We start from the raw sequence: 72,089 nt of genomic DNA on the forward strand, positions 1-72,089 counted from the left end.
TTAAGGTCTGGACTAGCAAGCAGTTCAAGAAAAAAGAACATCACTCTGACTGAAAGTTGGTGTCGAACAGCGGCGCTAACAGGCAAACAAAAATGAGAATGATAACATTCATATTTAAGGTCTTAATGCAAAGGTGTTTTTACTGCACCTCTCTCGCGCGGTCCTGCGTGATAGCTCAAAAAATGAAAAACACTCACAAATGTTATTTGTCTTTCGCCGTCTACCCATTTTACTGCCAAGAAAGCCAGATGCACTCAATACTACATTGCTTGATTAATAACTTAAAAAAGAAACCATAAAAACTAAAAAGAAAGTAACTCGTCGATCAGCTGAAACGGAGAGAACAGACTTTGATCGCCGCTACATAAAAAGACAATGACAAGAAAAATAAATAAATAAAAAGAAAACGTAAGAACAATGAAATAAAAAAAAATTAGAAAGGGCGTAAACGATTGTGAATAAAGCGAACCTTGCTCAGCGAGAGAGAATGAACGTTAATGAAAAGGGTGGCTCAATGGCCTAAGCAGGGGCGAGGGTAAATGGTGGAAAAGTACGAAATCTCATCAGAGCTAGCGACTGCATTTGGGATCGCAAAGCAGCAGCATGGAAGAGAAGAGGTTTTGAGGCGTACAGCGAAACAATGAGTGAGGTGTCCCAATCAGCGTCACGTGAGAGCTCCGCCAGAACTTTTCCACTAAGTGCAACCAATGTTGATTCATTTGCGAACTATCGATTTTCTCTCAGTTTTGAAACTGTGGTTCATTACCGAGGCTGTTTGGGCACATTGGTATGACATGACTGAAGCATTTAGCGCCCACCAAGACGAGGACGAAAAGCAGACATGAAATACACAGCGCTGTGGGTTAAATTAATTAATCAAATAATAGGGGTCTGCCTGACGAAACCACGATCTGATTATGAGGCGCGCGGTGTAGCCGGGGGCTTCGGAATAATTTGGACCACCTGAGGTTTTTTTAACGTGCACCTAAATCCAATTACACGGGTGTTTTCACATTTCGCCCCCCACGGAAATGCAGCCGCTGTGGCCGCGATTCGATCCCGCGACCTCTTGCTTAGCAGCCCAAGACCACAATCATTAAGCAACCCCGGCGGTTGCGCTCGCGTGCTTAACGTGTACTTCACTTCCTCGCCTTGTTCGTACCGAAAAGCTTCAATCATGCAACTGTGGGCCGCCTAAAAGTTTGCAAGGCTGCATAACGTGACAACTTATTTCCCAATTTGTTTCCTTCCAGATCGCTGCGTTAGTCTGGAGGTGCAGCAAACGTATACATATAGTTTGTAGAGCTCAAAGTAGTTTTGATGACTGTGGCGTTGTACATATATTTTTTTCTTGCTAATTGCAGGCCAAATAGCATGTACAGATAACTTTCGACCGAATTTTACCACTTTGTGACATTTCTAGGGTAAATTTTTTACGAAAGGAAGTCACGCACTTTAGCTACGTTTATAATCGTCGTGAAGATGGCGATAGGTGTGATAGTTCAGTTTAATGCAATCTGCTCTGAATAAAATTTTCTGCTGAATGGAGTCTTTCAGTTTTTGATATGTTACACACGAAAGGACTTTCTTGCTTGCCAAGTATTCGCAGCGTTCTCTAGCAGGGCATGTGAATTTCGGCGCGTGGCGTGTCGGTGTAGCACTCAAACTTTCTTCAACCCCACCTTCAAGGAGCGCAAATTCACCATGCAATGTGTGCCTCCTCATCTTTCCCCTTAAACATCCTGTATGCGTTCCTCTCACCCGCTATCTATTCCGTCGTTTGCAACTGGAGCGAGAGGCTCCTTGGAATGCTGCCTTAATAATAAAAAAAAAATTCGGGAGACGATAATTTGTTTTCAAGTGAAGAAAAGGGAAGGTGACAGCACGACATGCTATTTTTCATCGTTTCGCGCTGCCTGTAGAATAATGAGTGTTCAGTGTCTGTAATGGCTATAAGCTGAAAGTTGCGCAGGTCTCCTCGAATTCAAAAGAACTCCGTGCGCAAACGCTCATGTTCCTGCGGATTGCACTGTGTCGCTTTGAAGAAGCCAAATTGGCTTACAATTCACTAAGGATTTGGTAGCCCAGGAGGGAATGATTACTAATGCAGCCACACTCAGAAGCTTCTCGGGCTACATGTTTGATAATTCTGATTTATACCATTAGGCACAATCGCGCATGCGCGGGCAGTGCAAATGTCTTTTAGACTTTTAGAGCAGTTTAGGGGCACTTCTACTCCTTTCCATACATAGCAGTCAACGCTCTGGAAGCTACGTAAGAAGTTCGCTCAAGAAAAGTGGTCACTCCGTGCGTTCCGTCTATTCTTCGCTGGGCGTTCCGTCCATGCTTCACTGCAAATGAGGCTCCTCGCGACCAGTTGCGAATAAAAAAAAAAACCGAAAAGAACAAACAAAATGATTTAAAGCAACATATTAGCAGTCACATACCACAGTGCGTTTGTTTCTAAGGTTTAAAACATATTTCGTTCAATACTGAGGTCATATAAAAACGGTTGCCCAGAATTTCGGTAAACAAAGATAGAACTATATCCAAATGCGAACGTAGCCACTGCGAGAAATCTCTCAAGCCTCCACAAAATTGACTGCTATATATGGAACGGAGTATAGCAGCTTTTTAGAGATAAGCAACAAATCATTTGAATGAAAGCGGAGGCCTATACAACGGTGCAGTAAAAACACGGCAGCGCATGCTCGCCTGTTAAACATCGACCATTCCGTCAGGAAAGGCGATAAGTTGTGTGAGCCAATTTTTACGGACGTTTCCAGAGGTTTCTCATTAGCGTCACTCAGTTCGTGCGATTTTATTGTGTAATTTCATGGCGAGGCTGTTCATGTGTCATGCTTGCTCCATTTTCTTTCGAAGAAGTACACTCTCGAACGTTTTCGTGCGACAGATATCATTTGCGAGGCAGCGCCCATCTCGTGCAGCGGGGGTGGTTGCGACAGACGATTGCAGATACAGGCTGGTTTTAACCTGACTATAGAAGCTGGCTATTGCTTCGCCTGAGCGCCTCGTGGTGGCTAACGCAATGAGAAGCTGTGCTGACTGCACCACCTTCGGGATGGACCGAGGTCGTAACGGAAAGAGTTGTAATGCTTCTTCCCGAAGTAATAGAACCTCGCAGTTTCGCGTGGAGTGCTAAGCATCGATTGCGATAGCAAACTAGTGGACATATATACGACATAAGAGCAGTAGTTTGATCGGCTGTAAAAACTTTTAAACATAGGCATACTAACTAAATTAACAAACATGGCGTCATATTCGTGCAAGCAAACCTGAACACATCTCACCCGATGACCGTGGAAACTCGCCGTCAGAACGCTGGCTTGAGCAAGAGCGGCAGCAGCAGCGAGCGAATTGACCTGCGTGCTGCCTCTCGCGTCAACGCGAACTAAGCCGCGAAAACACAGCGCACGGCGGACTCTGCCCTCGTCTCAGTTGGCTTTCAAGATACAGTGGCCCGGGCGGCCGCGCGCAGCCACCCGGGTCGTCTGGGTGGCTGCTGCCATGGAGTTTCTTACAAAATTACTAGAGGGAACTCTGGCGCTATAGTGTCTACGTGAGCTACAATGGGAGCGCTTATTCCAGCATGGGAATTATGGTAAGTACATGGATTTGCCTAAACTTCGTCCTTTTTGGCTTCAAACGGCTTTGTGACTTTGTAAACTCGTCATTTTCAACAGTTTATTGCGTAATAAATAATTAAATGAACATCATTAATATTGCCCGACGGCAGGACAGGGACTCTAGGACAGAAGCCTGATATTGAAACCATTAAGCCACGGATGCATGTATCGACAAGCGAATGAAACGCACTTATGAACTTATCGCGGGCATGCCAGTGCTTTGAGACGCTTGGCGCGTTTCGGTTTTGGCACATCATGGACAAGCTCAATCGTTGCAATTAATAGCAATTGTGCGCGTTCCCGGCGTCTTCTGCACTTCGAAGAATATAGATTGCGCTGAAATATACGACAATAAGATTTATATAGCGTAATATACAAAGCCGCAAGAACGTCTGAATCCATAAGCACGAAGATCAGACAAATCCATGTACTTCCCATCATTCCCATGGTAGGACAACGACTGCAGCGCCAGAGTTCCCTGTAGTAATTTTTGTAGGAAACTCTATGGCTGCTGCGCCGTTACGTGCCCAATGATGCGCCCACTAGGCCGCACCTTTAGCCGGTGGCGCCAACGTGACGTGTGCAGTGACGCACGCACTGGGCACACCTTTAGGTCAACCACAACCCCGGAGCCATCTCGACGTCGTGGTAGCGTGATCGTCTCGCACCGCGGAGCTCCAGGCTCGCTTACCACGCTGATTGAAATTTCCCAAATTTTCATTTCAGAGCCATTAATTTACTCTGTTTACGGGAACCTCCCAGAGAAATTTGACGTCACTTTCTGACGTCTCCGTACTCTTCGGCGGTAGGAATTTCGTCGGGGTTGGGCAATTATTCGGACGTCTCTTATGGGAAGATAATTTCAAACCACAACCACGCAGGCCTTCCGCATTCTACTGTTTACAGGAACCTCCCAGAGAAATTTGACGTCACTTTCTGACGTCTCCGTACTCTTCGGCGGTAGGAATTTGGTCGGGGTGGGACAATTATTCGGACGTCTCTTACGGTTAAATCATTTCAAACCGCAACCACGCAGGCCTTCCGCATGGCGCAGGTGCCTTAGTGAAATAATTGAACTCCTCAAAGTAAAATATATCGGAAAAATCGTAAAGTACGAACTAAACACAACCTACACACATGATAACGTCGGAGTTTAATTTGAACATAGCAGAAAACATAATTATGTTACGGAGAAACTCAAACACAAACCCCTTTTCAGAGCGGGACTGCCCGCTCGGTTTCTTGCAACAACACCATCGCGCTCGGCTCCGCGCAATCGCAAGAAAGCTGCGTTTGTCGGGAAGCGTGACAAGTAGTCAGGGATCTTGGACATCTATCGCATTACCCGCCGTGGTTGCTCAGCGGCTATGGTATTGGGCTGCTGAGCACGAGGTCGCGGGTTCGAATCCCGGCCACGGCGGCCGCATTTCGATGGGGGCGAAATGCGAAAACACCCATGTGCTTAGATTTAGGTGCACGTTAAAGAACCCCAGGTGGTCAAAATTTCCGGAGTCCTCCACTACGGCGTGCCTCATAATCAGAAAGTGGTTTTGGCACGTAAAACCCCAAATATTATTATTATTATTAATCTATCGCATTCTACTCTCAAAGGCGAAGCTTAGGCGTCCTCCAAATTTTTGGTACCATATTTCGGTCACGCTGACTACGCCTACGGATTTTCGCGCAATGGGGGATATAATGCTTTCACGTTGAAATAGAACTGAGCGGTAAGGCGGTAGTCATTGTTTCCTACCGCGTTATCTGGCTCCTATCCACTTTATTCCTTGTGTGGTCCCATACAGGCGTGCGTTGAACACGACTGCTTGCTTTATACACTCTAAGAAAAAAAGGACGAAAAGGGGTAGGGAGGTTAGTCCTTTTGAGGACTAACTGATTTGCCACAACCATTAGTCCTTTTGGGGACGAACTGACATGGGATGAACTGTTACTCCCCATGCGCTTACTCCTTCGGGGACTAACAGTTGCCCCTGCCCGATGGTCCTCAAGGGAGTAACGGTAATTCGTTCCGATGCTCCGCAAAGGTGGAATTAATTAAATTAGGCATTTATACCATAATAAAAAAAATAATGAGCTGAAAAAAAAACGGGCCCGACAGTAGGAGTCGAACTAACGTCCTCCCGCTCACAAGTCAGGTACTCTAACCACTTCACCACGGCGCTTTTTTTTTTCTTTCATGGTATTTATTACAGTAGCAACAACCCGATATTCACCAGTTGTGCAAAGTCAGAGAATGGAGAGCACACTGACAGTCACTCAGAGAAAAGGCATCGTTCATACTGTGGGTAGAAATGTGGTTTCACTTTAGAAGGGTGGTAAGGTTAGGCACCTCACCAAAATGGGGTACCAGTCTGGCTGGGTATCAAGTTCATCATAAACCTGCTTTAGGTGTAGGGTCATTTGGATGAAATTCACCCTTGTAGGTACAACCGTTTCGGCGTTTCTGTCCATCATTCGCGTCTTCCACAAACTGTGCATTCCGATGAGAAAAAACATATCAAAAGGTGCACTATTATCAGCGGTCGGCAGCAGGTATCGCACAGTGTGAGCGTTGATGTCAAAGTCTTTTTTCAAAGTCCGTTGGAGGACATCCCAAAATAGTATGGCGTCGGTGCAGCTAATAAAACAGTGTTCAATCGTCTCTGGCACGTCACAAAGGCGACAGTTAACAGAAGAGACAAAGATACCCTTTTTCTGTAGCCATGTTTTAACCGGTATGGTTTCACTATGAACTTTATAAAAGAATGTTTTGCAGCAAGGGGATATATACATTTTATGAACTCGCTTTAGAACATCGTGACCTGGCCATTGAATGTATAGTGATCGGTAAAATGGAAGCGGAAAAAGCATGGACAATAGATCTTTGTATAACGTTTTACGCGACACAGAGTACAAGTATTCAGTGGAAAACCGAACTGTCAGGAAACGAACCGCCAAGTAAACTTCTTGCATGAACCCCCACAAGCATAAACGCGAAGAAAAATTCGAAGAAACGATTAAATCGGGTAAAGCATTAACAAGTGTGACTTGCATGAATGACCGAATTATAGGATGTGATGTATCACGAAAAAAGAAGAAACGAGACACTATTTGCCGCACATAAAGATGTACTAAACCCAGCCCACCTTCACTAACGGGCCTGAAAATATTGTCTCGCCTCATGGGCTCAAAAGTGGAAGACCATACGAAGGTCGCAAAGATTCGGTGAAAGCGTTGGATGTAAAGCCTGGCACAATGTATAACTTGCAATACATAGTAAATTTTTGTTGCCAAGAACTTATTGCAGGCCTCGGCTTTCCCAAAAATAGAAAGTCGATGTGGAATGAATGTCTGGGCGTAACCTTGCAGGGCAGAAACCTGTTCTTTCCAATAGTGTGCGCTTGATTTATATGCGTGTAGCGGCACGCCGAGATACTTTGGCGGGACACCGGTCCAATTAATGCCTGCAAACTGTTCTGGTGTATAGCACCATGCGCCAAACCATAAGCCTAAGCTTTTTGCGGAGTTCACCACGGCGCTTGGTTAACAAGACGGGATATTCAGACAAGGTTAAGCATTGGCACACAAGTGCGGCAATATAAAAGTGACTCCGTATTTTGTGCAAGCTATGCAGTGAGAGTCTAACGTTGAGTGTACTTGTAACCATAAGCGACTGCGAAAAGAAATCAGCCCGAGTATTATTAGGGTGATTTAAACTGAGGCACTACGCCATGTATACGTGTAGCGAGCTCAAACGGGGCACCGAAGACGACAGAGAAGGGCAATTTCTCTGTCACTTAGCGTGTGCCGTTTGAGCTACGCATCGCTTCACTTCGCAACCTCCTTGGAACGGAAGGAACTTAGGTACTATTGACCAAGAAAATCTAGCCGTCTATCAATGACTTGCGCGTTTAATGTGTACGCTCACTTATGGGGTGCGCACGAAGGACATGCCTCTTCACATTCCAGTTTTAAGTTTCACGTAATTTTCGCAGAGGCAAGGTGCTGCTTTGCATGTAGTTCAATAGACAATGCACTAACTTCGAACCATTCATTATTTATAGACAATACCGTTTTCGCCGCATCGCTCCATGACACGGACCAACACAGCGAAGTGCCTGGGGAGTAACTGTTGCCGTTCGTCCTCCCATTGCTCTCTTTCCGAGCAGGGACTAAACACTTACTCTCCGAAATTTGCACACGGCACGCACATTCATGCAGTTAGTCCTTTGAGGGACTAAAGCGCCCTTTTTAGGACTAACGGCGCAGTTACTCCCGTTTTCCCCGGGATTTTTCTTAGAGTGTACACTAACACATTGGTCTATCTGGAAACTTTTCGAAGAACCCCAAATTCTGTTGGAAAGCCAGCCACCTGCGAAGTGCTTCGTATAACATCGATCGATACCACGGTGGGATCGGTATAATTTTTTCTACATTGCTTTAATTTTTTGTCTGGGCAAATCTACGTAGAAGTGGTGTTCTGCATGCAAATTCTCTTATAAGACAGGTCCCGGGGACCTCGTTTTATGATGATGATGATAATGATGATGACAACGACGACGACGACGACGATGTGCTTAAACGATATTTCTAGCAATCCATTTCGTTAGAATTTGTGTTTGCTCTTCGTTCCTTGCACTGACGTGGCTCGGATTCGGCCCCAGTGTCGCTAGCTCTAGGATTGGTCACGTGGCGTGAGACAAAATGGAAGAGAATGGAACACTACGAAACACGGGCCCGCCTGTAGTATTTCTCGCGATTTATCTTATCGCATATTTGGCCACTACGGGAGGGGGGGGGGAGGAGAGGAGGTTCTAGCGCTACTCAATATAATACTGCTTTCTTTGAGGCAACAGCTAAAACAGCAACTTCACAAGCAGCCAAACGATTGCAGTGAAAGCCGAGGACAAGGAAGTGCGTGTCTCTCGCCTAGAAACGGGGGAGGGGGGCACCGGCTTTTTGGCCAATCCCCCGCATCTGGGCGCGTGTCATGATATAGGAATCAAGAAAGCATTCCTAGTGGATACGCTCTGCAAACTCGCCGGTTACAATTCGTAAGTTGCCATATGTGCCGTAATGTAATTAATTCAGATGGTAATTAGTCAATTTTCTTTACTTAGTTGGACATTGGCTTCGATTTCTCATGCAATTAATATCCGCCCCCTCTGAATGATACAGCTTAAGCACTAGAATTTCGTTACCAGCAACAGGGGAGTTCTAAAACATTCAGTAAAACCTAAAAAGTCATTGCCCTATCCTCTGTAGTGGGTACGTGCCACACTCGAAGACCTTCATCATCATCAGCACCAGGCCGCGTGGCGCTCGAGAGCTGAGAAGAAGATTGGAATTCGTGTAGCACTGCCACGATTCTCGCTGCTCTCTTTTCGCCAAGGCTGCCCAGTACACGCACCGGCGTCGAGGCACACTTTTCCAGCGGTGCCCTAGGCTCCTCTGTTGTCCCACCGCTAGCCGACCACAGGTAACGAACTTTTCAATTGCTTACGAATGCTTGCATGAACTATCGAATGCGTGGGTAGCCTCCTCGGAAACATTTCCGGCTGACTGCGCTGTGAAACTGCACTGGTTTTATAAACCGACTGAAATTCTAACTGATGCCGGTTGGCGTGGGCTTTACGAAAAAGAGATAAAAGATGTAAAAAATGGCATCGAAGCGCAGACAAGCCTCCGGCTGTTTCTTCGCGTGTCTATGGCTGATGCACCCACATTTGGCTCGCCGGCTAACAGGCTCGAACATTGGAATGACCTGGTCACCGATTCGGAATGCGTCATGCATTTTAGTACCACGACCGCTGAATCACTGCCGGTCTATTAAAAAATAGTGGCTGTGGCTTAGCTAAGGTTAAGCCCAGGATTCGAAGCATACTAGCCTTTATTTTAGTTGTTGAACCACTGTTTAGCCTGGTGAACTGCTGTTGCTTGGCTATATTTGGTTCAGCTAGACGAAGAAACAACTCATGCAGGCGAGAGCACGAGCTGAGACCCGGCTATGTAGCTACGCGGCCGCAAGCGAGCGCACGAGTTGAGCCTCCGCTTTTGCAGCTGTTATGACGTCATATGGTAGCTACGCGGCCGCGCGCGGCGCAGCAAGGAAGAGCGTGGTTGTGCGGCTAGTATGCTTCGCATAAAAAAGAAAGAAAGCTGCGGCCTCCCACGTCAGGCGGGCTGCAATGGGAGTGAACGCGATAGCCGTAGTTGCATTCTCGGCCGCTTGGCTGGGCAGAACGGCGCTAGCTCTTGGGGCCGGGACGCGTCCGGAAACAGCGTTCCAAGCGCGTTCCTGACGCATTTTCTATGCCGATCGCTATAAAGTCCCCGTATATGGCTCCCGCCGGGAGCCAGAGTCATAGAGGTTCTCACTATATCACATAGGGGGAAATCTGGCGCCGCCGTCTCTGTCTCATGTTTCAAATGTTTGTTTCAAATGTTTTCATTCACGCATATGACATATTCCAGTGTTTTTTACTCACCTACAATGCATAACCAAGCGAACAAAAGCAAGAACAGACGACAAACTGTTCCAATGCGAGCACGAATCTTGTCGTCTTTCCTCCAACTTTAGCAGCCCGCTGATACTTCTTACGTTTCATATGATTGTGCACGCAACAACAAGTTCTCATAGTTAAACAAAACATCTTCTTGTGTAATAATAAAGCTAAAACAGCTTTTTACGCGCTATTTTAGTAGAAAATTAATCATTATCATAGACGGAACGGTGCTTGCCTGGCTCTCCGAGAACGATGTCAATTCGAAGTCACAATATACCGGCATTCCCATGCATACCACAGCGCAGCGGCGCCAGATTTCCCTCTACTTGATATAGTGAGAAACTCTATGGCCAGAGTTGGGCATATTCCCGCCATCTGTCAATCCACTTTTGTGCAATGGAGCGACTTGTCGTTCACGCAGGGGCTATTTCATTTATTATACCCTCAAGACCACGGAGGTATTACAGAGGGGATCCATCCCACAAGCTGGTTGAATCTACACGAATTCTTAGCTAATAGGAAGGCCGAATGCCCATCAAGATGTAAACCCTTCAATATCGAGACGTGCTCATACGCGCCATGTCGTCTGCTCAGCGTCTGCTTGCCATCATGTTACACGCTCCATGGTTGGCCGATTGACGCAGAAAAATGTTTTGACGCCGTAACCACAAGCTGCGTTTACATGCATACCACAACAGAGCTTCGCTTTACCTATGCACTTTCCCTGCAGTTACCTGGCAGCCTCCTTAGCAAGTAGTACGGGCGAATGCCGTTACAACTTTTCACCTGCGCCACGGCGTCTGTTTGGCGTCTACTTGGCGTTTCCTCGCTACCGTCATCACGTACCATGCTAGAGCGGAGTAGTAAATTAATGATGCAGTGAATAATTAGGCTTTTATAGCTTTCCGCATCGTCAGCGCATCACCAATGCTAATGCTGTGGCGCCATCTGCTAACTAGAAATCAAACCAGTTTTACGAGTTGGTGGCGTGTCTGCAGTCCTTGCAGCGTGAAAACAAACAGCCGATCTCAATAATTACGACAAGGCATGCCTAATGAATTGACCTCAGCGTGACACGAGACTTAGCGATGGCGGATTTTGCTGCTTGTTTCTTGTTGACTGGGGGGGGGGGGAGGGGGAGAGCCAGCAACAAACGCGAATTCGGATCAAACCGGGTGGTCGACGCTGCATTGGCGCTGCCATGTTGCAACGGTTAGACTCGCTTCTCTGCAGTAATTTGGAGCTCTACGTGACTGCGCTTGGTGAATGACATTGCCAGCACGTGGAAAACAGAAGTCCAAAGAGTCATATGCAGTAACTCTACCGACCCCAGATAAACAGCCCCGCCTGGTGACGCGGCGGCGGATGACACCGTTTTCGATGCAAGCGACAGGCCGCACATTTTCTTTCTTCTTTTTGTTTGGTGCACTGGCCGTGTCAGTATCAATAGCAACACATGGTTAATGACGCACTTGCATTATGGTGCCTTTGTTTGCGCATTTTATTGTGGTAGCAGTTGCACGGACACTGTCAATGTGTGCTATTCTAGATAGATGTTACGTTATGGAAACACAAAAGTTGCTCTGATAACCTTTTGGGGTCCTTTCAAAGAATTTCATTTGTAGAGTATGCCTTTTGTCTTAAAACATTAAAAAAAGATTAAACCTTATTTCGACTCATCTCAACATGATTTGGCACCGGCGCCAGTGCTCTTGAGGATTCACTATTTCACTGGGCGCTGACTAATGCTGACGGTATCTCGTCAGCTTCACGTTGGTTTGACTCAATGTTTATGCCGTGCAGCGTCGAGGTGAGACGCCTCCAACACCACTGGCGGCGCAAATGACGCTAGCGTTCTGGTAACTGCCTGGGCGTTGTTCCCTCTGCCCGACAGTAGTGGCCTTGCGTGCTCTTTCCACAAGGAAGGTTAAACAGCCGTTTTGTTTCTTACAGCGATATCAATTGCATAGAAACACCAAGCGAATTCTTGCCGTCGTTGCCGCCGTTGTATATGTATATGTATGATACATGCCACGCCGTGCAGTATGACATGCGGTATGCGCGGGTTATATTGCGACGCCATTTTATCACTAAAGTTGCTCATAGCAGGTCTTACATTCTTTAGGAAATTAATCCTCGGCATTTTGAGAATGAGAGCCCACAAACACATGTCATTATCTTCTCAGACCTAAATGTTAAAAGTGCGAAGCTCAAACTGAAAACGAAGTAATTTTATTAGCGCGGCCGTGCACCACCTCGGGGATGGCCCAGGAAAGTGGTTTGAAACATACCCATTATGGAAAAGCGGTGTTAAAGTCGCTAAGAAAGACGTTGGCTTTAAATAATGCACGTATATGAAATTGTACGATGACAGGATACAAACGGAGGGCCCCTGGCACAACAGCTCGTCCTTACCTAGTCATCTTACTGTTACTTCAATTCATAGTGCCATAACAGCTACGGGTATTACACTTCGTTTAACATCCTAACATGTTGCTATTGCATTCAGTGCTTCACCCGTATGGCGAAACTGTGACATTTTTTGAAACCTGCTTGGCTTTCGAGCCATTTCGCAGCCGCATATCGTTACAACACCGTCCGATGACTTCAAGCGCCTCGCTAAACCTTGCTGTTGATGTCGATACTTCACCCTGCGTGTGAAGCTGCTTTTTTTCTTTTCGTATGGTCATCCTTTCTCGCAGATGCAACGCGTCCACGTTGGCGACAGCACGCATCGGGCCACTGCACTGCGCTTGGAATAGGCCCATTAGGGAAAGCCATGCATTATGGGATCTGTACACTGGCGGTGAAACAGTGCCGACATTTGGACAAGCTGGTACAATTATACAGGGTGAAAACTGCGCGAAGGGTGGCGAAACAGAATGAACAGACAGACGAAAATGCGGACTCACGAAACTAAGTTTTAATTTCCTTAAATGTTCGCAAGGCGCGCTTTCTGAACTGCACACGTGACGCCTGCGCTTAAACGGCAGAACTGCGGTTCGTTAGATTCAACTTGCGTTTGAATTTGCCCTTTAGCTTCGCCAAGCAGTTATGAGTCAGGAAATCCAGGTGGCCGTTTCTGTGCGCCCGTGAGTCGGATACATTTCAAGGTGCTCGTACGTGGAGGCGTTGATGTAACACGCGACTCAGCAGCGAGGAAGGTGAGCTGGTGAGAAGAGCTGACGCGCGCGCTGTATAGCGCCGACATCGCGCTGCTGTCAGCATCCAACTCGTGGAGTCGAACTAGTCTAATTTGCGCTTACGATGCGTGCTGCACGCGGAAACGAGGTTGGCGAGAGTGCTCGCGTGAGGCGGAGCTGCTGTCACAGACGAAGCAGTAATATAAGGAAGACAGGTTGGCGGGAAGAGTTGGGCGCGCAGACGCTCGTATGAGAAGACGCCGAGCTCTACCTGCCTCAACGTCCAACCCTTGTCTGATTATTATTACTATTACTTTTTCGCTCGGCACGCGGAAACGAGGTTGGCGAGAGTGCTCGCGTGAGGCGGAGCTGCTGTCACAGACGAAGCAGTAATATAAGGAAGACAGGTTGGCGGGAAGAGTTGGGCGCGCAGACGCTCGTATGAGAAGACGCCGAGCTCTACCTGCCTCAACGTCCAACCCTTGTCTGATTATTATTACTATTACTTTTTCGCTCGGCACGATTTGCAGCAAGGCATTGATATCAAAAGAGAGTTACATAAAAGCTTCAAACTCTGCGTCGTGCAAGTACAGCAGTGGTGTCTCTGTAAGACCATTGTTGAATACTCAGCGATTGTATAGTTGTACAAGTTGTCTTACTAGCGCGCTGTTATCGCACCGCTGCTTCTGCTTAATTGGCGGAAGGTACCGAGGTTCTGTGAAGCCAAGGCGGATGTTTCGTGTCGACCTACCGATGCTGAAAAACCAGGAATCTGCCGCGCTTCAGAGAGGTAATGCATTCTGGCATTTTGAGGTAACAAGTAAACATTATAGTGCGAGAACATGAACATAGCATGGCATTGAAGATGTTAACCTGTGCGCTGCATAAGCAAATAGTACACGCGATCACACGTTGCTATCATACAATCGCATTTATTGTTTAAAGCATCAAAAGAAGTTCGCAGCTTCGCCCAAAGACCGAAGCATTGGCAGCGATAGCCCGCTTTCGCGTTGTCTTCGAACTCCTCGGACGGTCTTCCATGTCGGCGTGTGATGCAGTGATGTAATTTTACAGCGAAGCGAATTATAGTGCGAGCCCACATGGACTTAGCTGATCGTTGCTGCCGCAGCTGCTGATGTCTTGTCAAATAGAACAAAGACAGAACAAAACTCGTAGTATAACGAATCAGTCTGTGTACGCCAAGTGTACTATTCCTTGAGGCGTGCCTGTGACCTGCAATGTGACCTGCAATACGAGCCGTCGGCAATAATTCGGTGACATATTGGGAATAGCTGCCTCTTAGACAGGCGCCGGACACACTGCATGTCACTGCACTGTAATATCTGTCTCTTAGACAGGCGACGTCGCGAATGCGCTCAATGATGGCGGACCCACTCCTGTGCTTGGCTTTGCGCAATGGTGATGAGGTATGCACGCAGATAAGAGCTGTGAGTGTTCTGGCGAGTGGATCAAGTGAAATTGCTGGTGCAACTCTCCCCACGCGCGACTGCCATCACTTACGGCGAAGTGTCGGCGTCCGTGTTTCTTTTGAGATTGAGCGATTGAGCGCCTACGCCTGGCCGGGGAATGGTCGCGCTCAGTTAAGAAATTTGGAGCAACCGCGAAGTTCTACCACGATATGGCCCGGGCTCGGCTCGCTTCTTCGCGCTCGGAGGGGAGGTGAAAGTAACACGGCTCAGTTGCCTGCTTAGTGCCGCCTCACTTTATTTCGAATCTCAAGTGAACGACTTTAAGATCGCAAATACTGGATACTGAGTGTGAATGACCAAGAAGATAGAAAGTAAGAAAAAGAATCGTCGCTCGTGTTATTCGCACAAGTTCGCGAGCACTTTCTGATGTAAACCGTCATCGTCGAGAACTGAAGAACGTCAATGCGTAAGTAAAGTAAGGTATACTTACTTAGTAAGTAAAGCAAAGTAAGTAAAGTAAGTAAGCAAAGTAATGGTATACTTTGTGGCGCAAAATAAATTTCTTGAAAAGGGACAGAACAACGGAAGACAATGAAGCGCCAAACTACCAACTGTTTAATGACAGCCTGAAAAAAAAATGTATAGAAGAAAAGACAACTTCCACTCATGCGCAGAGAGCCAAGGTGTGACAGAACAACACGGTCATGATAACATACTTTGGATAAAACACATTTCGGCGGAATATAATACGATAGATGTATCACTGACACAATCGTACCCTTTCTTTTTAATATAAAACGCTTCCAACAACTCGCTTGCAGATTGGTCCTTACTTGTGCCAAGAATATATACATGCGCGGCAATGTATACCTAGGAAATCTAAGTACCAACTTGCCCAAGAAGAAGTTGTTTTGGTCAGTGCGTAACATTTATCAAAACAATTTTTTTTTTCATCAACTGCTGATGACTGCCCTGAACTGGAACGGATATGCCTACCGTCGCGTACTACGAATCCGGCGGAACTTTTGATGTTCGAGAGTGTCACCACATGGCGGTGTGCCAGTTTAGATTATGGCCATATAAATCCAGTGGGCAATTACCAAAACGTCCAGCCCCTCTGTTTCCCTTCTCCTCGTTAATTCAGAACGAGAAGAACAGGAAGGTGGGTTCGTTGCCTAGGGATTCTTGGAGCATGTACGGTCCGCAACGGGTAATATGCACGAAGAAGGTACGATATATATGTGCATACCGTTGGTTTGCGCCAATTTGACTGCATCGTGCAAAATGCCCTTGGGCAATTGGTACTTGCAGCTTCATTGAAAATAACGCCTCTCTTAAACAACGCAATGACCGTGACAAACCCCAAATCAGCCTGAATCGATGGCTTCTTCTGCATTTTCTCCGTGGAGCCAACTTGCCGACTAGTGGAGGTAATGAACCTCAAACTTATTTGAACTTATAGCATCTGGGTGGTGTTAATGACGCCATTGCCGAAGTCACGTATGTTTCTTTTATTTTTCTCATGTCTTGTCGACATCTGCGCAAAAGACGTGTGTGTCGTGGCCAGTGGCGTTTGTGTTTGTTGTTGTTTGTTGAAATGTTTAATAGTGCGCATTAGGCCACGATGGACCAGATGGTCGCAAAGCTTGTGACGCCGCTGGCTCTGTCTTGGGAATCTTGACGTGTACTTGATACCTGTGCTTTCTTTCCGCTTCTGTTATGTCGCATGTCATGCCCCCGTTCATGACTAGGCCGGTATGCGGACTTTGCCGAATGAGACTAGGCCAACTGATTTATTTCGTCCTTAAACGTGCGGGTCCTAGCGTCCCAAAGCAACACTCTGTCTCGGAGAGATTCCGCATGTGGCCGCCAATCAATGACATGTACAATCTCCAGCTCAACGCAATTTGCGTTGTTATGCCAGCCAATTGCGTTCGCTTACTTGCCTGACGTCAAGCGGTTTCACTTGTTTCAAATAACTCTTTTTTACAGATCGGTCTTTATGTTACTTGCCTGAGGATGAAATTTAAACGTCTAAAGCAAATTTTGTCGGTGAACTTGAGATCGCTGCTCAGGCTATAGCTAATATTTTAGCTTGAAACAACTTTTTTTTTTACTAATTGGCCCGCATTTACATTAGCGCAGCAAATTCACTAAGCTAGGAACGTACTCCAGCTGGCACGGCTCTCTTTCAGAGGTGAAAGACAGGAGCACTGCGTTTTAGTTTGAAGAACTTGTTCGTAATTCTGGGGTTGTCACTGGCTATAGAGTTCCTTAAAGTACACTGAAATCACAGTACAAGAGCGTTTGTTCATTCTGCCCCATCGCAATGTGGCCCACGCGCCTTGGAATTGAACCTGAGACCTCTCGCTTAGGAGCCGAACCCTGTAGCCGCTGAGATACGGTGTATCACTTGTTCTGCAAGACTGGATCACCACCGGAAACCGTACGCGAAAAAAAAAAAAATGCGCGCCTCTCTTTGTGAGTGTTTGCGCAATCCGCAGTGGTGGACTATAGCAGGTGTGAAATAAGCATGCACGTCTGCGTGCGTTTGGTCTTACCTATGCCCTCGGTCAAAAGGGAGGCCCCGGCTCCATCTTTCCACTTTAAGAAAGGAATTAACCAATACGTCAATTTTCGAAATTAACATTTTGGGCATTGAAACATATAACGAATAACATACGACGAGTGAGGTCGGGTAGCCCATCAAAACAGCGTGTCAACGTGCTCGTATATACCTCGGACGCTAAACGAAATTTTTTACAAATCTCTTTTGCAATGGTCTTCTCTCGCATTCAGACAAAGAGATGCATGCCGCAGTCCGTGGGACCCACGCGACCTCTGCACCGCACACCACGGCCGGCGAGGCGACTGATGGCAGCCGAAGTTCGGCAGGCGGTACCAGCAGCAGTACAGCGTTGGGTACCAGCCGCACGAGCACGAGTTTCACCCCATCGGGGACTGCCACATCGTGTGAGTCTAGCCTATACCGCTTGGCCAACCTTCCGAATAACCATCTCAGCAGTGTTCGGCTTCAGCCACCTTGACGAGCAATCTCCTGGATTTGAGTTTTTTTAGACGACATTACTCAACAGTCTTCGGCTTCAATGACTTTACTCTTTTAAAAAAGAGTAAACTCCTAGATATCCTTCTAAAAAAAAAAACGACATTCGCATCTTCCAAGCATGCCATAGCAGCCTTATACCATAGCAGCCTTATGTAGGCTTCGTTTATCGAGACACTAGAAGTACACTCATGCCAGACTTGAGTGGCGCATTGTTCCTACTGAAAGATTCAAAGGTTTGTTTAGCGCAAAAAAAGAAAAGAAAAAAGAGAAACTAACAAGTCAACGAATTCGGCATAGAAGGCTATCTTTATGCTCTCAAATGGCATCTGAGTGTCGTCACACATTCTGCAGTCGGCTGGGTTCAGTGTGTAGTGTAAGAGTTAGTCTAGTAACTGCGCGTTTACTTTTGTGCGTCTCTTGAGCTGGCAGTTAGTACCTTCTCAGTCTGGTTACACACAAGTTGAACATTTTCTGCGACTATGCTCCACTTATTGGAACATACGTATATCGAGATTTAGCGTGTCTGACTGTTCACCTACTGCCTCATACGTGCTGCTTCTTCAGCATCTTTGGTTTAAAATCCAGCTCAATCTTTTTTCTGTTCTTTTTTTCACTGCGAGGTCAGTTGCACATGGTGTGAAAATTGGCTGTTATTGTCTTCTTGCAGGATGTTATTGTGTTGTTATTGTGTACCATCTGAATTTACTTGATCTCACTCTCGCGCTGTTTACTTTTTAACATGACGTTTGTGGTTGTGACTAACCTTTCCTCGCATGGCAATCGTCTCTGGTTCGTTTCTCTCTACGTATTCCGTTGAAACCTATAAAGCCTACATTATGTTTTTTTTTTACTTTATTAGTGGTAAAACAGCACCGCTGACTTGGGAGAGAGATTAAGACGAGATTCGACTCGCACGAACGTCTTGTGTGCGCTTGCGAGCGCGTGCATGCGAACTCATTTGGTTACACGCCAAATAACTGTGCAGCTTTTAAAACTTTTTGTGCAACTTTTAATAGTCTAGTTCTCTGTGACAACTACCTAACGACTAAGATAGGGCAGTGTACAAATATGTGGCCGATCCCGAAGACAGTGCAGTTTATTAACTTTCGCAGAACCCAGCCTCAGGTTGAACGCCGACGTAATGCGGCTAGCATTGAAGCAATGCAGCGACGCAACCTTGTCGCCACTGCCAAAAAACACCCCACGTACGAGGCGTATGCGCAGCCGGACGGAGTCTTCTTTCTCTTTGACCTCCCGCTGCTGCTTGTGGTAGTGGCCAGTTTGGCCAATACGTACACTTACTACTACGGCTGACCAGAATCTCATATATTAATTATGGGGCGGAGAAGATGATTGGGATAATGTCTCATCTTAATCGCACTAACGTCGACGGCCGTCTTCCTTCCTCTTGGAGCTCGCACTACCGCTTTTCAGTGAACTTCTTTGGCGCCACAAGAATGGCAAGGAGCACCATGCGTTGCATTCCGTATCAGTTTGCAACACGTGGTGAAAGCATCAACAGTTCGCTGCGGAGAACTATTGGCATCGAGCTCCACCACTGGAAAAGCTGGCGCCACCGTCGGCGTGACGTGCTAGGAGGGATCACGTGGACATAGCGGCCGCGTCGGCTGCTTCGGGCACGCCGAAGCGAGCTGAAAACGAGTTTAAATTCCCTCGTACGCTGCGGTCCTCATTTAGTGGCGAAATTTCCCCGCTTCTTCACAACGCTTCAAAGCACTACAATAGGTAGTGGCTGCCTTTGAAGGCGCGCAATATGGTCGGCTACTGCTCGGTGCCGCAGGGCCGGACGCACGTAACGGAGGCCGGCGTCAGCCTTATTCACACGTAGCCGCAGGACAAGACGCTGCGTGAAGCTTGGCTCGCGAAACATAAAACCGGCAAATAGTCATCGGCTACAACTCGGGTATGCAGCAAGCACAGACTCGAGTAAGATTTCTGCTACGGCGCCCGGTCTGCGATGTTCTGAAAACGCGCACTGAGACGCTCGCCCGAGTCCGCTGCCCGACTAATGTCACGACGGTTTGGTCTATGAACTTATCGATGCTATAGATACTGGCAAGTTCAATGGAGTGGAAAGGCAGCGGTTAGAAGCATATTTAAAAAAAGCATGGCATATGGTCATGTTTGTGTTATGAATTAATGCACTGGATTACAAAAAAGGAGCAGCGGGAAATTGCACGCTGAGAACACCGATAAACATACAGTGCGACGCAACTCGAGGAATAATATTGAAAGGTCAAAGAATTTAGAAGAAAGAAAGATTGAATCGTCGCGACGGCACATCACAGTCCCCGTAGGCGTCGAAGTCACTACAATGAAATTATTTTTGAACAGCTCTGACAGCGCCCACGCAACAATGGTTGCTTGTATACTGTCAAATTCTCATATTCTGCGGCCTAAAGCTCATGGCACGGTGAGAAAATGCGCGTGCGGAGAAATCGAAACTGTGCGCGGACAAGCATGCAGACGCGCAGTCGGTCGCTGCGAATCTGCGCGATCGCTGCATTGAGGCTTCGTTCTATTGCGCTCCATTTAGTTATACAAACACTATAAGAACCTATTTCACATAGTTTGCTCTCGGCGTTTACCTACCTTTCACGCAAGAAGCCGGTTCAGGAGACTCCATCGCGGCAACCGCGCGCAGTGGCGTTCACTGTACGTATTCGGTAAAGAGATAGCGTCTGTAAACGATTGTGTGCTTTCAGTTTGCCCAAGATTATTATTTAGACACTAAGAAACTTCTCTCGTTTCGAAAGTACTTACAAAAATGTCCGGGAGAGCTCGCGCGTGGTGTTTTCAGTGACCGCTGACAGCAAAACCTATGAGGAGCGTGCCACGTGATCCCTCATACTACGCCAGCGAGGCGCTTCCGATAGATGGCGACTCCGTAACTCCTCGCCGCCAATACTCTCTGCCAAACCGTGAATGCTTCGCATTACGTTGACGCTAACTGAACGTTTTTTTTTTTGTTGCGCTTTCATTGTTTCTGCAGTGCCGTCCGATCAGGCGATGGCAAGTTCTTCGGCGATTCCGAGTGGAGGTGAGCAACAGCTCCACCCTATCTGGTGCCAGCGCGCACCAACCGTCACTAAGGGCTCAGTACAAAAGTTGATTCTCTCTTTCTCTCTCTCTCTCGCTCTCTCTGTAACCTGAAAACGATGGAGTGCTGGCAGCACCTCTGTACGGCAGTGACTGTTCGCCTCGTACATAACTCTACTTTAAGTAACAAGTTCTCGCCCTTGCAAACGAAGTGCGTTTACTGTTACTGCACAAAATCCGAGCGAACGTGCTGAACTGGAATCTGCGATAACTATCGTTGATGAAGCTAAACTTCAAAGTAATAGTTAACTCTGTGATCCCTTATTTGCGTAAGGACCAACATGCTGTCCGAATCATATTGATGCGTAAACGAGCACAAATGAGAGCGTGACATAACTGAGAGCAACACTTAAACGTAAATTGGACAGTCTACAGACTTCTTGTAGACTGTTTTGTCTTCGTGTTCATCTTTAACATCATTATCGTAAGACTAATCGACTGCCTATTGACAAATACGATGCATGACAGCAATGGCATGCACTTTGTTAGGGGGTGGCGAAGAAGAATCGATGCTTCGATCGTCCTGTCAATGTATGTTTCTTTGCCTTTTTTCATCTATTCTTCGCGAAGTGATTTGCACATTCAGAGGCCCCTTTAGCACTTGTTCAAGTACATTATTTGCCCAGCGTATTGACTTCCCCTCATCAACAGGGAAGACCGCAAAAATATTTTGTCGGTTGTACTTTTCCCGCAGATGAGAGACCAAGACACCACGAATCCTGGGAGCGTCTACATCATGGTACGCTGTTCTACGACTGAGTCTCGGGAAGCGCTATGTATATGTTTAGAGAAATATGTTTCATCTTTAGGAAGACCGGTGTGAGATACATTTGCGTGTTATTTATTCTTTTCCCGGAAAACGCGCCTGCCGTGCAGTGTGAGGGAAACTTACGCAGACAGCCCACATATTTCATGGCAGGCTTTGGGAGACCTCGAGATTTCGGGCTAGTCGGAGTGGATAGAACTTCGTTACCACCCGTCTTTATTTCGGCAAGACAACACGTGCAGCATTGTAATAATAATTGAAGGAGCATGGTTTATAGCCGTTTGAACGCTGTCATTTGAGCACTGCACTACTTGCCAAAGGGGATTTTTAAGAACCTGTTTGAGTAAAAAGCACGCTGTAGATAGAAACCGCCATTTAACCTGGATTTAGATTGAAAATTTCTTGATGACATTGCTAGTATAACTATGATTCCCCGCATCAATTGGTGTTGCATCAATGCTTCCCGGCTTGGGCGAACCTGCCAGTTATATATATATATATATAATATATATATATATATATATATATATATATATATATATATATATATATATATATATATATATATATATATATATATATATATATATATATATTGTTACGGTGGAAAAGAGGACCAGGTCGTTGATGGTCGTGACGACGAAGTGGCAACAGCCTCTCGGGATTTTCGGCTGCTATTTATATAGGCCTTGTAAATACATCTTGTAAATAGTTTTATACGCGTGACATTTGGTGGACGTGTGAGGTACGCGTCTTCGCCACGGAGCTCCGCAGCGGGCGTCTCACCCAGCCTGCGGCTACGCTTCCAGTGGAAGGCACCGCATCTGCAGCTGGAATGCCGACTACGCATTCCCTGTACGTTGCTCTACCTCAGCCGCATGACCCCGGCAAGTTCACTGGCCTCGATGGAGTTGACGTTGAAGAACGGTTGAAGATGAATGAGCGCGTCAGTAAGGTGAGCAGGTGGGATCCCACCATTACGCTGGCCAATGTCGTGTTCTACCACGATGGAACACCGCGAACGTGGTTTTACACACACGAGGAAGAGCTAACCAGCTGGGACTTGTCCAATGAAAAGCTGTCCGACGTTTTTGGCAATCCAACCGCATCACGAAGAAGGACGTCTACCCACTACCTCGTATCGATGACGCTCTCGATTGCCTATACGGTGCACGGTATTTTTCGTCCATCGACCTAAGGTCTGGATATTGGCAAATCGCTGTCGATGATCTAGATCGTGAAAAGACCGCCTTTGTAACGCCTGATGGTCTTTACCACTTAATCTTATGCCTTTTGGGCTATGCAACGCTCCGCCTACCTTTGAGCGTATGATGGACTCATTACTCCAAGGATTCAAGTGGTCGACTTGTCTCTGCTACCTAGATGATCGTATTGTGTTCTCACCCTCATTCAGCACACACATTGAGCGCCTTTCAGCTGTACTTGCCGTTTTTCGCCAGGCCGGTCTACAGCTCAACTCCAAGAAATGTAACTTCGGCCGTCGTGAGATTACTGTTCTTGGACATATCGTCAGTTCAACTGGCATCCGACCGGACCCAGAGAAAATTCGCGCCTTGAAAGAGTTCCTTGTTCCACGTTCCGCAAAAGATGTCCGAAGTTTCGTGGGCCTTTGCTCTTACTTCCGCCACCTTGTTAAAAATTTTGCCACCATAGCACGCCCTCTCACAGATCTCCTGAAGAAAAGTGTGCCGTTTTCATGGGGATCCTCTCAGGCCACCGCCTTTTCTCGTCTTACCACCATGCTCACCACCCTGCCGATTCTAGGACATTTAGCTACTTCAGCCTCTACAGAGATGCGCACCGATGCCAGTGGCCACGGAATCGGTGCCGTCTTGGCACAAGTTCAACACGGCCATAAAGGTGTCATCGCGTACGCTAGCCGTCTTTTGTCACCCTTGGAGCGGAACTACTCTATTACTGAGCGCGAATATTTGGCCGTTGTGTGGGCAGTGGCGAAATTTCGCCCTTATTTATACGGCAGGCCCTTTTGTATTGGACCACCACGCCCTCTGCTGGCTTTCGTCCTTGAAAGATCCCACAGGGAGGCTTGGACGACGGGCTTTGCGGCAACAGGTGGATCACTACGATTATGCGACGCGCTATGCCATCACTCGGGCACTTCCCACTAGCTGCGCAACTGACATCGCAGGTTTCCTACTCCAAGATATCATTTTAGTACATGGTGCCCTGCGACAGCTCCTTACTAACTGCGGCCGCACTTTCCCCTCCCAAGTCATCGCCGATATCCTACGCTCATGTTCTACCAAGCATAAACTGACCCCCTCCTATCATCCCCAGACTAACGGCCTTACTGAGCGACTTAATCGGACCATTACTGACATGTTATCAAAGTACGTTTCACCCGACCACAAGGACTGGGATGTGGCGCTGCCCTACGTCACGTTCGCCTATAATTCATCACGCCACGATACTGCTGGGTATTGCCCTTTTACTTGCTCTTCGGTCGGGACCCAGTATTACCATTGGACGCTTCCCTCCCCTTGATACAGGATTCGAGGACCGAGTATGCCCGCGACGCCATCGTCCACGCTGACCATGCGCGCCAGCTTTCCCGTACCCGTCTGTTGGCATCGCAGGAATCTCAACGACACGCTTACAATCGCCGCCATCGTGACACATATTTTTCACCAGGCTCTCTCGTGCTACTTTGGTCCCCCTGCCGCCGAGTGGGGCTCTCCGAGAAACTCCTCCCGTGCTACAAAAAGCCCTTACCGCGTTCTACGTCAAGTGACCAATCTCACTTACGAGATAATCCCCGAGACCTCCGTCATGCCAGCCGGTTCCACATCACCTGACGTCGTACCCGTCTCTCGGCTTAAGCCGTACTGTGCCCTTACCGACGGCCCCGTCTGAAGCACCGGGACGGTGCTTTTTCTGCCGGGGGTCGTGTTTTGTAAATACATCTTGTATATAGTTTTATACCCGCGACATCATATATATATATATATATATATATATATATATATATATATATATATATATATATATATATATATATATATATATATATATATATATATATTTGCTCTGTATAGGGATTTGTACACCTCCTACTTTAAAAGTCCCTACTTCATTGTAGCGCAGTGATAGTGAACGCGAACCTATCACAGGGACAGTGACGCAGCGGCAGGCCATCTCGGTCGGTATTCTCCAAGACTTTGTGTGCAGGACTGGTTAGAAAAGCGGGAACTGATCGATTATGCTAGAGGGCACGTTAATGAAAACCGCTGCTATTGGGCGAAAAGTTAAAAAAAGTATTTCACAGGGTACATATTCTCAAAGAGAACATTACACTGCAACTTTATTTAAGAGACATTTTTAGCAACTCGTGCTTAGTCAAGGCGGCCAGCGAATGGAAAACAGCCCTTACGAACAAAACTCTTCGCGCATTAAGCCGCAGTTTCCTAAACTGGTGCTGCAAATGGAGTTCGCTGCCGGGCCCTTTCAGCACCCTGAAGTCTGCCCTTGTAACAGAGAATTTGAAACGAACGATAAGGCAACGTGATATATCTAGCAAGGCTATGTGACGTGTTTCTTGATCGCTGTCAGGCTTTTGCTCATGCAGCACACGTTGTCCTTCCTTTTTCAGCAGCAGTGTAAGTATTTATTTCTCAAATTTCATTCTTTTATATAGCTGCTCCCAGTGGGAGCGCAGCTTAGCGTTACCGGTGCCTAGTAAGCTACGATAACAAGAAGCAGAGAAAAGACGGGGTATGCGGGAGATGGAGATGAAAGCAGAACAAGGTGAATGCAGGAGCCAAAGTTTCGACAAGTGGACTTGACTTCTTCAAGGCCTTCAAGGCCTTGAAGAAAGCCTTCTTCAGGGCCTTCTTCAAGGCCTTCAAGGCCTTGAAGAAGACAAGTACACTTGTCGAAACGTTGGCTCCTGCATTCACCTTGTTCATGTTTTGCTCAATAACAAGAAGCAGTAAAACAAAAGCAGTAAATCCGTGCGTTGTTGATCATTGCCATGTTGTCTCAGTTAGCACGGCCAAAAATTACGAGCATATGTGATAGATACATTGGTTGAGTGTTGCAACTCGCATTTAATTTACTCTCGTACGGTTACCACGAAAGTAAATAGCTGCCTGCATATCAGAAATGATGTTCCTGTCATGTAGCTCGACCATGACTGCGGCATTTCAGAAGAAAAAAGAAAGCGCAAGCAATCTCTGTAAGGGAGACACACGGATTATTGGTAGGCATTCCAATGTATGGCCGTGTAGCGGGTTCCTGCAGTGTTTCGTTCTTTTCTCGTGTTCATGCGAGGTGATCCTATTAAATGGCTGGACATGGTATTTTCCAGCAAAGCGTTGATGTGGGCTAGTTGGCAATCCATACGTAATACTGGTTTAGCGCATAATTGACAAAAGGCAGAAGAAGACGCGAACGGTTTTAGTAAATTCGGTGCTAAAACAGTATAAAGTATGTATTTACGAGTAGATTGCACATAAAATGGTCAATACCTGGAATGGGTTCCGGAAATCCGACGTGGAAGTCGGTATATATATATATATATAGATCGGGGAAATTATCCTAACTTATTAATTGAATTACAGGAATGATAAATAAATGGAAGTGAAAGGGGATGAAAGAACAAACGGCCGCTGGTGGGATATGAACCCGCGTCTTCGCATTACGCGTGCGATGCTCTTGCCAACTGACCTACCGCGGCACCGTTTCCAATCCACTTTCATCTCCATTTATTTATCATTTCTTTAATTCAATTATGAAATACGGATAATTCCCGTATGCTTTCTTGGTGTCCTTGTTTGTTGGCTTCGGAGGCATTCGGCAAAGCTTGGGAAAATGCTTGACCTATTTGGGCTTAGAAAAGAGAGCTCCGATTTGTTTTACCTCTGAGTGACCTGCAGTTCGGTCTCCTGCTGGTGCTGTCCGAATGTCAACTAAAGTCGAATAACGAGCGTATATGTTGTGGAGTTTTACGGCTCATCGCAGAATGCGGCTTGCGGCGTTGTTTTGCAGCCCGATGACGACCTACGTCGAAGGAAGGTCACGCTCACCCGCGTCTGAAATACCACTGTACGTATACTGCCAACTTTTTATGGTCGCTCAAAGAAAAAAAAAAAAGAAAACGTTATAGCCAGTGGCTGTAGCAGTCATAATAATATTAACACTAATCATGATAATGTGACGACAACGATGATGATGATGATGATGATGATACCTCGCTCACGCAGGCAAGCGAAATGGGTCATTGCAATGCTCTGCGTGTTCCTGATTCTCGTGCTGGCGCTCTTATGCTACGCCGTGTTCATCCTCCTGACGAGTAAGAAGTTCGCCGATTTTTCCAGTTTAAATTTGTGTGAAGCGTACCCGCCGTGGTTTCTCAGTGGCTATGGTGTTGGGCTGCTGAGCACGAGGTCGCGGGATTCAATCCCGGCCATGGCGGCCGCATTTCTATGGGGGTGAAGTGCGAAAACACCCGTGTACTTAGATCTATAGGCGCACGTTAAAGAACTCCAGGTGGTCGAAATTCCCGGCGTTCCCCACTACGGCGTGCCTCATAATCAGAAAGTGGTTTTGGCACGTAAAGCCCCATAATTTTTTTTTGTGTGTGTGAAGCGTAAAAACGCTTCCATCTCAGTATAAAGCCGCTCGGCCGACTTGGACGGAAGGTTTACCGTTTAACGGAGGAGGCCCAGTTCTACACGACCGTAGGAAACAGAGTTTTGATTTAGGGCCAGCATTTGTTTACCGGCACTTGAAGAGCACTCGAAGCACGAAGTTTACAAACTCCTAACTGAGTTCCAGAAACACGTATCGCGGTTTTGCAACTGGCTCGTTTAGAGAATCTAAATCGGACAAACGTGATATGTGAGATACAACTTACGTGAGATCATTACAATATTTATGAGGGTTTTGCGCAGGTCCGGCTCCCACATTAGTGGCATATTTCTGAGTGCCTTATAGTATATCAGTTGTGTCCGCTTTATATGTCACAATATGTGGCTTACAGAGTTTACTAAGATTTATTTATTGCAAAGTTACATAGTTCCTCAGTTTTTATGTAATGTTTAGAAAGTCAACGATGTTTAAAAGAAATGGCATCTTCGTTAAATTTGGATTTAAATAGTCGGTAAAGTTTTACTTTGTCGTTTAAATGTGACAAATCTCATAACATTCAGTGCAGCCGTTGTCAAGAACAATCTATCCGTCGTTCCCATCTATTTTAGATCGGAGCTTCTCAGATAAAGCCTTGTCTCAAGGATTTAAGCTATTACCTCAGGAGATAACGTACAGAGACAAATGGAAGAGGGATCACGCTACGTTTGGCTGCCCTACGGTCTGGCAAAGAAACGCTAGTATTGGAATACGAAATGAGTAGGCATTCAGGTCTAAAAGTGGGCTTGCGTGCGAGCAAACACGCAATCCTGAAGGCACTCTTCACAGTGCAGAGAGGGGCTTGTATAACTGCTGGTGTTTTGATCTCAGCTGAGACTAGCCTGCCTGCCCCGCAGGGAGATTTATTTTTGAGTGTACCTAATGTCGTTCAACAAAACAAATTACGTAATAAACCAGCCGCCATTGGTTTGACAGGTAGCCGGTGGCGAGAAAAGAGCACTTGCCACCGGGGGCATGCGGAGCTCAGGTTGGCTTAAGCAACGGTCGAGGCAAAATTAGGTTAGGTCCTACGCCTCTCTGCATCCCAGCGCGTGACTAAAATTTCTCATTACACCTATGACGAGATGTCGTGGGATTAAAACGGGCAAGAGAGGTCGCAAGACATGTGCTATGCGTCCCCAATATGGTTTCCTATATTTTTTTGCTTCGTAAATTAAAGAACTATGACCTGTCTAAAAATATTGTATCGCATCGAAATACATAGGGCACAGTTATTGCGGTTCTTAGTTTCCGAAAGTTTGATCTGCTTTCTTGGGCTTTAACTGAGATCACTGAACCCTGCATATAAGTAATCATTCAAGAAGAATTCATAGAAATTCGAAACATATTGTAACTCGGAAAAAAAAAACATTTAAAGAAGACATGGGTTACATGAAGGAGCAAGATGTTGCGGCGAACTGCGTCCGAGAGGAGGAGGTCAAGCGTTAGAACTTTTGTATTTCAATATAATCAAATAGCCTTTTTAAAGAGCACTTCAGTAATTATGCTGTCTATGTGTGCTTATGTGCTGATTTCTGTTTCTTGTATGTGTTCATTTCTCGTTGCTCTTCGAAAGAGAACAATATCTGTTTGTTAAGCAACGTTCTGTGAGTTCCTCAAAAAATGCGAATATAATTTTTGTTCCGTTACACAAGATATTCCGCGTAGCAGCGAACACCATTCCACAAAAATAACTTTAATTCATTCCTTTGCGGATTAATATAACGAACTAGGACTCTGTTCTAGGGTGAAGTGTTGTCCGAGTTGTCGAGAACAATATTGATAACTTTTCATACGAAAACGTCGGTATTCATACGCAATACGTGCAGTAGTCGCGTCGCAGCCACACCCTTGTCAGTGAAGACCCTGCGTTTGGGAAAGGCATGCGGATTTCATACTGGCCCACCACTCATGAATGATACAGAAAAGTTCATTCTCGTAGCTTGAATTACGTGCAATCACGACCCATGGGCACAAAGTGGCTTTCTCTGAGTTTAGCGAAGTTATTTTTGCGCGAACTTATACGTTGAACACCTCTTACGTGAATGTCTCAGTTCGCGCAATTATGGCATATTTACGTGTAAAAAAACCAGCCTGACAAATGGTTCTTTTGTCGAGGTCGTCCCATATGGCTCCACAGTGATCACAATGGCATTGATGTGTTATATCCAGAATTTTTTTGTTGGCAGTTTATGGGTGCATTCCTATCACGCACCCGTGCCAGTGCATAGCGTGCCCGCAAAACTTGCTCGATGCGACTTGCAAAAATGAAGCAATAAAGGATGGTCTGAAATTTTGGACAGGACTAATATGGATGCATAAAAATGAAGGTTGTTTCCATAAAAGAAATCCTAATTAAAAACGAGCTCAGTTACAAGTTTTCCATAATTGTCTATGGTGTTTACAATATAGAGTATAGTTGCTTGTTTTGGTGGCATTATTCTTCAAAACGGAAAATGGGAATGTGAACTATGGGGATCTGTTAATTTTTCAATTTAATAAAAGAAAATGGTGCAAAGTGTCCCTCGCACTAAAGCATTGTGTGCGCCACATCTTCTTTCCAGATCCCCATCCGACCGTCATCATGCCACCAAGAACCACAACTACCACTACCACTACAACTACTACTACTTCCACACCAACGACTACTACTTCCTCTACTTCCACACCAACGACTACTTCTTCCTCTACTACCACAACAACCACTACAACTACCACCACAACAACCACTACAACTACCACTACTACCACAACGACGACTACTACTACCACCACAACTACCACTACTACCACCACGACAACCACTACAACTACCACCACAACAACCACTACAACTACCACAACAACCACTACTACCACTACTACTACCACGACAACAACCACTACAACTACCACCACAACAACCACTACTACTACCACCACAACCACTACAACTACCACGACTACCACCACAACAACCACTACAACTACCACCACAACCACTACAACTACCACGACTACCACCACAACAACCACTACTCCTACTCCATCCACTCCATCCAATCCATCCACTCCAAGTAAGTTTACTTTTTTTGTGGTGCACCTGTATTTTCAGCTTTAGACATATAAATGGCTATAATGTGGCGCAAGCCAATACCAAGACCAAGTGTTATTTCTCTTAACGACATATGGTAGCGTGAAGGCACAATCACAAAGAAGTCACAGAGACGCACGTCACAGGTGACATTACGATTGTGCCTTCGCACTACAATATGCCGTTAAGTAAAGTTAACTAGCCCAACAACAGGTCCTCCTGCAGAATGTTATTTCTTTGTATGCCGACGATGGCACAATGGCAGGTTACAACAATAACAGCAGTGACCGAAGCCTTTTAATACTGCACACACACACACAAAAAAAAAACAGACTTGTGGGACCTTCCATAATCGCAACCCGATTTCCAGCGACGCTATTTATTTCGAGCGGTTGATTTACGGATTTCAGTTGCCTGATCAAACCATGTACCTTAAGGCGTTGCTTACATTTACTAACCCCTTTTAAAGCTTGCCCACATATGACGCTTTCGAGCAGTTGTTAATTTTTTTAAGACAGTAATTCATCCGCCTAAGTTCAGCCAGGTTCACAGGCTGTAATCTTTGTTGGTTATAAAGCACAAATATAACGCTCCGTATCGCTCGCACACAAATCTACTGCTTAGCCCATAATTAAACCGCGAACATTCAGTTTAGACTACCTATAACCTGCCCCTGATTTTAAATACCTATAAACAAACTACCTTCATTACTTCACCGAAAACACTGGGGAAAGCTACTTCTTACAAACCGTGCTTAGCATATAATAATCTAAGAAAAGCCCAACAATTCGCTAATAATTCGCAACGATTCCATTCAGGTAAAAAAACATTAACGTTTTGTCAAACATTGCACTTAACATGAACCCTGTTTTCTACGAAATATAAGCAATCTGTAAAGCAGAGTTCTCTCGGGACATTGGCATACATAGCTGGTTACGACCGTATGGCACTTTGAAACACTTGCTTAAAGGAGTTTTTCCACCGACCATATTTGACAATCATGCACTTCATACCACACACAAATTTGACATATCGTTTCCCCCTTTTTTTCCTTAAATTTGAAGATCATGGAGCCAGCAGTTCTGCTTTGGAAACGGGCTAAATTCGGCGCCGCTCTTAAAACATACTCGTAATGCTTCGGAACGCTTGCATACGTAATTCATTGTAAAGGACTCAACCCACCCACTTTTTACATTACTTACATATCACCTATGATCTGGTCCTTAATTTCACCAAATAAAAAGAAAACGAAATTAAGTTCTGGGGTTTTACGTTGCCAAAGCGACAATATGATCATGAGGCGCGCCGTAGTGGGAGATTCCGGGTTCATTTTGAACCCCCGAGCTTCTTTAGGGCGCACCCAATGTGCGGTACACGGGTGTTTGTTTCTTTGCATTTCGCCCACATCTAAACGCGGCTGCCGCGGCCAGGATTCGATCCCGCGCCCTCGGGCTTCACAGTGCAACACCTAAGCCACTACGCCACATCGGCCGATAAACATGAACATGAAGGGGCCTCGTCTACATCTCCTAGGACACCGGGGAGGACGGTTTATTAGGTATTAAAAAAAACCGAGGCTTCAGTAATTATTTGCAACGCTTCTAATTAATCCAAGAACGTGAAAAAATCACCACACTTGACATGCCCTCGCTTTTACGCAGAACTTCTGCTTGGTGTCTTTTGCAAGTTGTCTTGCGATTCCGGGAAACAATACTGATAACGAGTTTGACAGTCTGGAACGTTTGTATAGTTCTTTACCAGGGCTGTAGCCACAACACATAGATTGCACATTCATCGTTCGTCACTCATAGCATGTTTACTACTTCAACGAAATAATAACGACGTAATAATAACGAAATTGAAGTTTCTATCAGAACAAACTATATACAAGGAAGGGAGGAATCAAACGAAGAAGCGTGCCATGCCGCGGCATCTTGCGTTCTGATGTAGCGATCCCGCGTGGTCATCTAAGCATGGCCGAAGTCGCCTCGCAAATGCTGAAGCATTCGGTCAGGCGATTGAGTGCAGCCTGCTGCAGCCACCATTGCCCGGCATGCAAATCACCGTTGGGTGAAGAAACGTAACAGCTGTCGGCTATACGGCGTTAGGCGAGTAACACGGCTCAACACGATGGTACTGTAGCTCATCAGTAGGAGAAACGGGTCGTGCGCACAGTACACGTTCCTTTAGATGAACTGTGTGACTGGTGAATGAAAAATGCTGCACTTGGCTGTTATATTTGGTGTGCAAGAAATACGGGCGAATCGTCGCCAATTCAACGAAGACGCGTAGTTCGCAAGTGAAGTTGGTTCATTGAACGGCGTCGGCCTATGCGTACTTTTGCGGCCGTAACTGCACACGTAGGCGCACTACTTGCAGAGCGGCACTGTCGAAAAGCGGCTGCTGGTCGGAACGTCGAATTTCAGTCGAAAGACGCCGAAAAAAACACCGCAAGACGTGCAAGCACGCAATGGAGTATAAATAACCGGCTACTATAGAGCGCGCTCGTGTATGTCTCCCTCATAATGGCGGCCGAAGGCCAGCGTCACCTCCGCACTATATCGCCTGACTGCAGCAGGAAGTTGTCCGCTTTAGGCAAGCCCCCCCCCCCCCCCCCCCCTCCCACAGCGCACGGAAGTTGGCAGAAAACAAGTATTCAGTAATTATTTTCAAAACACACATTGAACCTACACATTTCAAGCTTACGGTATACTCGTCACCTATAGAACCCCATCTCTTTTATATATAAGATTGCCGCCGCTTTTCGTTCTGCCATGAATGCGGGGTAACATTGTAAAGGTTTCATATAACACCTCTAATATAGCTGAAAACGATGGTATTGCTATTTCTAGGTAACTCCTAATTAACACACCGACTTTAATGTTACACCACGCATCGCCCCTAACGATTCTCACATTTGCGCAAGAAGTAAGCTTCTTAAGTTGTGTAGTTGAGTGCTTCTCTCAGAAAACCGCGATTGCAGGCAGATATAACATGTTTGAGCGCTTTCAGAAGCAATAGTAGCTTCGCGGGAAAATTGAAAACCATGCGGCTGTAATTCATCGCAGTCTGACAAGGGAGAACTGACACTGTGGCGCCCATTGAAATCTTCAGTAATTGCATTTGATAAGTAATACGTAGGCACGTATTTTTTAATCGGGAGCTTTCAGCGTCTACTCGAAAGGCACAGGAATGATAAGGTGCGTTCCTCATGCAGCGGGTCACAGACGTTACAAACGACCGTTACTGAATCAGAATTGCTTATTCGATAAATGAGAGCCACAGATACACCGCTCGATAGCACGCCGCATCGAGATAATGCCCTACGTTTTATTAGGCCGCCTACACGGCCAAGTCAAAACGGGTCGCAAGCGTGTAGGCGTCTATGGCCCTGTCAGGTGCGTACATTCGAGCGAGCTCGAGTGAATTCCGGTCTAACACAATGCCGGTTAAACACCATCCTCGCATCACTTTTAAAGAAGACTTGCATGGATTTCGCAGTGCTTACTTATGCGGCGTGCCTTGATTGCGCTCGAAAATTTACAGGCAGCTCGTCCAAATTCACTTTCCTAAGGGCCACACTTCTCTTTTTGTCAGTAGGTGTGCCTCTAACACCGAATGTTTCTGGCTGTTTGAAAAACCGGGAATGCTTTTTTTTTTTGCATGATAAGAGCGAACGCTGTTGACTTCATAATTTTTTTTTTGTGCCTGCACCACCGCGCAACTGGTGCCCAGCTATATAGTCCTTAACATTGTCGCGGTCGCCGCCGCTATAGCACGGTGCGGCCGCGCAGTTGTAGGGAGTCGTGAGCACACTCGCGGATTCATTCGTGATTCCCGCCATCAGTGGCGTTAGATATGCCTGCGTCTTTAACACGTACGTTTCGCAAGAATGTCCGAAGACAGCGTACTACAGGTGTGGTGCCTTTCTTTTCTTTCTTTACATTTTTCCTGCCGGTTATGAGCAGCGAAGTTGAGTGACCGCTCTTTCATGAGTGTAGCTTTTATTCGTACAGGAGCGTATACTGAAAGAGGCCATGTGACAGGGGCCTTGTACATTGGCCCGTTGAAACACGCTAGCTTCATTGCGATGCGCCGAAAGCTACCAAACTACATCAGCAAGAGCTTAGAAATTTCAAGGTCATCATCATTATCATCATAACCATCAAGGAATTTATCTCCACTGCAGGACGCCGACCTCGCCCAGCAATCTCCTATTACCCTTGGCTGAATCATCAGCTCGTGCTCAGTCAATTAATTTTATTAGCGTTAACAATTTACCATTGTTAATAATTTTGTCGCGTCTTCGCTAGCCTTTGGTTGCGTTCCTTTTAATTTGTCAACCCTTAATTTTCTCGTAATAGATCGCAGGTTTGTGCTTACCTAGGCTGGTTAGTGCACGTTTTGAAGGTAGTCCGAGAGCGCAAACGACGGGACGTGGTGGTGCGTCTGCCATGTTCACTAGGCACTCGCACTCACTGTTCCGTTCGATTCAAGATCACAAGTTATCTGCTCTGTACGCCATACAACGAAAATTTTCAGTGCGTACGATGCATTCTCTTGAAATTTGTTCCAAAGCGCGACAAATGGCAAACGCTGAGTGTGCGCCGAGCGCGCTCAGCCGCAGCATTCAAGACACCACCCATGCACTGTGCACTGTGGAACTTCAGCGGGCGCTCCCTCTCTCTTTTGCCATCCTGCTCGCGCAGCGATGCTGTTGCCGGGTCCCATGCCGCGCGACCTGGTGTGGTGCACGTTCGGCACCTTCCCGCAGGATTACGACCTCATCGACACGGACAGCTTTTGCGACTTCGCCTTCATACCGATGTACGTGAGGCCCAGCAAGGACACTCTGCTCGACGACAGCCACGCGGACTTGCAAAAGTTATTCGCCATGGCCGCACGACCGGCCGCTGCCACCAAGTTCGCCATCAGCTTCGCGCATCGGCGAGTAGTTTTGTCCACGTTGTTTTTTTTCAACTGCGCGTGTGACAAATGACGGAGTGGAAGATGCGGCGAACCTTTGCTTTCCTGCTGGGAAAACCATTTTGGTTTGCACGCGCGGTTAAAACTGTCATGCGTGTTGCGTGCATTTGTACTTTTTGTGTTCGTGTAAGGAACATTCATCGCGCTGACATATTGTTTTTCCGACCTACGTTCTTCAGTACACACTTTTGATGGTGGCGATTGAGCTATGTGCCTGTGTATATTTTAAGATGTTTGTTTCTAACAACATTTAGGGTATTTCACACACACACACACACACGCACACGCACACGCACACACACACGCACACGCACACACATGCACGCACACACGCACACGCACACGCACACACACACGCACACGCGCGCACGCACACACACACACACGCACACACACACGCACGCACACACACACACGGACTGCTGCCAGTACCACGCTGTTCGTAGTTACAGCTGGTAAAAAAATTTCCTGGGTTTCACGTGCCAAAACCACTACTTGATTATGAGGCACGCTATAGTGGGGTATTCGGGATTAATTATGACCATCTGAGGAATCTTTAACGTGCACCCAATTCACAGCACACGAGCATTCTTCCTTTTCGCCCCCATAAAAATGCAGCAGGTTCGACTGGGATACTATCCCGCGACCTTGCGCATAGAAGTTTTAACTCATGACGTAGGATTCAGCATGTAGTACACACTTATATTATGTACACAATACCTGTAGCACAAAAAAATGGTATGCGGGTTTTCACTCTGCCTTGAGCTCGATCTGGCAAAAATGGGAAAAGTCTGTACCTGGTCAAACAATGTACTGGTCAAGACGCAGTGCCCTTATCACTGCCGTTTCGCATTCCAGCTGTCTTTGTGCACCTTGAGGGTAAAGGGATTTCCATTTTGCTTTGCCTAATAAACTACGTCATTCCAGAAAGCTATAACTATTTCTTGAAACCGAAAGGCAATTCCGGGACATGCAGCACTTGCTTGTCGCCGGCACTCAATTTCATGGGCATTGACTCTTTCACCTTTGCAGAAGGAACGCCGAAGTTATTAAGCATGTCAGGGATCCTCAGGGACAGGCAAAGCTCGAAGATTACTGGAACAAGAACATCTACCATCACGCCGTCCTTGACTTGGAAGTCAAGCCCTGGGAAAACTTAAACATCGAGAGTGAAGTTCGGGCGGCGTTCGACTTACTGAAGGTGCACGCCTATCCGCAATATTTGTACCCATTGCATTAGCGCTATATGCAAATCGAGCATGCCCTCAAACACAACCCACCAATGCATTAAACGGACATTTGAAATGCGACAGCAATTCTTCACATACTCAAACCCAGTTTTGTGAATCTGGCTCGCTCTCTGCCGTCGAAGCTGTATCAATGAAAAATAGAAAAAAGAACAAAGGACAACTTCATACTTTTTGTACAAACAGGCAAGCACGCGATTGTGATATGAGCATTCTACTGCTACGCACAAATGCACCTTCCGTATTTTTAAAAGTTATGAAGCGCATGCACGGACACGATAAATGCAGGAAAGCACGCGACCTTCCTTGTGCGCTCGCTCGCGCCCAAGGAAGGTCTTAGGACCACAGTCATGTACTTCTCTCGTAGTCCTGGCGTCTCGATGGAACACCGGGCCACTGCTCTTGACGCGACGAAAAATTCTGTAGTCGAGATACCGTACAGGCTTTTGAGCGACGTTATGTTTTTGTATCTTTCGGACATTTATTTGTGGTCTGCTTTGATGGGTTCGCACGTGTGCAGGAGCTGAGGGGCTGGCAGAAAAAAGTGAACGCGAGTCACCCCAAGCCCGGTGCACCCCATGGTGGCTTCGTAGTCCTGGGCATCCGAATATGGCCGGCCAATAAGACGCCCTTCCTCGGAAATGTCACGCATCAGATGGAGTAAGTAAGCAAGTGACGATAGTTACTGGTGTGCGCTGTTGCGTTCTCCTTGGTAGCGTACCCCACCGCTGCCGACCAGTTGTTGCGACGTGTGGTTCTTCAAGCTCCACCGACGTTGCTATTGGGTAGTGTGGCGTTGTCGGTGGGCTGCAGGCGTCCGGTACACCATGGCGACCAGGCAAGGACGAGACAATTTCTAGTGCGAAACTTGCACGGTATATTCCATGGTTGGTGAAGTATGAGAAGAAGAGAATGAAGTGAAAAAGTACATCACGGGGCCCTTTAAATAGGCCCACTAAAATCGTGGGCGCGATCTTGTTCACGTCAAAGTCACGTGACATGCACTGAGTCCCACAGTGCAAGGCGGAGGCACACATTTTACCAGGACGATGTTTCCCCGAGCTTGCCTCCGCTGGTGGCAATCCGCGGGTCCTGGGGATCGTAGGCAGCTGATCCCCTCTCTTTCGCGCGTTGCTGGTTCGTGGAAAGGGCGTCTGGTTGTGGATGGTCGATTGATCCATTCTCCCAGTTGACGTCTTAACCAGCGTGCCTCCGCTGGCGGCAGCCCGCGGGTCCTGGGAATCGTAGGCAGCTGATCACTTCTCTTTCGCTCGTCGCAGGTTCGCGGAAAGCGCCTCTGGTTGTGGATGGGCGATTGATCCATTCTTTCAGTTGACGTCTTAACGAGCGTGTCTCCGCTGGTGGCAGACCGGGGATCCTGTCTGGTTCGTGGAAAGGGTTTTCACGCACACACATAAAGGGGCCTGTGAACACTGCGGGGTGTCCGCCAGACCGGTAACCACTCAAGACAGCTACAGCAAATTAGGAATCACCCCTCGTTTCAATGAGGCATGGTGGTAGAGCATCCTTTTTGCCCGGGGTGTTACATGCCAACCGTAACAACGCCTTCCCGTTTAGCGCAGCCCTTTAGCTGAAAGAGTCCGCACGGTAGCCATAAGAAGATTATTTTACCAGAAGCAAGAATTCGAAGCATTCGAAGCATTCCACAAAACTTTTGAGCAGCATTTTCCTAATGTATAAAGATAGATCCACCTTGCGCCTTTTACAGCGAATAGTGGTTTTTGCCATGTCACCTGACTGTAGAACGCTGCAAAACCAGCCGCATGACTGAAAAAGAAACACATATCCTGCGCGCTCCGAGAATACGTTTAAGCGGAGCTTTCTAGGTTGTTTGTGAGGAACGCTGTTATCGTTTATTCACCATTTGCAAGCGCAGATACCACAAGACGTTGGACACGTTTTCACCGGTAGATGCAACGGCGTCAATGGGAATGTTACTAATTGCTTAAGTGGGAACAATATTGGCTACGGAAAACTGACATTGATATATTAGTTGGGTTGAGGACCATTAACCAGAAATCACACCAGTCTTTAATGCTGCTTAAGTCTTTATGCAGCGAAATGTGCTCAGTCATGTTAGCGATAGATTGGCGGGTAACTGAGTTACCCGCCAATCTATCGCTAACATTCGAATCTGAGAGGTAACGGGTAAACGGTAGATTGTTTATGCATGCTAAGAACACGAGGGGAGAACGTCAGATATCGCGGGAAGAAAGGCTGCAATAGTGCTGTTACTACTGACCTATGTAAATGATATTACACTTATCTAATGGCCTTCTCTATACCATCGTAGCTGAGTGATTGCCGCACCAGAGATTGCTCTAGTAGCTTTTGTAGGAAACTCTGGAGTTTGCATTATACTTGCGCGTGGGTTGGCTGACCTATTGTGCCCTCTTTTTGGCATACGGCGCATTCTTCAGGCAGTTCCTAGTGGACGGCTTCCTTCCGTGGACTCACTTCACGGAGGACGAGTTCGCCGCCAAATACCCGCAGTGCGTCATCACAGGAGCGTCGCCACTCACGGGCGTCAACAACAACAACACCATGGACATGGTGAGTGGTTGCCCGTATTCTGTAATACAAAAAAAAACAAAAAAATATACCTGTATACTCAGCCAGCCTTGCGCCTGTACCGTAACTGGCAACTACTTGAGTCATTCGAGAAGTAATTGTGCGAGAACTCCTTGCCACTTGCGTCCGGCCTTTCAACCATGGATTAATTTTCCCACAGATGTAGTTTAGGCAAGTCATTGTCTGCATTCTTTAAATCTCCGCCGATCCCATATTGCGCCCGAGATATGCATCTTCATCTGTCGCTCAAAGCATCCTACAGAGATACGGGACCGGTAGTTTGTGTGTTACGAAAACAGAACACGCTGCGGTAATTAAAGAAATGCTTTGTTTTGCTGTAATTAACAACAACACAAAAGCTAATTCATCGGTTCCGGCTATTTTTCTCCCTCAAAAATAAAACTATAAGTCATACCCTGAGCGTAGTCTTAATGAACTGGAAAATGCGTCCATGGGTGCGGAACAATGGACTTCCCACACTATAGACTAACCACGACATCATGGATGTTTTCGCGGCTTCGCTGCAGAAATTATTGTACCATAGGCGAACAAATCAGGATGAAGATTGTTATGTAAAAGCACGAAATGCTCTACATAGCAAGTTTTGCGGACTTTCTGCTGTAGCAAAATCGCCCATACGTGGCGAAAATATACTTTAGAAACGGGTACTTCACGATCACCTAGCAGCGCTAAGGCTTAACGCGCAATTAGAGAAACTAAACCTTTGCCCTTCATTTCCTTCGTAAATTACCACCGTTTCTTTTGTCATGCAAACGAAAAGACCTAAAGAATACTTCAGTAGTCTCTAAATAATTATGGGTCGCTATTTAGTTGGCAGTTTAAAGGTCGCCACTTTCCTTCCTTCCTCGCTGGTGGATTGCTCGTCGCCCCATTTCGCTCGCAGTTCCAGGTGATGGACTGGGTGAACAGCAGCACGACGTGGAACTATTACCCTTCGCTCGCCATTTCGGTGTCGATGTGCACGCGCGTCTACAAGACCAGCACGGGGATGGACGCAAAGTACGGCGACCCGTGCGTGGACAACAAAACTCCACCCGGCCCGTCGTCCGCGGTAAGCAGTAACACTAGAATCAAACGGCGGTAGAAGTATAGGTGCTCGCGTAAGCGTGCAACATCTTCCAGGCCAGTATTCATAGAAAAAGTTCTTACGACAGCTTTGTTTTTAAGCGAAAAAATGGCCAGTCTTAGCTTGGTTAAGCCAAGAATGCGTTGCATATTGCGCGGTCCTTTTTTTTTTTTTTTTGAGGGCGAGGTATCACGCGCCGGCGCAGCGCCCCTAGCGGGAGGAGCGGGAGTCAGGTGGTGGCTGCGGCCGCGCGCGACCGCGCGAGTTGGGGCCCAGCTTTTCCTCCGGCTGTCGTGACGTCACGTCACGTGGTTGCACTCAAGGTCAATGGTGGCTGCCCGGCCGCGCCCAAGGGCTGAACTGAACGATTGCAATATGCAACGCATAAAAAATTGGCCATCTCTCCCGTAGGCGAAGCATTCGAAGCGACAGCAAGGTTTAGCGCCGCGCTAGAGCTCCGCGCGCGGTGTTCTAACAACACGCGGAGGCGGCATGGCGCAACGCAATACGCGAGACAACTGCTGCAGGAACAGCCCTCCTGGCAGACGCCGGGCGTCTCACAACGCTGGCGTGGTGGTGAAGTACGCCGGTAGAGGAGTTACCGGTGTCGCAGCTCGATGGTGCACGAGCCGCGACCGACGGAAAATCGTCGGTGTTTGTCAGTGCTCAATCGATTGGATTAGGTTTAGCTTGCCGCTGTCAATGTCGCTGTGGTCAGTGTATATGACGGTGCAAGATATATATTATTTAGGTTGGGATACTTCTCGGCTTGCTTGTGGGACGCGATCGACCGCTTTATCTGGGGACGTATTCTGCGGCGATCACTTTCGGCGACAATGTCGCCTCGGCGATAGCATCGCCGTCAGGCGCGCTCTGATTGGCTGATTGAGCGAATTCGGATGGCGTTAGTACTCAACTTGCCAATAAACTCGTCCGATTTTGTTGAAACAGGCAATCAGCGCACGCCGATGGCAAAGGCGTGGCCAAGGCGATAGTATCGCCGAAAGTGATAGTCGCCGAGTACACCCCCAGAGTTTCATGGTCGAGTTTCACGGCCTCGTCTCGGTGGCCTACTTTTGCGCGTCACTCAGTCATTTCGGATTTCCCGCGAAGCGCGGGTTGCTGTACCAACGGGCGATAAAACCAATAAAACATTTTTTAAAGCGAAAGCGTTACTGGCCGCGAACTTGCGATTTCGCCGTGGCGGTGCTCCGAAGATGCACATGACGTCACAACGCGCGCCTCCACCGCGGATATTTCTCTCTCGCTCCCTAGTCACTACTGCGCATGCGCCACTAGTAACACCAAGCCACAGGTGTGGATGGATGGATGGATGGATGGATGGATGGATGGATGTTATGAGCGCCCCCTTTAGAACGGGACGGTGGGTTGTGCCACCAAGCTCTTGCTATTATACTGCCTGTCCTACCTAGGTTAAAAAATGAGAAAAAAAGGCGCAGCGCCGCGCCCATCCGCCTCCGCCGTTTGGTATGACGTCACACCACGTCCCTCGTCGTTGCGCTCGCCTCCGCTCGCTTCGGCAGCTGCGTCGCATGCCTGATAATATGTCGGAGGATTGAAAAGGAGAGCTCGCGTGCGCCGCAACCACAGTTGAGGCGGCAGTATGGAGTGCAACAATTTCGATAAGGAGGGGGAGGCCTATAATCGACATCGGAGCGAGATGAAGAGGAAACGAATCGCCCATGAAACAGTCGAACAGAAACGCCGCAACATAGCTAGACTACCAGACTAATCTGGACTCGCAATCAAGATTAACCAAGGCTAACCATGCTGTGCTTTAGCTTTCGCTATGCATATCCTGGCAAAGCCGAGTTAAGCCACCGCCAATTTTTCTGTCTTCAAGTTGCGTGGTCACATCCGATGGGTACCCGCTGCCGTCGCCGGGCCGATGGACGCGCGCCATTGCTGCTTTATCTGGTCGATCGCGTCTCGGGCGCGTCCTCACCTAAAAAGCATATATATATATATATATACCTATACCCCGCACCTCCACCAATTCTAAAGGTGTTTATTAGGCAGAGCTCGGAGCAGCGCAACGTCGACGGGCAGGGCTGTCACAGCTAGCAAGCACGAGAGCCGTTGCTGAGCAGGAGCGCTCGACCCACTAGCGTTTAGAGCCAGTAGCGCTGAACCCACTAGCGTCTCTCTTCGCTACAATATATATATATATATATATATATATATATATATATATATATATATATATATATGAAAGCGTGGTGCATCTGCACCACAATACACGAACACAGCCGCTCGAGACAAGCGTGTGTGCGCGCACACCGCTCGTGCCAGCAGCTATATAGATGATGATGATAGTGATCTAAGGAAAGGAAGGACGCTTGCAGCAGCTACACAGGACGCTTCCCTGGCTCCGGCAGAGCCGATCGAGCGGAGCGTGACGTTGCGTCCACTTGGCTTCGTCACGTGTGCAACCAAGCGCAGCGCGCGTTAAGGCCGATCCACACGACGGACCAAATTGCTCTTTTGGACCGCGGTCCGCGCATCACGTGATAGGACGTCACCAGTTCCTGCGTACCGCCGTTGGCCCGCGCAAGACCGCGGCCCTCGCGGTCCAACAAATCGCCGAGGCTTTTCCCGCTTTCGTTTTGGCGGCGGACCGCATGCAAACCGCAGCGATTTTGGCTTAGCCAACGAATGTTGTCCGGCAACAGTGTGTCGTCAGCCAAATCCAATCTAGTTTTCGGCTCAGCAAAAGCCAGTCAAGCCAGTAGTTTCATGTCCGCCGTTCCGCTACACGTGCGTGCAGCAGACATTTTTTAAACACCGTGTCCTCTTGGAGTGACGAGGAGGTTCTTTCATTTTGTATACCTCGTTGAGCAGTTCCCGGCTTTGTGGGGCTCGAGCCGGAATGATAACAATGATAACACTCTGGCCGAGAGTGTAGCTGGTTGGTCTGCTCTGCTGTCTGCTATGCGGTCCGCCGTGTGGATGTGCTCTGCGCTGGACCGGACCGCGCCGGGCCGTGACGTCGCATCACGTGACCGAGCGGCCCGCGGACTTGGTCCGTCGTGTGGATCGGCTGGAGGCCTTGCAGCCCTCACCGCGAGGGCCACGCATGCGCCGTGAATATCGGGGCAGTGTGAGTGGCGCTGACGGTGCGAAAGCGGTTGGAGTGACCGTCTAACTGCTATCGCAATAAAAAAGTACCAGCCGGTAGTGACAGCGAACACGCATAAGGGAACGAAGCTGAGAAATGACAAAATTTCGACGATTCTTATTGCAGTGTGCTACGGCGTACGCATTGTGTGCTGTATTGATTTGTCTCGTGTTGGTTGCGAAACAAGCACGGCAGCATACAAGACGCTTAAGCTTCACCTTTACAAGTGGAAAGCGTTCGCATTCAAGGACTCCTGACTGTTTCTCACGCTTAACCGTAGCTTATGTAACCGTAATGTTTACCGGAAAATACTGGAGGCGAACGCTTTTCCCGAAGGCGAGCTTTTGAGTAGAAACGCGGCCTCTTAAGTGCGCGGATCCCGGAGGCTGTGCACAACCACGCAAAAAAAAAAATCATTTTCAGGTTTCTGTTATTGCTTTGCGCATTTAATATTTTTATCTGTGAAGTTTTAACATAAAAGGTATGCGCTATCGGTGTTTTGTTTCATGACGTTTGTGAGCTGGCATGTTCAAAATACGGAGAAATGACTTCGTCAAGAACGTAAGATAAGGTATGAGGGACTTTAGTGATAGAATGGTGCGTAAATATAACACGCATATACCGCATGTCATATAGCAAGGTGTGACGTATACATATACACAAATATACGCTTTAATTTTCTGGAACGGGAAACGCCGCCGACGCTGACACCGGATTTTCGGCGACATGGGACCCTTAACACTATCGCGTTAATAAGTGACACAGTACTTCCCCGCTTTCTTGAGCTGGGGAAAGCATAGATTTGAGCGCCGAAACAAAGAAAACATTAGGCATGCTTGCCGTAAAGAAGATGGAACGAGCTGTCACAAACTGTTGTCACAAATTAGTCGGATTTGAGCGCTGTATCAGCTGCTATTTGCAAAGTAGCGATATCTCATTTTGTTGCCGAGTTATCGAGGAGTGTGTTTTTTTCTTTTTTGTTGTTTTTTTTACTTCTAATTTATTTCCCTAGCGAACTGAGAGCTTAAGCAGATGATATCCGAGCAGTGGTGTCCATAGAAAGAAACTTTCTTTGTTGAAATTGAGGATTTGAGAATTTGAGGATTTTTTGAAATCGGCTCAGCGTTGCCTATAGCGACAGATGTTCCACTTGTAAGGTATTTCGAAACCTAATCCTTCTATTGAAGCGCCCGTGTTTCTGCTGCTGGCGCAGCAGATGGCCGTCGATATCGGCTTGGCGCATTGTTAAATTAATTATTTTCTCCTTTCTTCTCTTTATTCCAGTATTGCGGCGACGCCAAGAAGTACTACGACAAGTTCCATATTTACAGACCAGACCTGGCACCATACGGCTATAATGAAAAATTCAGCGCTGTCATCGCGACCTATGAACTGTGGTCACCTGTTACGGAAAAGGTGACGACGCAGTAGTCTGTTTTTTTTAGAGCCTGTCACCGCGATCGACACCACAAACATTACAAAACATTTAATTCCTTATATTATGAAGTTTAACCTTGTTACCTCGAACCGATTTGGGCAGGATAGAATTATTTTGAAAGTGTTTTAAGAATGATCTTATTGTTCAAGAAGCCCGTAATAAATAAATAAATGAAAATATTGAAACTTGCTCATTCGTTTAATTGCAATGAAATGAGAAGAAGCAGAATTGAATATACTGAGTGGAACAGTAGATCGTCGACGTGACCCCGACATTGTATAAGCGCGCGACATTGTCAACTCCGGCGGTTGCTGAGTATGGCGTGGCCGCGCGCTGGCGCGCGGGCCCTATCTCGAAAGCGATCTGCGATGAGTGCACAGCCTAGGTTCGCCGGGGGCCCATAGCTTCGTGTGCGCTGTGTTCCCACCACTTGGTTCCCGTTGAAGCGAGAGGCAGCACGAAAGTCAATTCGCTCGCTGCTGCTGCCGTTCTTCCTCACGTCAGCGTTAGGACGGCGAATGTCCGTGCTCATCGAGTGAGATGTGGTTGTTTTCCTGTACACACGTGACACCATGCTTGTTCATTTTTGGGCGGCGTATAATACATCAATTTTGTGTGCTTTAGATGTATCATCAGACTCAGTTAAAGAAAACTGTGATATCGTTTTTATTGCTGAGTTAGAGTTGTAAGCTTGATATGTCTGTCCGTCTGCCTATCTATCTATCTATCTATCTATCTATCTATCTATCTATCTATCTATCTATCTATCTATCTATCTATCTATCTATCTATCTATCTATCTATCTATCTATCTATCTATCTATCTATCTATCTATCTATCTATCTATCTATCTATCTGTCTGTCTGTCTGTCTGTCTGTCTGTCTGTCTGTCTGTCTGTCTGTCTGTCTGTCTGTCTGTCTGTCTGTATGTATGTATGTATGTATGTATGTATGTATGTATGTATGTATGTATGTATGTATGTATGTATGTATGTATGTATGTATGTATGTATGTATGTATGTATGTATGTATGTATGTATGTATGTATGTATGTATGTATGTATGTATGTATGTATGTATGTATGTATGTATGTATGTGTGTGTATGTGTGTGTATGTATGTGTGTATGTGTGTGTATGTGTATGTGTATGTGTGTGTGTATGTGCTTATGTGTGTATGTATGTATGTATGTATGTATGTATGTATGTATGTATGTATGTATGTATGTATGTATGTATGTATGTATGTATGTATGTATGTATGTATGTATGTATGTATGTATGTATGTATGTATGTATGTATCATACTCGTCTCCCCTGCTTCGTGTGCAAATCTTCAGTGCACCGAAATTTTCTTTTGTTTAAGCTAGTCGGGTGCGCATATTGAGGGAAAAAGTACATGTACGGCTTCGTCGGAATGCTTGCAGCTGTGCGAGGTCAAGGAGCGGTACGAGAGATCGGATATCAGCTTGGCGCTCTTCGACATCGAGTGCGAAGACTGGGCGAACGCGTGCACCGGCACGGACTCGAACGTGATCGGAGGCACGATCAGGATCCGCGCCATCCACGAGTACATTTATGACACGAAGCTGAGAGGGCGGCCCGACCACGACTGCCCGTGAAAGGACGTTTGCCCGTGCAGCGAACAATATTATCCACATGCCATCGATCGGGGGGTTGTGTGTGTGGGGGGCGGGGGGGGGGGGTGGAAGGCGTGGAATTGCTGTCGTGCTGTACGTGCGAAGCCGGACGATAGACTGGTCGCTGCACTTTAACGCTGGGCGAGAATTTCGGCCCTATGCTTTTGGCACTCCGCATTTTTTAGAGAAAACGGGAGTACTGGGACTTCTTTTTATTGGAAGGGGGGGGGGGGGTGAAAACAAGGTCTGCTTCTCTGCTAGCTTTATTTTTTCGCATACTAGTACCCTTGCGATATAGCAGGACAGCTCTTGTGTGGACACGACCAGGGTAAACGTTAGACCTACGTGGGAGCTCTAGAACGCTCAAAATTGAATTACGGAATTAATTACAGTGGCGCCTGTATAAAGGAGTCGCTATCACTGCCTTTGGCTGTAGCACGCGCTTGCACCTGTTATGTGCTTTGTGCTTTGTGTGGGGCCACAATTTCCTGGAGAGAGGAAAAGTCATCTAGCTTCGGGGACTTGGACGAGCCTTCATTCACTTCTACGACGGACCGATATAGTGTGGAACTCTAGAAGCGCTTGCAGCGATTGTATGTCGTGGTATTACTATTTTATTTGTTACTCAACTCAACATCACTTCTAGCGACCAACGCAAACGTTCACGATTTTGAGTTGCATCCCTTAGACCTGGCTTCACTATCTCTATTTACGCTGTCTCTTATATTTTCATTGCATTGCGCACCGTACACTGCGTCATCTTTTTGACACTATTGGACGTGCAGCAGGCAATACGTTCGTCGAGATTAATAAAGTTAGTGCTCACTCTCATGTTTTACTCTCTGTCGCAGGACTTCGTGGTTTTCATTTTTTGGGAACGAAAACCAGTTAACGCCCCTGTACGTGGTGCCGTTTGACTAAAGCGTGCGCGCTGCTTGTGTTTTTTATTTCTCTCTCGCATCTTTTGACGCGTACTCACAGCAGAAAATGATTTAAACGAGCATAGATAGATCTTCAGCACAGGATTCTTGCGCACTTGCAAGAATGGTTGTGTTTCACATATGACTGAAATAACGTACTCTGCTAACCAGTCAGAAAAGGCGATTGACGACGTCACACTACACGAAAAGTATGCAGATACGAACCACGTGTTGGAATCTGAGAAACGGAGCTTTAGTCAAGCGGCTAAAAGAAAATGTCGTGCACCTGATTATATTCTGCGAAGTATTTTGCACCATAGCGATTTGTTACCTGCCTGGCAATGAAGTCGAAAAGATGGGGAGCCCCCCACCATGTGAACCACGTTAGCACTGTTAGGATCGGCCTGCAGGGGTACTGCTCTGCAAAGCTCTTTCAGCCCGCTGCAGGTGCGTCAATCGATCCGCGGTGGGGGCGCCCTTCAGAGAACCAGCGAGGACAGCGCTAACCAACCATGAACTTAATTCAGAGAACTGTGGACTACGGCAGCTCTGGAATTCAGAGCCGCCGGACAAGGGGACACCACGACGGCCACGCTGCAGGGGTCAGCTCGGGGAATAAAAGGCACCTTTCCTGACACAAGCCCCGAGTTCTACGAAGTCCGTCTGACGTCGGCTCCGGACCGTGAACCTCGCGCATGGAAGGGTGTGTGTGTGTAAACCGTCCCGCAGAGAGGCGGCTTGTTTACGATGGCGTCGAACGTTTTGCCTCACCTAGGGATCTAGGGAACGCGAAGTGTTTGAAAACGGCTGTTTGTCGGCGGCTAGGTGTGCTCGTCATCGTACTCGTCGTCGTGCTCTGTGATCGTACTCATGAGCTGTGTGCTCGTTTGGTGTATGCTTCGGCTTGCGGGCTCCATTTGGGAGTCACGCTAGACTGTGTAAATGTATCCCGTGTTTAAAATGCAAATTCTGTAAATAAACCCTGTACGCCTAGTTCCTCCCAAGTTCCTCTCTCCGACCTTCAACCTTTACAAATGGTGGCAGCGGCGAGATCGTCCGACAACTCCTACAGCTGGTAACAGCGGTGGGATCGTCCTCAAATCTTACAACTGTATGCCAGCGGTGGGATCGGCCGTCGAAATCTTACGCCACCCGTTATATCGACTCCAGGATTGGCCCCATTAGCTACGCCAATGTGTCCAAGGTTGGCGCGCCGATCCTGGATCTCGCGCAACGCTAAATTTCACTTTACTCGGCGAACGACCAACCAAGCAGATGCGCAAAACGCCAAGCTTTTGGAAACCGAGCTCAAAGAGTTTCTTTTTTAAATGAATCGTGACGTCTTGACGACGCACATTTGTTGCAATAGGATGTTTATGTTTAATTTCTTTCATCGCTTCGTAACTCTTTAAAAAGAAAAACAAGGCCAGAAGCCAGGACACCTCTACGGGTAGCAAAGGGTGTTGTGCTTTCATGCGTGTGCGCTACTCGGAAGAGAGTCCGGGAGGGTTAGCGAAGAGAGCTATGCTTTAAAGGTGACTGCGGGAGACCCTTTCTCTGGTTCGTGAATGGCGGCCCCTAGGAATACCCATAGAGATGGGCAGCAAGAAAAAGGACAGATGACGAAATTATTGACGCCTCGCAATCCGTAAATTGCACACATACCACGTGCTGTGTTTCAGTGGATGTTTCTGCAAAGCTAAGAAAGTTTCGCTTACGTAGACAGACTTACGGTATTTTTTTTCTGGCTGGCATTTTCTTGTTTACCATTCCTTCTTTCTTTCCCGCTTTGTGTCGCGCCCTCTTGGCGCGTAATGCGTATCTGAGCTCGAACTTCTTAGAAAAGTTAAATAATTGACCGCACCTCCAATTAGCCGTGTAGAATTAATTACAGGCGAGACATAAAAGCATATATACATAGCCCTTCCATCCAAAGGTGATCGCGGGTTCATTTATGCTTTAAGCTGGTGCGGAAACCCCGTGCTTCTTTTTTTTTTGCTTTATATCTTCTTTATATTAACAAACTAGGGAGACAAAGCGTCTGCAATATCTTTTAGGATTTCATACATAAAGTCTTCAAGAAAGCGCCGTAGTTCTGGGCTAACTGCGGAAAGTCTATGTTAATGTAAACAAAGGACGGTAAAATGTAAAGGCATTAGATCGGTTTTCTGAGCGTTGTTGAATTAGGCGTAAATAATATATTAGGAAAGCGTTCACCACCGCTATTGTTTGTATTCAGTTAAAAATTCTTTTCTTCGGCGCTCAAGGCAATACAAGCTTTCATGCTGGTATCATTTTTTTTCTTTTTCTTCTGCTTTTTTTTTTGTGGATAAAGCTTTTATCTGCTTGTGCCTTCTTTATAACCTGCGTTCTGAAAGTCAGTCATGCGAGTTTGTGTTGCTGCTTAATGGCTTTCTTTTTCTGATGACGGAAATTCGGGCCACGTATGTACACTACTTAGGTGATTTTACAGCCATTAATATCAGAAAACAAAACGCTAAAAGCGCCTCGTTGTAAGTAGAATAGGATACCGGGTAGTTCAAAGACGGCTTTAAAGGCTGCGAAAGAGCAGTGATTAGTTAATAGCGACCATGTCACTTAATAGGCTTTTCCTCTCTTCTTTTTTTTTCTCTCTTCCTTCTTTTTTCTTTTTTTTGTATGCGTGAAATATTTGAGTTTTTTTGCCTCAGGCGAGACTGAGTGAAACGGTGGACGCTGCTCTTTCCTTTCTTATGGTTTTGTGATCGCTTTCCGATTTTTCGAAAAGATAAGCGGCAGCCGTAGGATGTATACTATCTTCTTTTTATTTCTTCAGATAATCTTGCAACAATGCTATCCAGCGCTTTGTAAAAAAAATTCTTTTAAATAATCTTTTTGTTTTTATTTTGCGTTCAATTGTCTTGCATACCATCTGCACAAGCTATCTTTTCTCTCGCTGAGCCCATTACCATTTCTAATACCTCAGTTTTGCCCGAGGCTCCTCGTTGGAGGGATTCTTTATTTCGTTTACTTTTTCGATTTTCTGACTAAAAACATTGTTAAAATCTTTCGTATGACCTGAAGGAAATAAGGCGCCTCGTGCGTGGCGAGTCACGGCGCATTTTCCGTCTCTCTTTCTACAGAGGACGTCTCTTATTCTTTTGAGATACTTTGTTTAGCCCGTTACAGTTTACGCTTTGCTGTGTCGATCGAGGCACAAAGGGGCACGTGTGTTTTTGTTGATTATTTCCCGCGCTGAACGACCCATTCGCACCATTTGCACTTCTTGTAGTGTTCTCTTTAACCCAGTTGCAGTGCAGCCACAACTTGTCATCACAGGAGGAAAAGGCAGACAGACAGACAGACAGACAACGAACTTTATTTAGTCCTGAGGAGCTACTTTCAGGACCTCCTAACGGGAGGCCATTGTAGCCGCTGGCCGCGCCCACGTAAAGGACAGAACGCCGTGACGCTCCGCTCTTTCCTGGTCCCTCTGGATAGCCTGGGCTTGCTTTCGGAGTACCGTGCTTCTGATGGCCTCCTCCCACTCGGCTTCGCTGGAGAGGAAGTCGTTAGGCAACGCGGGACATCGCCAGAGCATGTGAGCCATTGAGCAAAAGGTTTCAGTGCAGTCAGGACAACTAGGGTCCACATCCGAGTAGATCCTACTGAGGAATCCCCGCGACGGGAAAGATCCCGTCTGCAGCATTCTAAGTGCAGCTGACTGACCTCTACTGAGCTTCGGGTGAGGCAGAGGATAAATTCTCCGACCAAGTTGGTAATGTTTAGTGATTTCATTAAATGTGAGGAGTGGATCGATGGAGGAAAAGGCAGCTAAATTTATTTTTTCTTCAGAAAGCACGATAGGTACATTGACCTGAACCAGCATCATGACAATGCAGTAGATAATCTCGGAAATATAATCTCTAACCTCGAATGTCCATACAAATTGCAGCTCTCCATACGTTGAACCTCTTTTAGACGCCATCGTGGTTGTTGTTGTTGTCGTTGTTGTTGTCGTTGTCGTCGTCGTTGTCGTCGTCGTCGTCGTCGTCGTTGTTGTTGTTGTTGTTGTTGTTCATTCAGTGGTTCCCAGGACAAGAAGAAGGAAGCAATGGATATCGCCAGCTTTCCTGCAATACTGTAATCTCTCTTTTACCCAATATATTGCGCTTACATTTAGGTTCCTTCTCACAGGGTGCCAAGAATGATTATGGTGTAATTACAATATACGAACTTTCTTCCTTTTCTTGCAGATTTGTAGCAGGCCATGGAGGTAGAAACAACTGTTTTTGAAGACAAAGTCTTCTGGCTTTTTTTTTTCGCTTCTCCACATGGGTCTGGCATAACTGGGATCATGAGATGCAACTGGCCTCTTGGTCAAAAAAAAAGAAAAGGGCATTTCGTACCTTTGGAGTGTCGCAGCGAGTCTGAAAAGGTATCAAAATGTAGGTCTCAACTTGGTGAGAAGTGAGAATCAGTCACATAGTCGGTAATTATAATGGTATGGGCGTAATTAGCGCTAATATAGACAAACATTAACCTCGGTCATTGCACCATAGACTGCACTGGCTCCTGTATTTGCATACGTGGCCTATTCGTCAGAACAAAGAAAAAGAAACGCGTGTCAGCCAAAGTCGACGAGAAAGTTGACAACGTAGACGTACTACATGCGCTTAAAAATAAGCCAAAAAAAAAACAACAACATGACAACAAACAGGGGATCCGGAAAGAAATGTAAGATCTGACAGTCGAACGACCAAAATATGGAAATAATTCAAAAATATCATGCAAATATGCAACATTGCATCATCTTTAATGCTCCGATTTTAGTATATATATATACATATATGCATCGTCTTTGTCTTCTGTCGCGTTGACTTTGGTTGATGCGCTTTCTTCTTCTTCTTACCGAATGACATTTGAGTAACAATAATTCAAGGTTGAACCCCATAACACGAACGACAATAGGGCAAGCATCATGAAGACAGCAAATTAAGGACAGCTAATTTCGTTCGTCATTCGTGTTTTCTTTCGTTAGCATTACTGGCTTGGAAAAGCGTTTAGTTATAAGCGGTGACCAGCCAGACGAGTCCGCTTCTATTTTAAATTTTTCATCCAAGCATTAGTCAGGCTTCTGTCTTTTATTTCATATTTACTTCTCCAGTGCCTCATTTTTCTCAAAAACGTTAAGGTGAACATTATGAATTCACATGTATGCCGGACTTTCGCAATGTAATCCTTGCACGGAATGCGAACGGGACCACTTTTATTTTTTCCTTTATTTTATCTAAAATGTTGCTGCTCGTAACCTGCTCGCATAGCATTTCGTAATTCCCTCCCTATGTCAAGTAACTCTTCTCTTTGTGTAGTGATATGTTCAGTGATTAGAGTTAGTACTCGGAAATAAAATGAAAAAAATACTTCAGTGGATAAGCTATACGATAGAAATGACGTGTGCATTGCAGCGCTCGAGCAAGCGTTTGGGGAGACTGGGAAGGAAGGAAGGAACAGTTCGAGAGAGATGAATGATTAAGATAAAGCGAGCGCACTTAAAAATGCTTCATTTCCAGACTCCAGCAGTGAAAATTCCTGCGTTCCTTAGCTGCGTTCCAATGGGCGAACAGTCGCAGGAGCGCTGGGATCCAATGGCAAAACAGGAGCAGTTTCGGCACGCCGAGAGCAGTCAAGAGCTGTTCGAGCTGTTCCCGCGCGGAAGGCAGAGTGCGAGGGATGTCACGTGACGCAGACCGTACGCATCATACCTTTTATGTTCTGTGGCACTTTCTTCGCTTCGGTTCAATGTGCGGCGACAATGGCGAAGGAGAAGCGCAGTTCGCGCGGTCACAGCCTCTTTAAATCCATGCAGTAAGGAAACAATGTGGTCACGTGATACGACTTCAACGTTTCAATGGGTGCGCGAGAGGCCGCGCTCTGGATGCGCTGCTGCTCTGCTTCTCGTTACTCTTTGCCCGCAGTCTGCTGTTCTGCTAGTAGAACGCGCCATCGATTTCAACTTTTATGCGAAGCATATTACGAGAGCTCAACCCAGCTCCTCAGGCGCGGCGGTGTCGCCTTGAATACCACGTGACACCGTGACGTCACGACAGAGGAGAAGTGGCTTTGGCTCAACTCTTGCAAGATGGGCTGGGTGGGAATCGAACCAGGGTCTCCGGAGTGTGAGACGGAGACGCTACCACTGAGCCACGAGTACGATGCTTCAAAGCGGTACAAAAGCGCCTCTAGTGAATGCGGTGTTGCCTTAGAAACGAGCTGTTTCTAACGCTCAGGCGTGCGTCGCTTGCTCAGGCGCACATTTCGTTGCCGCGCCGAACGCTGCGTTGCTCGACGCTCACCGCGTCCAATGCGGGGCGCGTAGTCGCTGCGCCGTAGCCCATTGTAATGGCGGGTCGACGGGAACGCTGTCGCGTTCCACTCTTGAAGGCGAAGCAGAGTAACGCATGAGTTGTTTCTTCGTCTAGCCGAACCAAATATAGCCAAGCAACAGCAGTTCACCAGGCTAAACAGTGGTTCAACAACTAAAATAAAGGCTAGTATGCTTCGCATCCTGGGCTTAACCTTAGCTGAGCCACAGTCATTTTTTCCACTCTGGGCAGTGGATAATCACAAGCCAGGTTGCTTTTTAACCACGGCCAGGCCACTTCCATGCATGCGCGTGGTGCATTAGAAAAACAGGAAAACGTGGACGACGTGTTTCATATCTGTTTCGCATCCGGAAACCTCGAGAACCAAAGCGTTTGATGATTAGCTTCCTCAGACTGCTAACTAAACCTGCAACGTACCGTGGTTCTACCACATAGCGATAACACAGGAGCGAGGTTTCTCAGCTGAATCGTTATCCCATTATTGGTTTCCTTTAATGCAGCGCAGAAAACGACGGCAATACGGAAAGGAAGGAAACGGGACTAGTGGTCTATTCCACCTAACTCTCACGAATGTTATTTCTAAGTGCGGAACCGAATAATAATCCCACCACTACCTCAAAACATGCACCAAATCCATCACAAGGAACGCAGACAGAAACGGGCCGAGGCTCTTGAGAAGCGTTTCAAAAACTCGAAGGACGTGCTCTACGTTGATGCTGCAGACTATGGCAACGGCCGCATGGCCCTAGCTGTAGCGAGCGCTGAAACTAGATTGATAGCCAGTGGCACAGTTCCAACGGATTGCTCTCAAATTGGAGAAGAATCTGCCATAGCACTTGCAATTGCAAGTACTTCATCCAAAATTATAGTCAGCGACTCTAAGGTTGCGGTGATGAACTTTGCCAGAGGCAGAATTTCTCCCGAGGCGAACAGAATCCTGCAGACCTGCAGAGATAGCAGGAAAATTGAAATAATCTGGGCACCTGCGCACGCCTCCCTAATTAGCTCGAGGACTCACATTCCGAGCTGGTGGGCTAGCCGAAGGCTTCACGGGGCGAGACCGCTTAGTGTGCTACAGAGAGATCACACAACACTACAGACTAGGGCGGGTTAAATATCCTCCGGCTGATGCATCCTTAAACAAGAGCCAGGCCTCCACTTGGCGTCGCCTGCAAACCAACTCGTTTCCAAGCCCGGTGTCGTGCAGCCTCTACTACCCGGGTCAATACTCTAGCCAGTGTAAGCTATGTAAAGCCAGGGCTAATCTTAACCACATTCTGTGGGAATGCCCACAGGCTCCCTCTGAGGGAAGAATAACGTGTTTAGAACAATGGGAGACCTTATTACTCAGCTCCGATCCGGAGATTCAACTGAAGACCGTCCAACTGGCCGAAATCGCCGCTAGGGTCCAAGGACTCCTGGCCGTCGTCTAGGTGGGAAGACTTAAAGCCTTCCCTACATCTGTTGGACAAATAAAATTTTACAATCCAAAATCTAAGCCTCCACTAAAAGAACCATGCCTTGGATGGTACATGGGGGATCAACCATATTCTGTTGTAGCGGACACTCTAGCCGCTTTCGTGCCTTTGGTACCGCCGTCACCGTGGTCTTCCCGACATTGAGGATGCATACACCGCCCATGCGCCAGTGATTAAAGCCGTGCGGTCTGTCGCGGGTGGGACATCGAAAAGATAAGTCAAGTAGGCTGCTGCGTTTTATTTTTTTTTTCTATTTTAACGTGCTCGTTAAATGTTCGCAAAGGCGAGAGCAAAGGTCAGCTTGCTTGAAAAAACTAGGCGTCAATTTGACAGTTCTGCCCTGAGGGCGTAGCATTCAACACGATGGCAACGTGTCGCTGAGGTTTCTCACGGGGTGTTCGAAGTATACGCGGGGGCGACATGTTGACGTGCATCCCACGCCACGCGAGGCAACGTCTGCGGCTCAGAAGGAACAGCGGCCTTTGAAGATAATAGGCTTAGGAAAATAGAAAACTGGGCAAGCTGCGATTGGTTCATGTCTCCTAAGGACATCCCACTGAAAGCGGAGGCGCAGACACAAGCGCTGACGTCGCTCGTTTGTTCGATTGGTCCATTCGTTTTGAGTGCGCCGCTAATATTGACACGTGTACTTATGTTTATCGGGCAACCACGTTTCGCCGCTTAACAACTGTAATCGCAGAGCGAGGGACGCGCCTGCATGTATCCGACGTTTCTGGAAAGTTATCGACGCTTCTATCCGCGTGTCTGTTGTCGCCGAACCTTGTGCTATCAGATTTCATCGCGTGACACGAATGGTGTAGAACTTTGTGGAAGACACGCGGGTCCCATCAGTTAATCTGGAACATTCGACGACTGCTCTATAAAAGCCGACGCGCTTGACCCGCTGATCAGATTTTCGACGATCGCCGACTGTGTTCGCCGCTATCGTTGTGCTTTAAGTGTATCCTGTTTTGTGGGCACAGGTTCGCCCAATAAAAGCTAGTTTTGTTTTTCACAGTACTGCTACTGTGTTCTTTCTTCACCGTCACTACCACGTGACATCTGGTGGAGGTGCTGGGTAGTGACGGTGAAGAAAGAACACAGTAGCAGTACTGTGAAAAACAAAACTAGCTTTTATTGGGCGAACCTGTGCCCACAAAACAGGATACACTTAAAGCACAACGATAGCGGCGAACACAGTCGGCGATCGTCGAAAAATCTGATCAGCGAGTCAAGCGCGTCGGCTTTTATAGATCTGATAGCACAAGGTTCGGCGACAACAGACACGCGGATAGAAGCGTCGATAACTTTCCAGAAACGTCGGATACATGCAGGCGCGTCCCTCGCTCTGCGATTACAGTTGTTAAGCGGCGAAACGTGGTTGCCCGATAAACATAAGTACACGTGTCATTACCCCCCTCTTAAAAAGCATCGACCCGATGCTTCAAACAAACGAAAGTAACAAAGAAAAGCACTCGTAGCAAAGAAAACAATAAACTAAGGAAGTTCAGCAGCGTCCGATAATACCATGTCGGATACCATGAATGGTATCCGACGTTTCTGGAAAGTTATCGACGCTTCTATCCGCGTGTCTGTTGTCGCCGAACCTTGTGCTATCAGATTTCATCGCGTGACACGAATGGTGTAGAACTTTGTGGAAGACACGCGGGTCCCATCAGTTAATCTGGAACATTCGACGACTGATCTATAAAAGCCGACGCGCTTGACTCGCTGATCAGATTTTTCGACGATCGCCGACTGTGTTCGCCGCTATCGTTGTGCTTTAAGTGTATCCTGTTTTGTGGGCACAGGTTCGCCCAATAAAAGCTAGTTTTGTTTTTCACAGTACTGCTACTGTGTTCTTTCTTCACCGTCACTACCACGTGACAATATTATACATAGGCCTAAGAGTGTCGCAACGTTTTGCTTTTTTGGAAACACCATCACCAAGCGTTGCAGGTGTCGCACCTCGATTGCGTACCACACGGAACAGAAGGAAACTCGTCACCGTTTATATCTTAAAGTGTACTAGCGAATCTGGTCAGACCGCTGTGTATGCACCGCAGTGTGACATGCGCACAGCCGCACAGCGGGAACATTTGCGTTTGTGCGCAGAAGCTCATGCCATAGAGAAAGGAATAGAATCCCTTTCTCTATGCTCATGCCAGCAGCGAAAGGCAGCACGGTGCCGGGCTAGATCGCGCAAGTGTGTCTCGCCTTGCGAGCGTTCGTTCGCGATCTCGTGATTCGCCAGCGCCGCGCTTTCGTCACAGATCGTCCGCGTGGCGAGGCAGGAGCGCCAATTGAACAACGCCATGCTCGGTGACGCACGAGGCAACGCGAACGCTCGGAATGTGAGCCTGCGTCCACTTGGCTTCGTATCGCTCTTGCGGGCAAGCGCACTGCGCATCACTCGTGCCTTTGCAGACATCGTAACTCTCCATGGAGAGTTACCACTCCAAAATAATTTACACCCTAAAAAGTGAAAAAAGGGCGTAAATGTGTCGATAACTCACACCCTTACGGTGTTATCTATACAACGTACACCCTAGGGGTGTGAGTTATAGACACATTTACACCCTTTTTCACTTTTTAGGGTGTAAATTATTTTACAGTACACGCCGCACGTGCGCCGTCGATACCGGGACAGCCCGGACAATGACGGCGGCGGCGCCGACGGGGCTATCGCTCCGGAGTAATTAATGTGGGAAACTACATGGCGTGCTTCTAAGTTCGCATAATACGCAGTGTCTGAAAGCGAATAAAGCGAATCAAACATACCGGAGTTACTAGGAACACCGTGCGTACAAATGCGCTTGTAAAGGTTCACGTAATGCGTCGTTCCATTCAACAGCTGTCGTACACCACCGCTCTGAGATCTTACGATTACTGTTAGCGCCTGCGCCTCCACAAATGCAAAGGTGCAAAATCTTGCGCCTTGCAAATCTTGCAAATCTTGGAAAATCTTGCACCTTCCAAGAGCCTTCTCGAACGACTTACAGGGGCATACGCCTCGTAATACCTTAATCTGGACCATAGAAGCAGCAAATATTACATAAAGATTAAGGCATTTCTGCAGCTGTATATAATTTTGTGCACTGAAAAGAGTAAAGAGGCCCAGTCGTTTCTCGCGCCTGCCCAAGAGGTTCCTGCGCACTTTGCCGGTGACCCGGCGTTTCGCTTTTCAGGAAAACTGAAATGAATCGATCGACGAAATTTTTTCATACGCTTGTCAACTAAAGACACGGGGTTACGGCACCAACGGAGCGAAATTCGGCTGACACGCTGGCAGGGGACACAATGAAATGAGAGGGGATGGAGAAATGCTTCAATTCAAAACTTTCAATTCGCATAGGATGGTGAAAGGGTGAAAATTCTAAGCCCGAAATGTCAAAGGTTGCTTGGAATAGCAATCGTAGCACCTTTATGTGGCATTTAGGATGGATGGATGTATAAAACTTTATTCGATCTATTTGAATGTGGTTGGGCTCCTAGACGTCCGGGGGCCCCCTGGCCGACATCTCTTGGCAAGCACGGTCCACCAGCCAGAGCTGGTCATCCGAGCAAGTGGCGCGCTTCTCGGCCTTTTGGCTAAGATCAAAGTGTAGTGGCATTTAACGTCAGCCCCCGTCTTCTCCAGTATATCACATTGGCGAACCAATTTCGGTTTCAGTGGGAATCGCAGAACTCGGTGGCGCGACGTAACACCGTCATGTGAGTTTTATGAGCTTTGTTGCGTTGAGCAATTCTGCACAGACGCTCGAGGTGCATTTCCGCTGTTCGGTTTTTGCTGCTGTCACCGTGGTGTTCTGCTGCCGACAGCGCATGCGCCGTAATTCTTGCGCGGATGGTTAGGTGATTGGATTCCACAGTGACGGAGCACGTTTGGCTGCAAACATGTCGAAGCGAAGCGGACGCACTTCATCGACGGGTCCTCTCAATCGGTTCGTTCGCCGAGCCAGGGCAGCGTGCTGCCTTCCGTTTGTGACGTATGCATTGTGCGCACGCCATTACAAGCCTACTGGCGTTCTCGTTGACCTGCTTTGCGTATGAACTGACGGGGGGGGGGGGGTCGCAGGATATTCTGCAACTGTCCGTCTAGTGGACATGTCCATGTCGTCGGCTGCTGGAGTTCTCATCGGCTGGACTTGGGGTGCGCATCCGAAGGAGACAGGCGTCCCCAGCCAATCGGCGCTGCAGCAGCAGACGAAGTGGGCGTGTCCACTAGGTGGACACTTACAGAATAGCCTTCACCCCCTTTCCCCACAGGTCGGAGGGGAACAGAGAGTAAACGCCAAACTAAAAGTATCTAATATTTATATACTGAACCGCGATCAACGCCGATGGTTTCTCGTCGGTGTCATCTCCTGCACAGTCCTCACTACGCATCCGCTGTAAGACGCCTTAACGGCCATCGCGCTGTTACCTGTGGCTGCAGCGGCAGTTGGCTCGCGGGCTCCATCGCCCGCAAGCGTGCCACACAGGCCTATAAATTAAAACACCGTCCGCTGATTTCAAGCGCAACACTAAACCTCTCTGTCGCTGTGAGTGCTTCGCCCCTCGGGCTAAACTGTCAAGCTTTATTATTACGATCTTGATACATCACCTACACAGCCCACGCATGACTCACAACTTAGCCAGTATAGGAGTCATTAGCTTTAAGGTAATGAAGTTCTGTTTTGGATTTGTCCTTCTCTTAGGAACTGAATATATTATAGGTGTAAAAGGAAAGGGAGACTCGCTGTTTTATTGACTGGCACGCTCCACGCCAAGGCTTGAAAAGCACTTTGTTTAATGGTCGTAAAGATGTCGCACTGGGACAGATGAAAGCTGAGGCGAAAAGATTTTGTAAGGCTAAACCTGACATGACTTCTTAAAAAGCACATAAAATAGCAGATAACCGTCACCTTCTCTTTAGTACCAAGACGAATTAAACCAAATATCAGAAATCCCGAGATCCCCAGGTTTCTGATGTAATGCGAGCAGTCAGAAATCACTCTCATTTTTTTCCCCGCGTTCTTCTTTTCTAGTAATTGCAACTTTAGTGTTCTTGCTGTTACGCATCTCCGTATTTACCTTAGTATTTGATATCTTGCCGGGTAAACACTTACGTTTCTTCCTTCTTTTACTGCGCGCCAAATGTACTTTAGTATGTATTCACTCATGTTCTTGTCTGTTATAGCCCGAACTACTCGTTATGTATAGGGGAAGAGAACATAGTCAAGCGGATTGTCTCTTGTTCTTCTCTTCTTCATCAGACTGCATTGACGAAAATGAATTATTATTATTATTATTATTATTATTATTATTATTATTATTATTATTATTATTATTATTATTATTATTATTATTATTATTATTATTATTATTATTTAAATTGTTTTAGTAATATGAAATCTATGGTAGATTACTAGCGTAGTCATTCAGTTTCATATATTTGCTGCTATATTACGCATTTATAGGCATGTGTTTTATATCCGTAAGGTTCTTTTATAGATTCTTAAATGACCCTCGTAACCATTTGTGTAGCCTAATACTTGCCGTCTTACGCACACATACCGGAAAATCTGGCTTTCACGTACAGCCTGTCGCTATAAAGCAAAGGCCCGTCGACCATTGTCGGCAGTGAGCAGCTAGCCTAATTTATTTGCCATAGGGTGTACATTTTTGTATATCGCCGTTCACCGTCACGTTACAATCAATCTTTAGCATCTGTCGCAAATCGACTCGTGTAAGTATCACTTAAATAAGCGTGCATTTTCGATTTCACAAAAAGTCGCGAGATCAGACGGTCTCGCCCGCGATTAAAGAATAAAAAACAACGACAGAGAAATGAGGGGACGAATTCTGGAGATTGACGCTTCCATTCGCAATAACGTTCACTTACAGGATGCGGCCGGATGACCCATTGGCAACGGGTCTGCTTTCGCGGTCGCGAAAACAGCCAATCGGGAGCCAGTTTTCTACTTATCTTTTTTTTCTTTTTGCTGGATCCACTGAGTGGTTATGGCACCGGCTTTCGTAAGCTATGGCGGAAATAAACCGTATCAGCAGCATCACACTGAGTGGGTGGCTATCCCGCTTTTTTTTTCTTTCTTGCGCGCGTGCGTGCGCGCGTAGTTCCATCTCTCGGTTACGAGGGTGCGTATCATGGGCGAGGCCTCATCTGCCCGAGTTGCATCGATCGGCTATTCGCCGCAGACACCACGCATTGTCCGGAACCCGCGTACCGCGTGATTGCTTTCGTTAGCCGACGAGTTTTCCCGTCGCCTTCATTTCGCCCTTGCGGCACCAATGCGGAAAACGTAGCGTGGCGAAACCCAGTTCTCGAACCATCGTCTGCACGTGGTCTGCCCTCGACCGGAAGCGGAAACCACGTGACGCGGTCGCTGCGTACTTCCGCCGCATAGCGTGGCGCCGCGCGTTGGCCGACACCGCGATTCGAGCCTGAATCACTTCGTGCACACTTTCCCGCTTAGCACTTTAGCACACAAAATTAGCGGCTGCCGCGCGGTAGGCCGTTGAGCCTTCGTTCTAAAGCTCGAATTTCGTGATGGCGATGTGGATCAGGCGACGGTGACAGTGACAAGAACTTTATTAGAGTGTCCTGAGGTACTTGATTGGGGGGAACCGAAGGCTCCCCGATCAAGTTGGTGGCTCCGCCCATGACGGGACAGGGAGATGGTGACTCTCCGCGACGTCGCGGGCCCTCTGGACGGCCTGTAGTTGGCTTGGGATATCCGACCCCTTCAGCAAGGCGTCCCACTTGGACTTGCTATGAAAGTCGGAGCCCACGTTGTACGGGCACAGCCAGAGCATGTGGCATACGTGGAAAAAGAGAGCGCGAAAGATGCGCGCTGTTTGGTCCCCGTCGTTCACACGCGCGCATCACACATACCGAGCACACGCGCAGCGGGCACACTGCTCAAATACAAGACTGCGCCATGGCCCATAGAGAACGTCGCGTGTACAAACTTTTGTAGACCGTAATCACCACCACTGAGTAGGTGTCATGTCAGTCTCACCGTGCAGGTATTATACAGGTCTATTGTGGATAAATGGTACGCTGCTTCGCTGGGCTGTGTGTGTTTCCTTCTATCGTGAGCTGGGAGATGCCGTGTTGAAGCCTCGCCTAAGTCTCCATTATTGGACTGTTCGTGCGCAAGGCCACGGGAAATGCACCCGTGTTTCTTGCGCAGGACCTACGGGACCCGTGGACTTGCGTAAGTGAATCTCAACTTTGGCGCACGAGAGTTAGACTTCGAAGGTTGGACCAGTTAAATAATCTCGCAGTTCACAGGCCGGGCGATTTGCGTGGAGACATCCGGAACTCTCGGAAATGTAGCAACAATTTTTTCTTTATTTACTCGCGCCAGTACTGTACCTATTCTACTGCGTCGTTGCAACACGGGCTGAAGGAGGCGGTTGTTACATGGATAGCGTGCGCAATCATATGCGAGACGAGTGGGCATGCTCGTGGCGTCTCTTTGCTTGAGAAACAACGGGAGTTCGTGGTTCTCCTAGAGACACACACTTTGCGCATAAAAGAGCTTGTAAGATGGTATGAACAGTTAGGATGCCTGCATCTGTGACCCCAGGCCAAGTTTGCGTTACGGCAACATTTTAGGCACATCTAACGTTGCCCGCGTCTGTGACTGCGAAGAGCGGTTCCACTGCAACGGAGACGGCGAAGTGTGGGAGAGGCCACGCGGGACGCGTGGTTGCGCCAGAGATCTCGCTCCCTCGTTCCCTGTCTAATGCCGTGCAGCAGTGTGTAAGCCAGAGTTGGCATAGCTAAAATATTGTACACTGGATTCTCGTAAAAATTACGCAACGAAAGCTGTCGAAGTCAGTAAATTGAGATAACTCGACTGAATTTCCGAAACACTTAGCTTACGGGGACCGATCTAAGAAAGCTGGGCTATGATTCACAAGATTGCTTGGAGAGAGTTTTCAGGAGTTTGGAGCTTTCGTTAGCCGTGAAACCTCAGTACCTTCTAACTTTCTGAAATTCGTAGTAGTAGCATTTGTTTTAATTATTGACGTCCTGTTACTGTTTCGCACCAGAAATTATCGTCAATTTGTTTTTTGCGATTGCGAACTATTTCTGCATTACTTTTCTTTAATTTGATACTCTTATTTTTATTTTGCGCCATGTTTAGTGTCACTTGCTAATGTTGCTCAGATTCTTTCTTTTTGTATTCCATGGCAGAAACTTCGTTGAACATCACCACTATCCCCATTCTCTCTTTGTTTTATAATTAAAAAAGAAACGCAGAGTTCACTAGAAGAATAATTATTTGCCGTGATGCCCCTATTTAACTTCGGAACTTTTTTTACCGTATTGCAATAATTTACTGTTGTAGGGGAATGCAACTGCAGTAATGTTCAGCATATACCATTTTAACCCCCAGATTACTCTATCCCTCAATAGTTCATCGCTCAGTCAATTGAAGGTGATCGGGGGTACAAAAACGAATCGCGAATTCAACCACTGATTAGACTGGTTACGCGTCCAGTTTCCACGACCGATTTCAAGTAATCGACCATTCGAACAATCTGGTAATTGATGAGCGAATCAGAGAAAATTCGCCATCGGTAAGTATATACGCTTCGAGCATTTCGCTTGGCCGTTGCCACATTTAACCTTCGACAGTACTGCACGGTTTTGCCAAGGGTCAAGACAGCAGTTTGATGGCACTGTGCCGTGTGAGTATTAGGAAACGCAGGCGGTTATATGAGTGCGCCACTCCGCGGTCGTAACTCAGCGACTACAACTGCCTCGCACGTCGAGCCCCGGCAGCAGATGGACAGGCGTCTTGCGTCGGTGTCTGCCAGTGTTTGCGAACGTACACGCACTCACTATACCTACGTCGCCTGGGGCTGGCCTTTTGCCGACGGTGTGCCCGGAATCAATATGAGACGTTGCGAGTTCACCCGGGGCAACGTCATTAGCAGTGCATGAACCGTGGAATCGCCGTTCGATGGAACAGTATACGTCTCGAAATTCTGAACCTTGGGGACCCTTCGTCCTGCTCACTATTAAATCCAAGCGCCAGTTAAATAAATCGGTTATTTACTTATCCAGATAACATATGTACAAAGACAAAGGGGTCCAAGTCTCAAAGTTATTTGTTGAAAAAAAAAGACCGAAAAGAAAAAGAACGTTTGTTTTCTATGACACCTTGCGGACGCCTGTTCTTACACCGCTCTTGCGTACGGCCAACGCGTAAAGAAATTTTCGTTGTCCTCATATTAGCACCGCTCGTGGGCTTAGAATTCATGCTCAACAGCGTGAAGGATACACCATGCATTGTACTAAAGGCCCGCGAAGTAAATGTCACTTATAATTTACTCCTTCCGCGAATAGCTACAATGAAGCACGTGTTTTCAGCATTATAATGCAATGGCAGCAGTCTGGGTTCTCTCGCTATCTCCCCCTTCCACTCTGTTTCTCTCTTTATCCCCTTTGACCCTTCCCTCCGTGCAAGGTAGCCTACCGGAACTACTTATGGTTAACCGCCTTTCCTTTCTATGCATCCTTTTCTTTTTTTCTCTCTCTATCTCTCTCTGGGTTCTTGTTCGCAGTACGGGTGTATAATGATAGCTATGCGTTTGCAGCCAGGTATGTTGTAACATTGTTATTCGCTCAATTTTATATCGCTTTTATCAGCTTATATCGTTCTCTATGTCGTTTTTCACGATATACTGATAAGTATAAAGCATACGGAGCGCCCATCGGGCCTCTGAATCAGTAAAATGTATAGAACTGAAATAACGTTACTTTACTATATCGGCCCTAAAGTCGCCTGTTGAGTTCAGTGCCGTACAGGTTCAGAACGCACAACGACTTACAATCAGCAATGGTTTACTTTCACTGTCTTCCGTTCTCGGTATTGCTCAAGATAAAGCAAGCTGGATTGACTTTGTCTCCAAGAGGGTGACTTGAACACGGCGCTTTCATCAGAATGGTCACTGCTCTTTGATAACACCCCCATTTGATCCCTGAAATCGCAGGCACTCGCGACATCCATTCAAGTATAATGTACTGAAGGGGTGTTTTCTGAGAAGTTCCCGGTTATAGGAATCGTTGAGGAGCGTGATTGTCACTCTGACGTGTTGTTTACAGGGCGATGGGCTTCTGCCCCGCAGGGGCATCTGCGTCAGCAGGCGTTTGGTGTGTTGCGACACCCCGTACCCGAGCACACGAGGATTGTCCCCTCTCACCTTCTCGTTTCTTCTCTCTTCAACTTTTTCTCCCCATAACCCTTTTCCCGTGCAGTGCTGTTGAGGTGTCCTCCTGTGAGAGACAGTTGTAAATGAATGCTCGCCCCTTTGGGCTGACTCTAATTGCTGTCGCTCTTGGACGACTCTGCTAACTTTTGCTGCGTGTTAACTAAGGTGGACGGCGTCGGCCGTGCACGCAGGAGCCTCGAAGGCAGGAACTTCACTCGTTGGGATCCGTTTCGAGACTGGTTTATTTACAAAAGATATTGAAGAAAGGAGAAGGGAAAGGGAGAAGAAACACAAAGTTCACGTTCTCTTTTGGCCGCGCCGAGGCCTTCGTCCTTGTCGGGGGCGCCCGCGCCTCGCACTGAATGGGCGGTTCGCCGAAAAGGCGGTGGAACGGATCAGGTTGTTGGTAGCTGCGCCGGCTGGCACGTGCTGCAGTGGGGCGCCTCTCGTCCGTTCGCCGGCTCCCTCTTTCTCTTGTGCCGTCGGTCTCCCAACCACAGGTGCAACAATGTTAGCTGCTCGTTTGCGACTTTCAACATCCTCCCCCGCAATGAGCGCCAGCTCATTCCCGGCCACCATTGTTAGCACAGGCTGGCGCCTCACTGAGCTCGAGTGGGTACGAGGCTTGTACGGGTCGTCGCAGTTCGCTTTGGTTCGGGAGAAGGATCTTGCAAGCACGTATTCGGCCATCTCTTCCTGGAAAAGTCTGTAAAACACGACACATTTTCCACATCTGGCGTGGAGCCTGATCATCCCCGAGGAGAACTATGTCTCCCGCACCGATGCCTCTTCCTCTGCCTGGCTTTGTAACATGCGCTGAGCGAAGCTGCAGTAGGTATTCGCGTCTCCACCGTTTCCATAATGAGTCAACAAGTCTGGCGCGTCTCTTCCATAGGCGTGTTAGTATCTGTGCTGACGATTTGACTTCGGTGGTATCTCGGAAGGGAGGCAGGCTCGTTTGCCTGCGACCGACTAGGAAATGTGCTGGAGTCAAGGGCATAAGCTCCCCCGCGTCCGAAGAGACGAAAGTCAACGGACGAGAATTTACGGTCGCCTCGACTTGGGTTAGAACCGTGGAGAGGTTGTCATGGTCAAGGCAGCTCCTTCCGAGCACTCTGCGAAGGGTGGCCTTCACGGTTCTCACCATTCTCTCCCAAAAGTCACCCCACCACGCCGCTCTCTCAACAATAAATTTCCAACTTATATTTTGTGAACTAAAAAAGGACTGGACCTCGCTTCCCTTTATGGCGTGGAACATCTGGTTCAGATCTTTAGATGCCCGTTTAAATGTCAATGCGTTGTCGGACAGAACCGTCTTGCAGATTCCCCTCCTTGACACAAATCTCTTAAACGCCATCAGAAATGACTTCGCGGAGAGGTCTCTAACAAGCTCCAGGTGAACGGCTCGTGTTGTCGCACAAGTAAACAAAGCAACATAAGCTTTGTGTTCGGACCCGCTATCATTGTAGAATATGGGCCCCGCAAAGTCGATACCCGTCGTCTCAAATGGCTCAGCCTGGGTCACTCTGTAGGGGGGAAGCGGTGCAGTGGGCTCTTGTGCAGCTCGGTAACTCTGCCTTGGTGTACTTTGATACCACAAAAAGCGGACAGCGTCGCGTTCACTCTCTGCAAGCTCGATTTGAAGGAAAGCCTTTTCTATATCGGACATTATGGCCACATTATGAACTCGGAATCGAATCAGGATGTCCGCTAGGTTTGGATTTAGGTTAGGTCCTGCGAAGAGGACGTCGTTCAGTGACAGCTTTCCCGGCGCTTTGGAGGAGGCATCGTATACGTCTCTAAACTTGGTTGTTTCGCTACTAGGCCAGAGCACACCTCGGTGTGGCATGTAGTAAATGGGCCCCAGCGGGGACTCACCCAGTTCGTTCGCTTCCTCGGTGTGTCCAGCTTGCAGGTAGTTCCTGATTGCCTGATCGTAGTCTAGAATGGCTTCTTCATGTCGCAGCAGCTTCGCCGTTAATGAGCGATGTCTGTGCGATGATGTGCTCTGATTGTCCGTCAAGTCTGACGCGTTCTCTTTCCATGGGAGAGCTACTTCGTGGCTACCGTTCTTGTGGGTGATGGTTTCTTCAAAGACCCGCAGAACGCTGTCGTCTTTGGCAGTCAGCTGTACATCGTCGACGATCCCAAGGTGCTCCATCTCCCGGAATGATTCTAGTTGACGAGAAATTTCGTCGGGTGCTGTGGTCACACCTGCCCACATCACTCCGGTGGTTCCTGATAGTGGCTGGAATGCCGCAGGTGGGACGGAACCAATCTGGTATGCTTCCTGCTCTGACGTGGTGCCTATCACTGACCGAGTTGTCGGCCGGCTCTCGTTGGCTGCCTGACTCCTGAGAGCTCTCCTTATCTTTGTTTTGAGGAAGCAGATCTTCTCCGTGTATGCAGCGCAAGCTTCTAATTCTGCATCTAATTCTTGAAGATCTATCTTCCTCTCGATACTCTCGTTAACAGATTTTAATTCATCTGCTTGTTCAAGGAGAAGGTCGAGGCGTTCCTCAAGCTCACCGACTTTGATGGTTGGCGATTGCAGTAGGTCGCTGGCCGCTGCGATGATTTTCTCTATTGCTTGTCGCAGGGCAGCTTGCTTCTTCTGTAGTCGTTCCATAGCGCTTTCGATGTCAGCAGGCGAAGTATTCCCGGGTTTCGGCACCAAAAAAATGTAAATGGATGCTCGCGCCTTTGGGCTGACTCTAATTGCTGTCGCTCTTGGACGACTCTGCTAACTTTTGCTGCGTGTTAACTAAGGTGGACGGCGTCGGCCGTGCACGCAGGAGCCTCGAAGGAAGGAACTTCACTCGTTGGGATCCGTTTCGAGACTGGTTTATTTACAAAAGATATTGAAGAAAGGAGAAGGGAAAGGGAGAAGAAACACAAAGTTCACGTTCTCTTTTGGCCGCGCCGAGGCCTTCGTCCTTGTCGGGGGCGCCCGCGCCTCGCACTGAATGGGCGGTTCGCCGAAAAGGCGGTGGAACGGATCAGGTTGTTGGTAGCTGCGCCGGCTGGCACGTGCTGCAGTGGGGCGCCTCTCGTCCGTTCGCCGGCTCCCTCTTTCTCTTGTGCCGTCGGTCTCCCAACCACAGGTGCAACAATGTTAGCTGCTCGTTTGCGACTTTCAACAACAGTTGCGGCACTGCACTTATCTCTTCCATTCTCTTTAAGTTCACTTCACAGACACATAGGTTTTTGCTGGCATGCTGGCGTTCGCAATAACGGTAGAACTTTAAGAAAGCAGGCCTATAATCGCAAATACTTTGGTGCCTGGGTGAGATTGAAAGCCTTCCGCGTTATTCGCTCGCGCCGTGCGCTAACTAACAGCTTGCGAACGAAATCAAACTTACGGTGAGAAGGCGAGAGGCGAGAGGTGACAGGCGAGAAGAATGCAGAACCATTATGTCCCGTGCGCTGTCCGTATTGCGTGGACGCGTCCTAAGCAAACAAGTGTCTGTTTGTGTCTGACACAATCACGAAAGTTAATGTATACGTTTTCGACAGCGTTAGCTGGGGGCGAAATCGAAAGTTCTTATCAGTTATCTCAAACACCAACCACCAAAGTTTGGTGTTTCCCTGCTAGCAGTTTAGGAGGAGGAGGCGAAACACATTTAACGATGATAGTATGTGTAAGCGTGACTCAACGAGGACGTAGAAAGAACCAGACATATAGAGACAGTGCTGTCTTTGTTTGTCCGCTTCCTTTTACGTCCTCGCTCTGTCGCGCTTACACATTCTACCATGGATTCAAACCAACTAGCCCGTCAACGTGTTCTAACTAAATTAACCAGCACGCTGCCACGCGCACACACGTAAACATGAACCCATCTCACCCCATCAGCGCGGAATCTCGCTAGGAAAATTCTGGAGTGAGGAATCAGGGCAGCAGCAAGCGAATTGACGTCCATGCATGTCTCGCTTCAGTGCGAACGAAACGTCGAAAGCACAGTGCATACGAAGCTACCGGCACTACGCGCACTCTGCGGACATGGCAGATCGCTTTGATGAGGAGGTCCGCGCGGGTGTGCACTTTAGCCACGTCGCAGGTCGCTTTCAAGACAGACGAGCGCCGGCAACGCGTCCGCCAAAGCGTCTACTACGGCGCCCGCGATTAGAGGCCAACGCCGTAGTAGACGCCGCGGTTGTTTCCCCTCTGTATGGAGCGGCGGGCGAGGAGGACATCAAGGCACCGTAGCAGCCGCCCGAGAAGAACGCCCGTCCTCCTTCGCCTCACCCCCCTGCCTCGCGCGCCACAGGAGAGGGCGCGTATCCGGGCCGCGTTCCTCGCTCGCACAGGCCAGATTGAACCAGGTTCGCTAGCTCGCCTTCGCAAGCTTTCACACATACGGAACCTCATGACGACGGCAGAAATGCACCTGGAGTGTCCATATAATTGAATAAAAAAGACAAGCAGGTGTATTTTTGCTTGTGTGGGGAGGCACCCTCAGTCCAGGGCTCCTGCGACTCTTGTTGCCTCCCGGGCCCGCGGCAGCAGTTGCTGCTGGTCACGAGGCTGCGAGCTAATCAGCCCGGCCTCACATTGCTCTGCTCGGGTGCAGGGTTGGGCATTTATGTTGGGCGAGCCCATGGGGTGTGATATAGGAAGCTGTAGCCGTTACAAAGGGGTCATTTGTACGACTATAATATAGGGTGAATTGCGTGTAGTCTGCTTAAATGGGGGTATGTGTCGGGTGTAATTGTTTCCATGCTACGACGCCTTCCCGTGAGAGAGTCTTGTTTGGAGGTGGGTGTTGTCGTCTGTACAATCTGTGGTGTCGTAATATGGCGTTGTATTGTAAAAGTAGCTATGAGCCGGCAAATTTGACTGAATCCAGTTTTCGTCCCCGAGTATGGGTCTCAGACCCCGATCCCTTGAACATGTAGGAGCTTGCGAGTCCGTAAGTTACACTGTCGGCGTTCATGGTGTTTCTATTAGCAGCTGATTCTGTGACTCAGGGTGATCCCGAGTGAGTATTCGTTCGCGAGCACATGAGTGAGCCAATCTGAGTCTAATTTTGGACAGTCCGAATCCGACTAAGTTCGGCGGGGGTGTAAGTATGGTGACTGAGAGACAGGGTAAGCGTGGCTGGTTCTGAGAGCTCGTGAACTTCAGCCAGAGTAAGTCAGGCTGGTTCTGATCTTCATGAGTATACTTAAGCCCAAGTGTAAAATTACATTCTTGTAATGACTCTGAGCAAGGTCTGTTTGCTTTTTGTCAAGCAACGGAAATAGTAGCGGGAATTCCCTATACAAAGCTACACATTATTCTTACAAAAATCAGCAAAAAATATCTACTCTTATTTATTAAGGACTTGAAACTACAAGAGCAACCAGTGGATAGGTATAGCTGACTTTACATGTTAATATTAGCCGTTCTCGTCTTAAAAACAAGCGAGTCCCACGCATATGTTGAAATTGGTTAAAAGCAAAGCATTGTTTCACGTTTACTGAAACGTGTTCATGCCATTGCTCCTTCTTCAAATGTAAATCAAGTCTCAGTGCACGCACTGGCCCCATTTTGTAAGCTTGCCTTCTTTCTCCAACTCGGCTGCTTCTGTTGCCAACTTCTTCACTCTGGGTAGCCGACTTCAATTTTCTATTACCGACTTCTTGTTCATTTGTCTGTATCTCAAAGGTAAACAAATGCTATTTCTGGTCCCTTTCTTTTCACTTCACTACTTTATCCACACTCTGCTGCCCTTGATGTCAACTTTTTCACTTCCCTGTGGTCGACCTCTTCAATTTTCTTGAAATAAAGTGAGGAACTGCGTAGTTAGGGGGGGGGGGGGATTGTATCCAAACTGCGCTTAGGGAAGCCAATCACCAGTAACTAAAACGAATAGTAGACACACTAGACAGGACGAGAAAACTCAAACTGCCCCAACTGAATTGCCCAGTTGGCAGCCTTCGCTTTCTCGTCCTGTCTGGTGCTTCTATTTGTGCTAGTTGATCTTGATTAGTTTCACTCGGCGCGGTTCAGAATGATTCAATTTTCCGTTGCCGACTTCTTCACTTCTGGCTTCTTATTCTGCTTGTCTATTTCGGCACCTACACACGCCCAGTTGTACATATACCCTCGACCAGCTTTCTATTCGGGCACACAACTAGGGACAAAAGTTGTGTACCCGCAAGACACCAGCAGACAGCACTGAAGCCTTCGTTTTATATATATATATATATATATATATATATATATATATATATATATATATATATATATATATATATATATATATATATATAGCCTTACCCGCCCTGGTTGCTCAGTGGCTATGGTGTTGAGCTGCTGAGCACGAGGTCGCGGGATCGAATCCCGGCCACGGCGGCCGCATTTCGATGGAGGCGAAATGCGAAAACACCCGTGTACTTAGATTTGGGTGCACATTAAAGAACCCCAGGTGGTCGAAATTTCCGGAGTCCTCCACTACGGCGTGCCTCATAATGAGAAAGTGGTTTTGGCACGTTAAACCGCATAATTTTTGAGTGAAATGCCTGCTTTTTGCGGATTCATCACTTCTGCTCGTGCGGCGAC

General features: G+C 47.4%; 1 protein-coding gene across 4 annotated transcripts; it reads left to right on the top strand.

The window, feature by feature from the left end:
* The first annotated feature begins 8,911 nt into the window (after positions 1 to 8,911).
* Positions 8,912 to 46,575, top strand: LOC135904692 (uncharacterized). 4 transcript variants are annotated; one of them, XM_065435616.2, is made up of 13 exons: positions 17,675 to 17,696; positions 20,804 to 20,851; positions 21,605 to 21,649; positions 26,705 to 26,761; positions 26,920 to 27,008; positions 29,908 to 30,399; positions 35,126 to 35,363; positions 36,435 to 36,603; positions 37,170 to 37,309; positions 39,091 to 39,223; positions 40,146 to 40,313; positions 44,752 to 44,883; positions 46,334 to 46,575. In XM_065435616.2, exons 4-13 carry the CDS (start codon positions 26,709 to 26,711, stop codon positions 46,526 to 46,528), a joined length of 1,809 nt encoding a protein of 602 aa, XP_065291688.1. In that variant the 5' UTR covers positions 17,675 to 17,696; positions 20,804 to 20,851; positions 21,605 to 21,649; positions 26,705 to 26,708; the 3' UTR covers positions 46,529 to 46,575. The 4 variants fall into 4 exon arrangements, with proteins under 4 accessions (XP_065291690.1, XP_065291688.1, XP_065291689.1 ...); XM_065435618.1 differs by lacking the exons at positions 26,705 to 26,761; positions 26,920 to 27,008; positions 29,908 to 30,399 and adding an exon at positions 8,912 to 9,123 and having other exon boundaries at positions 17,523 to 17,696; XM_065435617.1 differs by lacking the exons at positions 17,675 to 17,696; positions 20,804 to 20,851; positions 35,126 to 35,363.
* Positions 46,576 to 72,089: the final 25,514 nt, after the last annotated feature.

The sequence above is a fragment of the Dermacentor albipictus genome, chromosome 2, assembly GCF_038994185.2.
Source record: "Dermacentor albipictus isolate Rhodes 1998 colony chromosome 2, USDA_Dalb.pri_finalv2, whole genome shotgun sequence".
Classification (NCBI taxonomy): Eukaryota; Metazoa; Arthropoda; class Arachnida; order Ixodida; family Ixodidae; genus Dermacentor; species Dermacentor albipictus.

Bases quoted from the DNA above. Each gene is read 5' to 3' on its own strand.
- LOC135904692 (XM_065435616.2), top strand. From the start codon at position 26,709: ATGACGACCTACGTCGAAGGAAGGTCACGCTCACCCGCGTCTGAAATA. The intron at 35,364-36,434 runs GCGAGTAGTTTT...TCACCTTTGCAG, and splicing joins GCCATCAGCTTCGCGCATCG to AAGGAACGCCGAAGTTATTA. The intron at 40,314-44,751 runs GTAAGCAGTAAC...TCTTTATTCCAG, and splicing joins CACCCGGCCCGTCGTCCGCG to TATTGCGGCGACGCCAAGAA.